This window comes from Martes martes (assembly GCF_963455335.1).
Source record: "Martes martes genome assembly, chromosome: 12".
In the NCBI taxonomy this organism is placed as follows: domain Eukaryota; kingdom Metazoa; phylum Chordata; class Mammalia; order Carnivora; family Mustelidae; genus Martes; species Martes martes.
Window position 1 is genome coordinate 31,231,017 of NC_137900.1, and position 72,089 is coordinate 31,303,105.

At 38.4% G+C, this 72,089-nt stretch overlaps 1 protein-coding gene across 2 annotated transcripts; it reads right to left on the reverse strand.

Annotated features, from left to right (window-relative positions):
- Positions 1–34,031: 34,031 nt before the first annotated feature.
- Positions 34,032–59,395, reverse strand: ZNF510 (zinc finger protein 510). Of its 2 annotated transcripts, none has more exons than XM_080819721.1 (6): positions 59,345–59,395; positions 57,454–57,735; positions 56,594–56,652; positions 39,462–39,588; positions 39,078–39,173; positions 34,032–36,069 (listed from the first exon to the last, which is right to left on the reverse strand). In XM_080819721.1, the coding sequence occupies exons 3-6, from the start codon at positions 56,606–56,608 to the stop codon at positions 34,370–34,372; spliced, it is 1,938 nt and encodes a 645-aa protein (XP_080675847.1). In that variant the 5' UTR covers positions 56,609–56,652; positions 57,454–57,735; positions 59,345–59,395; the 3' UTR covers positions 34,032–34,369. The 2 variants fall into 2 exon arrangements, with proteins under 2 accessions (XP_080675847.1, XP_080675848.1); XM_080819722.1 differs by having other exon boundaries at positions 57,451–57,735; positions 59,345–59,376.
- Positions 59,396–72,089: the final 12,694 nt, after the last annotated feature.

Sequence of the window (72,089 nt, forward strand, 5' to 3'; positions counted from 1 at the left end):
GAGATCAAAGAAGAACTTAAACAATTTATGGAAACCAATGAGAACGAAGACACTTCACTCCAAAACCTATGGGATACAGCAAAGGCGGTCCTAAGGGGGAAATTCATAGCCATCCAAGCCTCCCTCAAAAAAATTGAAAAATCCAGAATACACCAGCTGTCTCTACACCTTAAAGAACTGGAGAATCAACAACAAATCAAACCAACTCCACACGTAAGAAGGGAAATAATCAAGATTAGAGCAGAGATCAACGAGGTAGAAACCAGAGATACAGTAGAACGTATCAACAAAATTAGAAGCTGGTTTTTTGAAAGAATCAATAAGATCGATAAACCATTGGCCACACTAATCCAAAAGAAAAGAGAGAAAGCCCAAATTAATAAAATTATGAATGAAAAGGGAGAGATCACAACTAACACCAAGGAAGTAGAAACAATCATCAGAAGCTATTATCAACAGTTATATGCCAATAAGCTAAGCAACCTAGATGAAATGGATGCATTCCTGGAAAACTATAAACTCCCAAAATTGAACCAGGAAGAAATTGACAACCTGAATAGACCGATATCTAGTAACGAGATTGAAGCAGTGATCAAAAACCTCCCAAAAAACAAGAGCCCAGGACCTGACGGATTCCCTGGGGAATTCTATCAAACTTTCAAAGAAGAAATAATACCTATTCTCCTAAAGCTGTTTCAAAAAATTGAAGCAGAAGGAAAACTTCCAGACTCTTTTTATGAAGCCAGCATTACCCTGATCCCCAAACCAGGCAAAGACCCTACCAAAAAGGAGAATTTCAGACCGATATCACTGATGAATATGGATGCTAAGATTCTCAACAAGATCCTAGCAAACAGGATCCAACAGCACATTAAAAAGATTATCCACCATGACCAGGTAGGATTCATCCCTGGGTTACAAGGATGGTTCAACATTCGCAAATCAATCAATGTGATAGAACAAATCAATAAGAGAAGAGAGAAGAACCACATGGTCCTCTCCATTGATGCAGGAAAAGCTTTTGACAAAATCCAGCATCCGTTCCTGATTAAAACGCTTCAAAGTATAGGGATAGAGGGAACATTCCTGAACTTCATCAAATCTATCTATGAAAAACCCACAGCAAATATCATCCTCAATGGGAAAAAGCTTGCAGCCTTCCCATTGAGATCAGGAACACGACAAGGATGCCCACTCTCACCACTCTTGTTCAACATAGTATTAGAAGTCCTAGCAACAGCAATCAGACAACAAAGAGAAATAAAAGGTATCCAAATTGGCAAGGAAGAAGTCAAACTCTCTCTCTTCGCAGATGACATGATTCTTTATATGGAAAACCCGAAAGACTCCACCTCCAAACTACTAGAACTCATACAGCAATTCAGTAATGTAGCAGGATACAAAGTCAATGTCCAGAAATCAGTGGCTTTCTTATACACTAACAATGAAAACACAGAAAGGCAAATTAGAGAATCGATTCCATTTACTATAGCACCAAAAACCATAAGATACCTCGGAATAAACCTAACCAAAGAGGTTAAAGATCTGTACTCGAGGAACTACAGAACACTCCTAAAAGAAATTGAAGAAGACACAAAAAGATGGAAGACCATTCCATGCTCTTGGATGGGAAGAATAAACATCGTTAAAATGTCTATACTGCCCAGAGCAATCTATACTTTTAATGCCATTCCAATCAAAATTCCACCAGTATTTTTCAAAGAGCTGGAGCAAATAATACTAAAATTTGTATGGAATCAGAAGAGACCCCGAATTGCTAAGGAAATGTTGAAAAACAAAAATAAAACTGGTGGCATCACGTTACCTGATTTCAAGCTTTACTACAAAGCTGTGATCACCAAGACAGCATGGTACTGGCATAAAAACAGACACATGGACCAGTGGAACAGAGTAGAGAGTCCAGATATGGACCCTCAACTCTATGGTCAAATAATCTTTGACAAAACAGGAAAAAATATCCAGTGGAAAAAAGACAGTCTCTTCAATAAATGGTGCTGGGAAAACTGGACAGCTATATGTAGAAGAATGAAACTTGACCATTCTCTTACACCGTACACAAAGATAAACTCGAAATGGATAAAAGACCTCAACGTGAGACAGGAATCCATCAGAATCCTCGAGGAGAACATAGGGAGTAACCTCTTTGATATCAGCCACAGCAACTTCTTTCAAGATATGTCTCCAAAGGCGAAGGAAACAAAGGCAAAGATGAACTTCTGGGACTTCATCAAGATAAAAAGCTTCTGCACAGCAAAAGAAACAGTCATCAAAACAAAGAGGCAACCCATGGAATGGGAGAAGATATTTGCAAATGACAGTACAGATAAAAGGTTGATATCCAGGATCTATAAAGAACTCCTCAAACTCAACACACACAAAACAGATAATCATATTAAAAAATGGGCAGAAGATATGAACAGACACTTCTCCAATGAAGACATACAAATGGCTACCAGACACATGAAAAAATGTTCATCATCACTAGCCATCAGGGAGATTCAAATCAAAACCACATTGAGATACCACCTTACACCAGTTAGAATGGCCAAAATTAGCAAGACAGGAAACAACGTGTGTTGGAGAGGATGTGGAGAAAGGGGAACCCTCTTACACTGTTGGTGGGAATGCAAACTGGTGCAGCCACTTTGGAGAACAGTGTGGAGATTCCTCAGGAAATTAAAAATAGATCTTCCCTATGACCCTGCAATTGCACTGCTGGGTATTTACCCCAAAGATACAGATGTAGTGAAAAGAAGGGCCATCTGTACCCCAATGTTTATAGCAGCAATGGCCACGGTCGCCAAACTGTGGAAAGAACCAAGATGCCCTTCAACGGATGAATGGATAAGGAAGATGTGGTCCATATACACTATGGAGTATTATGCCTCCATCAGAAAGGACGAATACCCAACTTTTGTAGCAACATGGACAGGACTGGAAGAGATTATGCTGAGTGAAATAAGTCAAACAGAGAAAGTCAAGTATCATATGGTTTCACTTATTGGTGGAGCATAACAAATAATATAGAGGACAAGGGTAGATGGAGAGGAGAAGGGAGTTGAGGGAAATTGGAAGGGGAGGTGAACCATGAGAGACTATGGACTCTGAAAAACAACCTGAGGGTTTTGAAGGGGCGGGGTGGGAGGGTGGGGGAACCAGGTGGTGGGTATTAGGGAGGGCACAGATTGCATGGAGCACTGGGTGTGGTGAAAAAACAATGAATACTGTTACGCTGAAAATATATAAAAAATTGGAAAAAAAATAATAATACAAAAAAAAAAAAAAAAAAAAAAAGAACAAACTGATCGTTACCAGCGGAGGTGGTTGGGTAGATGAATGAAATATGTGATGGAGGAGGGGAGCACCTGGGTGGCTCAGTCATTAAGGGGCTGCCTTCCACTCAGGTCATGATCCCAGGAGTCCTGCATCAAGCTGCCTGCTTGGCGGGAAGCCTGCTTTTCCCCTCCCACCCCCCTGCTGTGTTCCCTCTCTTGCTGTGTCTCTCTCTGTCAAATAAATAAATAAAATCTTTAAAAAAAATATGTAGGGCATCTGGGTGGCTCAGTGGGTTAAAGCCTCTGCCTTTGGCTCAGGTCATGATCCTAGGGTCCTGGGATGGAGCCCTGGATCAGGCTCTCTGCTCAGTGGGGAGCCTGTTTCCCCCTCTCTCTCTCTGCCTGCTTCTCTGCCTACTTGTGATCTGTCAAATAAATAAATTTTTAAAAAGTCTTAAAAAAAAAAAGAAATATGTGATGGGGATTAAGGACTGCTGTTTTCGTGATGAGCACCAGGTGATGTATGGAGATGTTGAATCACTATATCGTACACCTGAAACTAATATACCACTGTATGTTAACTAACTGTTATTATAATAAAAACTTTTAAAAAATCACCTGACCTCCAGGTAGTAGACCACAGAGACATTTTGGGTTCCTTGGAATCATTTTAAGTTTAGAGCGGTGTCCAATAATCCACAAAAAAGTCTGATTATTTCCTTTCCCCCAGTGCAGTCACTCTGGAGACAGGCCACTGGCCTCTTTGGGGAAAGCCAGGAAAGAAATGAACAGTATAAATTTTTATCAGTATACTAAGGTCCTTCCTGAAGGGGACCTGGCCTCTTCTTCCTTCAAGGGGTTCCGAGTAAACTGGCTCAAGTCTGGGGAATTGGTTGAAGAACCATGACTCTACTTCCATTAGGCTGTTTTTCATTTGACCTAGAACACTTTCACTCATACAGCCTAGGTAAGAGTTTAATAGATTGCCCATCTATCTCATGTATAGTGACACCATGGTCAACTAGTTAATGCCATTAAGTCTCTGCAGATCAGAGTCTCTGCAGATCAGGATATTTCAATACAGCAACCATGACTACCTTGCCTTTGGTGATTCAGTGACACCATTTGATCCTTGCCCCCTCGGGATCCAATACTCCCATTGCTTTCGGGTTTCCCAAATTAGTGGTAGCAGTTCCTTACTGTAATTTCTAACCTACAGAGAAGAGCTGGAGCTCCCTCTCACAAATTTTATTTCTCATAGTGAAAGGTGTATCTTCTGTATGCTCCCAAGGTAGGTGAGCCAGATTTAAATGATAAATGTACTCTAATACCCCAATTGCCTTAGGCTTTGGATTTCTTTCTCTAAGTATACCAAGGAAGTTCTGGTATTTTGAACCCCTTGAGCTGCAATATTAAATCTGGGATCTTTTCTTAGTGGGCCCATATCAATCAATTTAGCTGATCCGATCTTCCACCATTATCTCATACTCTTGATATCTCTTAAGATTCTCTGGATTTCCGGCTGTATACATTGGAAAAATAATGTAATTCTTTTGGAGGTAACACATCTCCTCAAGAGTCACACTTCATAGCTCACCTTTAGGGCTTGGTGAAACTTGAGTCCAGTTATACGTCTAGAAGCAAAGACAGGTGGTAAAGGCTGGTCTTGAGGAGAATCAGCATCGTCTTGCAAGGCAACTACCTCAAAGGAAGCCATTACGAGTTCCTCAGGGTAAGCAGTATTAATCTCAGATATGGATGGAGTGGTGCTTCTACTGGCAAGAAGACTCATCAAAATTTAGGGGTTATGTTCCATCTCATCAGGATCTTCCCATATGTCTCCATTCCAATTTTCAGGATCCCATTCCTTTCCTACAAATGCTTCATTTTAATAGTAGACACCCTGTGAGATTGGGAATTCTATTTGTGTTGTATTTCAGGATGAAACTCTAGGTTTGTTTTGCAGCCATCTTAACTCTGCAGCTACAGGGGATAAGAACTTTTCAGGATGTAGAAAACTTCAAGTAATTTGTTTTGCATCAAGCTGGGATTTCAAATCCCTGAGCTCTTCCTCTTCTTTCCTCACTCTGTCCAGTGCAGTTAGGAGTAACCAAGCAGTCTCATTATACTTGTTAGTTTGACAAAATGTTCTAAGGTATCAAATACATGGTCACCCGGGACCATGCCTCTTATCAATATTGATTAGGGCTATTCAGTCGTAATATTTGTTTATCTCTATTGTCACATCATGCTGTGAACTATCAGTGTTTTCTTTCCTACTGAAAATAGTTATTAGTGCCTTTAAATGTAACCAGATCAGAGAACCAATTCCAGAAACCCCAGAACTAATTCAAGAAACTCAGCATTGAGACTGTGTTCCTCTAGAAGCATTCTCAGTACCAAAATTTGTATAGTCAGTGTTCTCTAGAAAATTTAAACCAATAGGATATGGGGGTTGGCAAGTTTGAAATGTATTGGGCATGCCAGAAGGCTGGAAATTCAGGGATAATTTGGTGTTGCAGTTCGAGTCTGAGATATGCAGGCTAGAAACTCAAACAGGGCTTCTAGGTTGCAATCTTTTTTTTTTTAAGATTTTATTTATTTATTTGACAGACAGAGATCACAAGTAGGCAGAGAGGCAGATAGAGAGAGGAGGAAGCAGGGCCCTGCTGAGCAAAGAGCCCGATGCGGGGCTCCATCCCAGGACCCTGGGATCATGACCTGAGCTGAAGGCAGAGGCTTTAACCCACTGAGCCACCCAGGTGCCCCTAGGTTGCAATCTTGAAACAGAATTGCTTCTTCCTCAAGAAACTGACATTGTTCTTAAGAACCTCAATTGATTTGATGAGGCATATCACATTATGGAGGGTAATTTGCTTTATCCCGAGTGTACTGATATAGATAGATAGATAGACAGATAGAGATATGGATATAGGTACAGATATGGGTACGTAGGAAGAAAACTGGAAGCATATATAACTGTTAATGGTGGTTATCCTTGATGCAGAAAGGAGAATTGGAGTTATGGGATTTTGCTGTGTTCCTGTGTATGTTTATGTATTGCATGGCTACAAGAGTATTTCCATGTAATACTTATAAACTGAGCAGGGGTGGGGGGAGGGAGGGAGGGAGAGGAGAGAGTAGTACTAGACTAGATGTTCTATAAAATGCCAGTTGTAGGAAACCTGAACTCACGGACTGGTCTCCCAGTTTTCCCACTCCTTCTTTCCACTCTCGGTCTAGTTGGTCTCTTAAACAAGGAGGTTGTGAATGCATACCTTTGAGAAGACACATTCTGCTCTGTTGTGTGAGTTGTATAGAAGTTCAGTAAGCTGAGAAAGAGGACAAAGCACACATGCAGACAGAGTGCATGGAGGATAAAGATTTCCTGGCACAAATGAATCTTTGGTTTCAGGTCATTACTAAGTTTGGGCTGTCCCTCAGCCCCTAGGTTCTGTGAGTTACCTTTGAATCCTGATAACAAATATCTATGTGACTTAAGCTTGTTTCTATGCTGTTTTCCTACTTGTAACCAAAACCATTTTAACTAACTGTAGAAATTATACTGATTCTATGGTTGATGGTGATTTTGGTTGCCAAGAATTAATTCTCAAGAAGATAGTAGTTCATGTATGTTCTCTGTAACCCCGGCACCTAGAACTGAATTTTTCTTTTTGTAGATACCTGACATATGTTAGGACAAAGTGAAGTTACAACTCACCATCCCTTTTGCTTGTTGTTGAAAACAGAATGGAAATAGCTCAAAAGTAAAATCAAACCTAAGTTTTGGTGAATTTATCTGAAGGTGAATTTATTTGAATTATTCTGTCAGATTAGGAAACATGAATTAAAATTCTTATGTTCCATATGTCAGATTGGTTCATTAAACAAGAAGATAAAAAGCAAATGTGGTAAAGAATCAACTTTGACCTACTAGAACTGGCAAATATTTTGTAGAGAATTTTGTTGGATTAAGTCACAAGAGGAGTATGCCTAAGTGGCACTGTTTGATTGTATATGTTATAAACAGAAAGAATTCAGGATCAATTTGCATTTTGTTTTTGGTAGAAGGATATTCAAAAGTGGACTCTTGAGGTGATGTACTTTCTTAGTTCTGTTAATTATTCCCATCTTGGAAAATATACACTGTTGTCTAAATCTTCACTCAGACCTGGTAGCAAAATGATTTTAAAAAAAAAGTAATCTCTATACCGAATGTGGGGCTCAAACTCATCACCCTGAGATCAAGAGTTGCATGCTCTACCCACTAAGCCAGCCAGGCACTCCGATCTGTTACTGGTTTTCCCCCATATTTGAGAGTGCCTAACAGTCTGTGGTCATTCCTGGACATCATGATTTGGACACTTTCATGTGTGCCTCAGCCACTCCAGGCCAGATTCTAGTTTTAAACCTTACTGATAGACTTGCATACCTCTTGGAAACCAAATTTGCTCAGAATAGTGTGGCTCACCATGTTGAACCACCAGTGGTCCTTGTCATATACTATGGGAGATGCTGCTGGGGAGGCATGTTCAGGGTTGACTTCCCAGGATGGGTATGATCCTGACTGGAAACCCTCCTAACAAGGAGAGGTATGAAGATAGAAATAGGAAGTGCTGGGCCCCAGGGACAGTATATGAGAGTTGGCCTCTGCCTACTTATTACATGCTATGACTGCGGGGTTGTTTCCTGGAATTTTGGAGACTACGGGGACTTTCAAAATCACAGAAGAGTTATGAGGATTTTGGTATGTTCTTGTGTATATTTATGTATTGCATGGCCACAAGAGTATGTCCATGTAATACTTCTAAAAGAGAGAGAGAGAGAGAAGAGTACTAGACTGAATGTTCTCAAAAATGCCAGTTGTAGGCATTTTGTCTTGTAAGGAATGGCAGATCCTTCAGGAAGGGTGACTGCTAGTATTATTTTTACTGAGAGTGAACCAGAGTCTTACAGCCTTGGAAAGACTTTCTTCCTAGCAATAGATCAGAGAAGGGACATCAACCCATCTTTGCTCCTTTTCTTGGGCCTGAACGTTAGGGGTAAAAGTGTCCAGCAAAACATTTCTAGGCGATAGGGGCTAAATATTCCTTTTGTGAGGGCAGCCCCAGAACTAGCACTAGAGGTCTCCCTTTGGTAAAATGTGAGCTGAAGATGAGAAAATTAACATATAAATCAGATTAACTGGCTCGCAACACTTTGGACATTTGTTTTCCTTTCTTTTTCTCAAAGACTTTAGTACATCCCAGTTTGAGGGTCCCAGCTCACTTTAAACTGTCCCTGGGTTTGAGAAGAAACAGGGTCCTTTAGGTGCATGAGTTGGGGGAACAGCACCTTCTTGTGGTCAGCACAAAAATAACAGCATGTCTGTCTGTCTGTATTCATTTATGGAGGTATCATTGCCCTGTTGAGCTGTATAGGAGCAGAAGTTTGTGAAATGGACTGTGGAATCCTCCTGGTGTGCTGGGATCTCGGTGGAGGTGTTGGGGCTCATCAGGGAATCCACTGGAATTCCAGTGACCCTCAGTGTCAGGACCCACTTCCGTACACGTGGGTGAGAAAAATTAGGTGTGCTCCAATGTAAACTCTGGCTCCCCAGAGCCAGGGCAGCTGAAAGACTGTTACAGTGATAGAATTTAGGGAAAAAAAAAATCAGGTAAATGTAGGACAGGTGAGTACCTTCGGGAGGGAACAGAGGGTATGAGCTTTACCTGTAGAAATTGTTCTCGAGAAGGCAAAAGAAACTTGGGACTGGATATCACCCTACCAAATCCTGCAGCCTCCTTAGGTGTCTTCTTAGCACACATCACTATCAAACATATATATATTTTAAATATTTAATTTTATTTATTTTTTTAAAGCTTTTATTTATTTATTTTGAGAGTGCATGAGTGAGCTTGTGGGGCAGGGAGGGACAGAAAGAGAGGGAGAAGCAGGCTTCTTGCTGAGCAGGGAGCCCAATATGGGGCTCAAAACCAGGACCCTGGGATCATGACCTGAGCCAAAAGCAGATGCTTAACTGACTGAGCCACCCAGGTGCCTCTAAGGATTTTATTTTTAAGTAATCTCTACACCCAACATCGGGCTCAAACTCACAAACCCAAGATCAAGAGTCGCATGCTCTTCTTGCTCTTCTGACTGAGCCAGCCAGGTGCTCATCATACACACACACACACACACACACACACACACACACACACACACATTTACTAATTTATTTTTTGTCTTCTTCACTAACAAGTGATACTTTTGGATCTGTTTCAATCACCATTCTACCCCCAAGTACACCTAAAATACAATCTGGCATATAATACAATTATAAATTTATGCTGAATAAATGGTAAAACAAACACATTTCCCTCTCCCATTCTTTATTCAAAAAAGTTTATTTTGTTATTATTATTTTAATTTTTTATTTTGAGAGAGAGAGAGAAAGAGAGAGAGCATGAGTAGGGAGGGGCAGAGGGAGAAAGAAAGAGAATCCTAAGCCAGCTCCAGGCCCAGCATGGAGTTCGACAGAGGGCTCAATCTCACTACCCCGAGATCATGACCTGAGCCTAAATCAAGAGTTGCATGCTTAATGAACTGAGCCATTCAGGTACCTCTCCCATTCTCCATTCAAAAAGTGAGACTATGTGACTTCTGAGGCCAGGTCACAAGTGGTTAAAAGGGTTGACTTTTACACCTCTCTCCTTCTCTCTCCCTTTTTTTCCTCAGATTGCTTGCTCTGGGGAATTCAGCTGCCATGTTAAAGACATTCAAACAGCCTGGGGAAGGGCCCATGTGCCAAGTAGCTCAGTCAGAGAGGAAGCAACTAGCTAGGCATTCGAGTGAGCTCCCCAGAAGTGGATCCCTTTAGTCTCAATCAAGCTCAGATGAGCTCAGATGCTTAAGCTTTAAGTGTCCCAGCTGAGGATGGGGCTGAGAAGAGACAAACCATTCCCACTGTGTCCTGTCTCAGTTTTTGACTCAGAGACAAACCTACTAAATGCTTGTTTTGTTTTAAGCCACTAAGTTTTGGGGTAATTTGTTAAGCAGTAAGAGATAAGTAATATATAAGTGGTGCTATGTGACTACAGAGGATAAGTCATAAGAAGAACTAGCTTCTGCCTGGGTCTCTCATGATTGTAGCCCTGAATGACATCTGTTTTTTTATTTTATTTTATTTTATTTTATTTTTTATTTTTATTTTTTTTAATAAACATATAATGTATTTTTATCCCCAGGGATACAGGTCTGTGAATCGCCAGGTTTACACACTTCACAGCACTCACCATAGCACATACCCTCCAATGTCCATAACCCCACCTCCTGCTCCCGACCCCCCTCCCCCCAGCTACCCTCAGTTTGTTTTGTGAGATTAAGAGTCACTTATGGTTTGTCTCCTCCCGATCCCATCTTGTTTCATTTATTCTTCTCCTACTCCCCTAAGCCCCCATGTTGCATCTCCACTTCCTCATATCAGGGAGATCATATGATAGTTGTCTTTCTCCGATTGACTTATTTCACTAAGCATGATACCCTCTAGCTCCATCCACATCGCCGCAAATGGCAAGATTTCATTTCTTTTGATGGCTGCATAGTATTCCATTGTGTATATATACCACATCTTCTTTATCCACTCATCTGTTGATGGACCTCTAGGTTCTTTCCATAGTTTGGCTTTTGTGGACATTGCTGCTATAAACCTGTGCCCCTTTGGATCACTACGTACGTTTGTAACTTTAGGGTAAATACCCAGTAGTGCAATTGCTGGGTCATAGGGTAGCTCTATCTTCAACTTTTTGAGGAACCTCTATGCTGTTTTCCAGAGTGGTTGCACCAGCTTGCATTCCCACCAACAGTGTAGGAAGGTTCTCCTTTCTCCACATCCATGCCAGCATCTGTCATTCCCTGACTTGTTAATTTTAGCCATTCTGACTGGTGTGAGGTGGTATCTCATTGTGGTTTTGAGTTGTATTTCCCTGATGCTGAGTGATGTGGAGCACTTTTTCATGTGCCTGTTGGGCTTCTGGATGTCTTCTTTGCAGAAATGTCTGTTCATGTCCTCTGCCCATTTCTTGATTGGATTATTTGTTCTTTGGGTTTTGAGTTTGATAAGCTCTTTATAGATTTTGGATACTAGCCCTTTATCTGATATGTCGTTTGCAAATATCTTCTCCCATTCTGTCAGTTTCTTTTGGTTTTGTTAATTGTTTCCTTTGCTGTGCAAAAGCTTTTGATCTTGATGAAGTCCCAATAGTTCATTTTTGCCCTTGCTTCCCTTGCCTTTGGCGATGTTCCTAGGAAGAAGTTGCTGCCGCTAAGGTGGAAGAGGTTGCTGCCTGTGTTCTCCTCAAGGATTTTGATGGATTCCTTTCTCACATTGAGGTCCTTCATCCATTTTGAGTCTATTTTTGTGTGTGGTGTAAGGAAATGGTCCGTTTCATTTTTCTGCATGTGGCTGTCCAATTTTCCCAACACCATTTGTTGAAGAGGCTGTCTTTTTTCCATTGGACATTCTTTCCTGCTTTGTCGAAGATTAGTTGACCATAGAGTTGAGGGTCTATTTCTGGGCTCTCGATTCTGTTCCATTGATCCATGTGTCTGTTTTTGTGCCAGTGCCATGCTGTCTTGATGATGACAGCTTTGTAATAGAGCTTGAAGTCTGGAATTGTGATGCCACCAACTTTGGCTTTCTTTTTCAATCTTCCTCTGGCTTTCGAGGTCTTTTCTGGTTCCATATAAATTTTAGGATTATTTGTTCCATTTCTTTGAAAAAAATGGGTAGGATTTTGATAGGGATTGCATTAAATGTGTAGATTGCTTTAGGTAGCATAGACATTTTCACAATATTTGTTCTTCCAATCCAGGAGCATGGAGCATTTTTCCATTTCTTTGTGTCTTCCTCAATTTCTTTCATGAGTACTTTATAGTTTTCTGAGTATAGATTCTTAGCCTCTTTGGTTAGTTTTATTCCTAGGTATCTTATAGTTTTGGGTGCAATTGTAAATGGGATTGACTCCTTAATTTCTCTTTCTTCTGTCTTGTTGGTGTAGAGAAATGCAACTGATTTCTGTGCATTGATTTTATATCCTGATACTTTACTAAATTCCTGTACAAGTTCTAGCAGTTTTGGAGTGGAGTCTTTTGGGTTTTCCACATATAGTATCAACTCAGCTGCGAAGAGTAATAGTTTGACTTCTTCTTTGCTGATTTGGATGCCTTTAATTTCTTTTTGTTGTCTGATTGCTGAGGCTAGGACTTCTAGTACTATGTTGAATAGCAGTGGTGATAATGGACATCCCTGCCGTGTTCCTGACCTTAGCGGAAAAGCTTTCAGCTTTTCTCCATTGAGAATGATATTGGCGGTGGGTTCTTCATAGACGGCTTTGATGTTATTGAGGTATGTGCCCTCTATCCCTACACTTTGAAGAGTTTTGATCATGAAGGGATGCTGTACTTTGTCAAATGCTTTTCCTGCATCTACTGAGAGTATCATATGGTTCTTGTTCTTTCTCTTATTAATGTGTTGTATCACATTGATTGATTTGCGAATGTTGAACCAAGCTTGCAGCCCTGGAATAAATCCCACTTGGTCATGGTGAATAATCCTTTTAATGTACTGTTGAATCCTATTGGCTAGTATTTTAGTGAGAATTTTCGCATCTGTGTTCATGAAGGATATTGGTCTGTAATTCTCTTTTTTGATGGGATCCTTGTCTGGTTTTGGGACCAAGGTGATGCTGGCCTCATAAAATTTTTCCTTCAGTTTCTATTTTTTGGAACAGTTTCAGGAGAATAGGAATTAATTCTTCTTTGAATGTTTGGTAGAATTCCCCTGGGAAGCTGTCTGGCCTTGGGCTCTTGTTTTTGGGAGATTTTTGATGACTGCTTCAATCTCCTTACAGGTTATGGGTCTGTTCAGGTTTTCTTTTTCTTCCTGGTTCAGTTTTGGTAGTTTATATGTCTCTAGGAATGCATCCATTTCTTCCAGATTGTCAAATTTGCTGGCGTATAATTGCTCATAATTGTGTTCTTATAATTCTTTGTGTTTCTTTAGTGTTGGTTGTGATTTCTCTTTCATTCATGATTTTATTAATTTGGGTCCTTTCTCTTTTCTTTTTGATAATTCTGGCCAAGGGTTTATCAATCTTAATTAATTCTTTCAAAGAACCAGCTCCTAGTTTCGTTGATTTGTTCTATTGTTTTTTTAGTTTCTATTTCATTGATTTCTGCTCTGATCTTTATGATTTCTCTTCTCCTGCTGGGTTTAGGCTTCCTTTGTTCTTTCTCCAGCTCCTTTAGGTGTAGGGTTAGGTTGTGTATTTGAGACCTTTCTTGTTTCTTGAGAAAGGCTTGTACTGCTATATATTTTCCTCAGGACTGCCTTTGCTGTGTCCCACAGATTTTGAACCGTTGTGTTTTCATTATCATTTGTTTCCATGAATATTTTTTCAATTCTTCTTTAATTTCCTGGTTGACCCATTCATTCTTTAGAAGGATGCTGTTTAGTCTCCATGTATTTGCGTTCTTTCCAAATTTCCTCTTGTGATTGAGTTCGAGCTTCAGAGCATTGTGGTCTGAAAATGCAGGGAATGATCCCAATCTTTTGATACTGGTTGAGACCTGATTTATGACCCAGGATGTGATCTATTCTGGAGAATGTTCCATGTGCACTAGAGAAGAATGTATATGCTGTTGCTTTGGGATGAAATGTTCTGAATATATCTGTGATGTCCATCTGGTCCAGTGTGTCATTTAAGGCTTTTATTTCCTTGTTGATCTTTTGCTTGGATGACCTGTCCATTTCAGTGAGGGGAGTGTTAAAGTCCCCTACTATTATTGTATTATTGTTGATGTGTTCTTTGATTTTGTTATTAATTGGTTTATATAGTTGGCTGCTCCCACATTAGGGGCATAGATATTTAAAATTGTTAGATCTTCTTGTTGGACAGACCCTTTGAGTATGATATAGTGTCCTTCCTCATCTCTTATTATAGTCTTTGGCTTAAAATCTAACCAATCTGATATAAGGATTGCCACCCTAGCTTTCTTCTGATGTCCATTAGCAGGGTAAATTGTTTCTCACCCCCTCACTTGAAATCTGGAGGTGTCTTCGGGTCTAAAATGAGTTTCTTGTAGGCAACATATTGATGGGTTTTGTTTTTTTATCCATTCTGATACCCTGTGTCTTTTGATTGGGGCATGTAGCCCATTAACATTCAGAGTACCTATTGAGAGATATGAATTTAGTGCCATTGTATTGCCTGTAAGGTGACCATTACTGTATATTGTCTCTGTTCCTTTTTGATCTACTACTTTTAGGGTCTCTCTCTTTGCTTAGAGGACCCCTTTCAATATTTCCTGTAGAGCTGGTTTGGTGTTTGCAAATTCTTTCAGTTTTTGTTTGTCCTGGAAGCTTTTTATCTCTCCTTCTATTTTCAGTGATACCCTAGCTGGATATAGTATTCTTGGCTGCATGTTTTTCTCTTTGTCACTAAGACTTGTAAATTTTACTATTAGGTGATGGGGTGTGGACCTATTCTTGTTGGTTTTGAGGGGGGTTCTCTCCACCTGCTGGATTTTGATGCTTGTTCCCTTTGCCATATTAGGGGAATTCTCTCCAATAATTCTCTCCAATATACCTTCTGCTCCCCTCTTTCTTCTTCTTCTTCTGGAATCCCAATTATTCTAATGTTGTTTCATCTTATGGTGTCACTTATCTCTCGAATTCTCCCCTCGTGGTCCAGTAGCTATTTGTCCCTCTTTTGCTCAGCTTCTTTATTCTCTGTCATTTGGTCTTCTATATCACTAATTCTTTCTTCGCCTCATTTATCCTAGCAGTAAGAGCCTCCATTTTTTATTGCACCTCATTAATAGCTTTTTTGATTTCAACTTGGTTAGATTTTAGTTCTTTTATTTCTCCAGAAAGGGCTTTTATCTCTCTGGAGAGGGTTTCTCTAATACCTTCCATGCCTTTTTCGAAGCTGGCTAGAACCCTCAGAATCGTCATTCTGAACTCTAGATCTGACATATTACCAATGTCTGTATTGATTAGGTCCCTAGCCTTTGGTACTGCCCCTTGTTCTTTTTTTTTTTTTGTGGTGAGTTTTTCCGCCTTGTCATTTTGTCCAGGTAAGAGTATATGAAGGAGCAAATAAGATACTAAAAGGGTGGCAAAGACCCCAGGAAAATGCGCTTTAACCAAATCAGAAGAGACCCCAAATTGTGGGGGGGGGGGGGGAGAAAGGGGATAAAAAGATGTTCAGGAAAAAAAATTTAAAAAAGAAAACAAATAAAGAAAAATATAAAAAAGAAAAAAATATATATATATTAGATAAACTAGTTAAAAAACGTTACAAAAGAAAAGGGTAAAAGTTAAAAAAAATGTAGCAGAAAAAAAATTAAATTAAATTAAATTAACCACAAGACTAAAGAATCATGGGGAGAAAGCCATGAGTTCCATGCTTTGCTTTCTCCTCCTCTGGAATTCTGCTGCTCTCCTTGGTAGGCGAACTTGGTCTTGGCTAGATTTCTTGTTGATCTTCTGGGGGAGAGGCCTGTTGTAGTGATTCTTAAGTGTCTTTGCCCCAGGTGGAATTGCACTGCCCTTACCAGGGGCCAGGCTAAGTAATCCGCTTGGGTTTGCTTTCGGGAGCTTTTGTTCCCGGAACGCTTTCCGTAGAGTTCTGGAGGACCGGAATGAAAATGGCGGCCTCCCAGTCTCGGGCTGGAGGAGCCGAGAGCTCAGGGCCCCACTCCTCAGTGCGCCCTCAGAGAAAAGAGCCCAATCACTCCTGTCTCCCTGGCCTCTGGCCGCGCTCCAAGCTCACGCAGCCTGCAATCGGTTCAAGGTAACCCCGAGCTGAGAGCTCACTCAGCAGCTCTGTCTCTAGCTGGCTTCCCGGGTCTAATACCTGCAAGCTCTGCGACACTCAGACACCCCTGATCCTCCAGTGAACCTGCAGGACCTGGGGCCACACTGACCCCACGTGGGTTTCACCCTGGTTTAGCCTCTGGAGCGATGTCCCTCAGTAGAGCAGACTTTCAAAAGTCCTGATTTAGTGCTCCTTGCTCCGCCGCTTGCCAGGAGCCTGCCCCTCCCCCCACGGTCTATCTTCCCGTCGCTTTGGATTCACTTCTCCGCCAGTCCTACCTTTCAGAAAGTGGTCGATTTTCTGTTTCTAGAATTGCTGTTCTTCTTCTCTTCAATCTCCTGTTGGACTTGTAGATGTTTGCAATGGTTTGATAAGCTATCTAGCTGATCTCCTGCTACCTGTTGTAGTCTCAGTCTGCTACTTCTCCGCCATCTTGACTTCTCTCCCTGGATGACATCTTGACAGCAACCTTGTGATAGACTGTGTCACAAACACCTGGCTCACCTGCTTCCACAGCAGCCGTGAATGGTAATAAAATGTACTGTTGTTTAAGCATCCTGAATATGGGGGTAATTTGCCCAGCAGCAGTAGATCACTCACACAATACCATCACAATCACAACCTCTACTTTCAGTGTCCCCTTAGCACCTGTTACTGTCTCACATAGCAGGTGTTTTACTAATTTATTTCTGTCTTCTCTGCTAGAATCTAAGATCCATGTTTATTATTTTTTAAATCTGTTTTAGTCATTGTTTCACACCCCAGTTCCAAGAACAGAATCTGGCACATGATGGATAATCACTGTGTTGAATAAATGAATGGCAACAACAACCACAAAAGCTCAACATTTTCCCTCCCCTTTTCACCACTGAAGAATCCCATGATGAGGGAAAACTCCGGCAGGACTTTTTTCCCAACAGGGCTAGAGGAATACATCTGCTTTATTATTTTTTTTCTTTTGCCTTTCCTGCTCAAACTATATTTGTATCACCTCTTGAATTACTCAATGGCATTTATTTGTTCATTCACCAATTAACTGATTCCACAACGTGGGCAGGTAACTTAGAGGCCATCACCCTAGAAACTGGATGACCTCCTCTCTCCACAATAAGAAATATTCTTATATATTCTTATATATTCATATATATATATATATATATATATATATATATATATATGCTCTACCCTAAACTCCTGTGGGTAAAACTGGAGGTTATAGTAATTGAAGATGATTAGTGGGATTATCTGCTTCCTCCCCACTAAAATTGTGACACTCTTTTTTTCTGCCTCATTGACTTCCTCCTCCCTAAAAAATCAGGTTATGAGCCCAAGAAAAGTCTGGCACCTTTCACTTTGGTTGCTCACACAAGAGATCCAATCTGAGAGCTCTGCCCTCTTCCCTCTTCTTTAGCATAATCCCAACATAACCACCTCCCTCTAGCAACAACCCCTCCAGCTTCTGTGCCAGTCCTCTTCTCTGAATCTCAGACACCACATTTCTTCCCAGTTTAATACATTTTCAAACACGAAGCCAAAAATATATATATTTAGACCATATTTTTCACTTATAGAAAAGAATATTTAAAATATAAAAGCATACAAAGCCAGTGAAAACTGTAACACATTACCATTATATGTGTGAGGAACAGGATAAATATGAGTTCACAGAAATTTTTACTACAAACACTGGCATGTAGTTTCACCATTAGGTGGAAATCTTAGGGAGATACTTTACTCCTGAACTACTGAGAGTTCTTGTGTGGATTCAGTGAAGATAGGAGGTCCCAGTGGAGACAGGAACCTAGACTCCTGGGAGATAATGTTTTCTATGGCACCATTTGAGCCTGATCTAGGGCTTAAAAACAAACAAACAAACAATAAAACCTGTTAGAAAATGATGAAGCCAAGATGAGCAAGGCTGATGATCAGTGATGAAAAAACAAGTGTGTTGCCTAAGATGTTGGAGAAACACTGGGCCTATTCCTTTAGGGCCACTCCTAATGCAGTCTCTACAGATGTCAGACTCTCCCTATCCTCAGGAATAGAAGCTCCCACCTTTTGCTTTGACCTTTTTGATCCACTGTCTCCCAGATGCCCCCTGTTTGCTTCCCACTCCCTCAGAGCAAAGGCAGTAAGATATGTTAAGCTACTCTAAATACCCAGATGTCATCTTAGAGAAAGGAAGGAAGTCTGAAAGATATTTTTCTTCTCAAGACAGTAATCCAAAAGAGACCATTTACTTGGAAGAGACGAAGATACTATTAATAATCAAACTTAAAATGCCTGATACCAACTCGTGGACTACAACTGGTATATATAAACTTTGAGGGAGTTCAGATAACTATGAATACCTAAAAGGTTAGGATGTGGCCTAGACCAGGAGGCCAGAGACAGTTTTCCCAAGGAAACAATACTTAATATGTTTAGGACTAGAGTTATCTAGGTGAAGTTGAGGAAGGAAGAGCTTTCCAGGGAAAGAGAACAGAAGGACAAAGCCTGTGTGGTGAAGAAGAGCAAGACAGGAAAAGGGGATTACAAAAAGGTTACTCGGTCAGAGCTGAAAGAGTGAGGCATAAGGTCATGGGAGATGAATGGAGGGGTAGGTAGTGTAGGTAGGTAGGTAGGGGTCAGACAGTGTAGGGTCTTTATAATCCCTGATAAAAAGCTCTGTTTTACCTTATTAGCAATGGGAAGTCATGGCAATGCCCCACAAAACTTACATTTGCTGCAATGTAAAAGATGGATCCATAGAGGTGAAGGTGGGGTGGTCTACATTCAATAAAAGTAGATTAGTAAGGAAACTACTGTAGCTTAATTGTTTGAGTGTGTGGCAGGGGGAGTTAAAAAATCTATTATTTTGCTCAAAATGGGGCCCCTGGGTGGCTCAGTTTGTTAAACAACTGCCTTCGGCTCAGGTCATGATCCTGGAGTCCCAGGATCGAGTCCCACATCGGGCTCCCTACTCAGTGGGGAGACTGTTTCTCCCTCTGACCTTTCCCCTCTCATGCTCTCTCTCTCTCTCAAATAAATAAATAAATAAATAAAATCTATTATTTTACTCAAAATAATTCTTTAAAAAAAGTTTTTTTAAAAGTAAACTCTAGGCCCAATATGGGGCTCAACCTTATAACCCCAAGATCAAGAGTTTTATGCTCTACTGAACCAGCCAGGCATCCTTCAAAATAATTTTTTTTTCACAATTGAGTTTTTACTAGTTGTTCTGAGGATCAGTATACATTTTTAAATTTGTACACAATTCTTTTTTTTAACAGACTATTTTTAAGAAGATTTACTTTATTTATTTATTTGAGAGAGAGAGTGCAACCGGGGTGAGGAGTGGAGAGGGAGAGGGAGAGAGAATTTCAAGCAGACTCTGAGCTGAGCAGAGAGCCCAACCAGGGCTCAATCACACTACCCTGAGATCAGGATCTGAGCTGAAACCAAGAGTTGAACACTCAACTGACTGCACCACCCAGGTGCATGCATCCTTCCTTCCTTCCTCCCTCCCTCCCTCCCTTCCATTCTTTCTTTTATTTCAAGATTGTATTTATTTATTTGAGAGAGAGAGAGACAGAGATAGCAAGGGAGAGATTGAGCAGGGAGGAGAGGGAGAAGCAGACTCCTGCTGAGCAGGGAGCCTGATACAGGGCTCCATCCCAGGACCCCAGGATCATGACCTGAGCCAAATGCAGTCGCTTAACCGACTGAGCCACCCAGGTGCCCCATGTACACAACTCTTAATGTGCCTATCAAAAAATCTAAAAAATCATGTAGTTGTTGATTCTTTTCTAAAAGCTATTCAGGTGACCTTCCAGCTTAAAATTTGGAAGTAAATTTTCCTTAACAGTATATCAAATACCATTATCTTCAAATGTTGATATGCTGTTGCACTGTTAAGTCCCACTGGTTCACATTTTAATATCATATATACTACAGACTCAAATTTTCAATCTTGCACAGCACATTAACAAAGTTACTAGGAAAACTGGACTACATGACCAAGATGTTATATAGTGCACAAAATTCTGACAGGGAGAGCCAAGATCAAGGAATGGTTTTCTTTAGAAAACAATTCTACCAAAAACAACACAGGAATAAGAGTGATATAAAATATTCAAGACATATTAAATGCATGACTGACTCCAAATTTCCATAGGATATAAAAACAATGCCATCTATGGAATGTTAAGCTGACACCCAAGACAATAAAAGCCTCCCATAATCAATATCCCACTATTTTCTTGTTGTCCCAAAAAATAAACAACCAGAAAATGATTTCACCTCTTAAAAAAAAAAGCATTTACACTAAAAAAAAAAAAATGGGATGAGGTGAGATTCCCTCCTCCTTAACAATGTTTCTAGAGCTACTAAAAAAATTGCGTTTTACAAAATAGTTGATAAAAATATTCCTCTGGATTGTACAAGGGAGACAGGGACCACTGAAAGATAGGGTATATGATGTTAATCAGACTGGGTTTCTTTCTTTCTTCACCAGAGGCTGGATTCCCCTCATTTGTAGTTTCTCCTTTTTCTGCCAGTAAGTCTTTTGTTTCTTGGTTAGCCACTCTGCACTTTCTTGTCTGAAGATTTTTCCTTTCTGGCTGCCTTTCCACTCTTACAGGAGCAGGTTTGGCCAACAACCATGCTGATCTCCTCTTGGGCTGCTCCTTAGCTGCCCCTCTGCCAGGCTGTCCTTCCTCTTGGCAGTGGGGCAGGTGCAGGCTGGGTGCGGGTGGGTGCAGACCCATGGGCCACCCAAAGCCTTTGTGAAGCGGGGCTGCCTGGCCACTGCTGCTCCTCCTACCGCTGGAGCTCCCCTCAAAATAATTCTTAATAATCTTGTCTTTCAGTTGTGATATTACATTGTAGTGTTTTATCAAATCTTATTCTAATACTTATCTTTATTTATTTAAACTTTTTTAAAAAGAGATTTTATTTATTTACTTGTCAAAGAGAGAGAGATTGGGGCGCCTGGGTGGCTCAGTGGGTTAAGCCTCTGCCTTCGGCCCAGGTCATGATCTCAGGGTCCTGGGATGGAGCCCCATGTCGGGCTCTCTGCTCAGGAGGGAGCTTGCTTCCCACCCCCCACCCCCGCCTGCCTCTCTGCCTACTTGTGTCTCTGTCTGTCAAATAAATAAACAAAATCTTTAAAAAAAAAGAGAGAGAGAGAGAGAGAAAAAGCAGGGGGAGAGGCAAGCAGAGCAGGCAGAGGGAGAAGCAGGCTCCCCACTGAGCAAGGAGCCCGATGTGAGACTCATCCCAGGATCCTGAGATCATGACCTGGGCTGAAGGCAGTCACTTAACCGACTGAGTCACCCAGGTTTCCCTTATTCTAATCTTTTAAATAGAATTGTATTAAATCTATATATTTACCTAATGAGTACTATTACCTTTCTTGTATTGAACTAAACGAATGAGCTATATAAAGCCTAAACTGTCTATATAAGGCTCTTAACCTCAGTCTTTTTTTTTTAAGATTTTATTTATTTATTTGAGAGAGAGGGAGAGAGAGAGAGAGAGCATGCACACAAGCAGGGGTAGGGGCAAAATAAGAGGGAGAGGCAGACTCCCTGCTCAGTGGGGAGCCAGACATGGGGCTTGGTATTAGGACCCTGGGATCAGGGCCTGAGTGAAAGTAAACTTTAACCTACTGAGACACCCAAGCCTCCCAGTCTCTCTCTCTCTCTCTCTCTCATTTTAAGATTGAGTCTTGAACCCAGCTGTGGATCTCAAACTCACAACCCTGAGATCAAGAGTTGCAGGCTGTACTGACAGCCAGCCAGGTGCCCCATCCTCAGTCTTAACTATCAATTATCACTGTTTTAAACAGTTTTCCTGTAACAAAAACAAAAACAAAAAACACAAAACAACAAAGAAACAAAAACAATGACAAACCAAAAAACAAAAACCAAAAAAAAAAAAAAAAGAGAAGAAAAAAAAGTTACTGAATCACAATTCAACTATCTCATATAGGATTTAAAAAAACTCAAAAATCCTAAACTAAACTAAGTTGAGTTTGAGCCAAGCTTTTCCACTACTCCAAAATAATCAGTGATTTTCTGTGGTATCTTAAACAGCCTTACAGAAAAGCCTCATCTTGTACCCATCAGTTTTGTTAATATCATTCACGTTCAAAACTAATGTCTATTGCTTGCAACTAACTAGAAACCAAACCTTCTTATCTAGGGTAATTTGCCATACTTAATACAGTCTCCAAAAGGGAGAAATATTCTCAAAGAGACTTTATAAATAAATGCTGCCAAAGAAAATGTTCCAACTTTTCTTTCAAAACATGGTGTCTAGTAGGGAATGCCTGCTATAGTGCTGAGACCTAACCTCAGCTATCAAGGGTCATGCTGTGGAAGCTAAGGTCCACTTCAGATAAAGAAGAGAGACCTCTCTGAGTACCTGAGACATTTAGCTGAGGTCCAGAAAGGCCACACCTTAGCAATATGAACCACACTGAGGAGAGGCCATGCTGTCCTGGGATGAAACACAAAAGAGAAATAAGCTCATCTTAATCAAGAATAAAGCCAAACCTGAAGAGATCAAAAGGATTTATCAGTCATTTAACAGCAGGCCAGAACAACATCCTTTAAAGGATGACAACATAATCTGGACTCCTTGTGACATATCACACAAAATGTCCAGTATGGGATAAAATATGACATGTAAAAGAGAAATAATATAACTCACAATTAAGAAAAAAGCAGTCAAAGTAATCTAGATGTTGGAATTAGTGGATAAGGGGTAGTCAAACTATAAATATGATCAAGGACATAAGAAAAAGCCTGCAACAAGTAAAAAGATGCAAGGTCTAAGCAGAGAATTGGAAAGAATTAAGAAAGAACAAAATGGAAACCCAAGAAATGAAAAAGATCTGAAATGAAAACTTCATGGCATAGTCTTTTTCCCTTTTTTGTTTTTTTAAATTCAATTAACTAACATATGGTATATTATTAGCTTCAGGGGTAGAATTTAGTGATTCAGCAGTTCCATATAATGCCCAGTGTTCATTACATGAAGTGCCCTCCTTAATGCCCATCACCCAGTTACCCCAGTCCCCTCACCTGCTTCCCCTCCAGCAACCCTGTTTGTTTCCTGTAGTTAAAAGTCTCATGGCTTATCTCCCTCTATGATTTCCTCTTATTTTTCCAACCCTACCCTATGATCATCTGTTTTCTTTCTTAAATTCCACATGTTGAGTGAAATCATATGATAATTGTCTTTCTCTGACTGACTGACTTCACTTGGGATTATACCCTCTAGTTCTGTCCACCTTGTTGCAAATGGTGAGATTTCATTTTTTTGGAAGGCTGAGTGGTATTCCATTGTGCATATATACACCACATCTATTTTATCCATTCTTCTGTGGGTGGACATCTGGCCTCTTTCCATACTCTGGCCATTTTTTACATTGCTGCTATAAACATTATGGTGCATGTGCCCCTTCCAATCACTATGTTTGTATCCTTTGGGTAAATACCTAGTAGTGCAATTGTGGGGTTGTGAGGTATTTCTATTTTTAACATTTTGAGGAACCTCTATACTGTTTTCCAGAGTACTTACACCAGCTTGCATTCCCACAAACAGTGTAAGAGGGTTCCCCTTTTTCTTCATCCTCGTCAACCTCTGTTTTTTCCTGAGTGGTTAATTTTAGCCATTCTGACTGGTGTAAGGTGGTATCTCATTGTGGTTTTGATTTATATTTTCCTGATGCCAAGTGATGTTGAGCATTTTTGCATGTGTCTGTTGGCCATTTGTATGTGTTCTTTGGAGAAATGTCTGTTCATGTCTTCCGCCCATTTCTTGACTGGATTACTTGCTTTTTGGGTGTTGAGTTTGATAAGTTCTTTATAGATTTTGGATACTAGCCCTTTACTAGACATTTGCAAATACCTTCTCCTATTCTGTAGTTGTCTTTTAGTTTTGTTAGCTGTTTCTTTGCTGTGCAAAAGGTTTTTATCCTGATGAAATCCCAATAGTTCATTTTTGCTTTTATTTCCCTTGCCTTGGAGATGTATCTAGCAAGAAGTTGCTCTGGCTGAGATAGAAGAGATTGCGTCTACGTTCTCCTCTAGGATTTTGATGGATTCCTGTCTCACATTTAGGTCTTTCATCCATTTTGAGTTTATTTTTGTGTATGGTGTAAGAAAGTGGCCCAGTTTCATTCTTCTCCATGTGGATTTCCAGTTTTCCCAACACCATTTGTTGAAGGGACTGTCTTTTTTCTATTGGATATTCTTTCCTGCTTTGTCAAAGATTAATTGACCATACAGTTAAGCGTCCCTTTCTGGGTTCCCCATTCTGTTCTATTGATCCATGTGTCTGTTTTTGTGCCAGTACCTGTGCCTATGTCTGTCTTGATGATTACAGCTTTGTAATAGAGCTTGAAGTCTGGAATTGTGATGCCACAAGTTTTGGTTTGCTTTTTTAACATTCCTTTGGCTATTCAGGGGTCTTCTCTGGTTCCAATCAAATTTTAAGATTACTTGTTCCTCCTCTGTGAAAAATGTTGATGGCATTTTTTTCCAAAGATTTTATTTATTTATTTGACAGAGAGAGAGCACAAGTAGGTAGAGTGACAGGCAGAGGGAGAGGGAGAAGCAGGCTCTCTGCTGAGCAGGGAGTCTGATGCAGGGCTCAATTCCAGGACTATGAGACCAGGACCTGAGCAGAAGGCAGTCACTTAACTGACTGAACCACCCAGGCAACGTGTTGATGGTATTTTGATAGGAATTGCATTGAATGCATAGATTGCTTTGGGTAGCATAGACATTTTAACAATATTTGTTCTGCCAATCCATAAGCATGGAATGTTTTTCCATTTCTTTGTTTCTCCCTCAATTTCTTTCATAAGCGTTCTATAGTTTTGATAGTACAGATCTTTTATTACTTTGGTTAGGTTTATTCTTAGGTATCTTGGTTTTTGGTGCAATTGTAAATGGGAATGATTCCTTATTTTCTTTCTTTGCCTTCCTTGTTATTGTATAGAAATGCAACTGATTTCTGTACTGACTTTTATATCCTGCCACTTTGCTGAATTCCTGTATGAGGTCTAGTAACTTTTGGGTAGAATCTTTTGGGTTTTCAACAGGGTACCATGTGATCTGTGAAGAGTGACAGTTTCACTTCTTCCTTGAAGATTTGGGTGCCCTTTATTTCTTTTTGTTGTCTGATGACTGAGGCTAGGGCTTCTAGTGCTATGTTGAACAAGAGTGGTGAGAGGGAACAACCCTGTCGTGTTCCTGACCCTAGGGGAAAAGCTCTTGGTTTTCCCATATTGAGGATGATATTCACTGTGGGTTTTTCATGCATGGTTTTTATGATATTGAGGTATGTTCCTTCTATCACTACATTGTGGAGAGTTTTAATCAAGAAAGGTTGCTGTATTTTGTCAAATGCTTTTTCTGCATCCACTTAGAGGATCATATGGTTCTTGTCCCTTCTTTAATTAATGTGGTATATCACATTGATTGATTTGCAGACGTTGAACCATACATGCATCCCAGGAATAAATCCCACTTGGTCATGGTGAATAATACTTTTAATGTAATTTTGGAGCTTATTAGCTAGTATCTTGGTGAGAATTTTTGCATCCATGCTCATCAGGGATAATTGTCTAAAATTCTCCTTTTCGGAGGAGTCATTGTCTGGTTTTGGGATCAAGGTAATGCTGGCTTCATACAGTGAGTTTGGAAGTTTTCCTTCAGAAAAGTCGGTTTAATTCTTTAGGTTTCCTTCAGAAGAATAGGTTTAATTCTTTAAATGTTTAGTAGAATTCCCCTGAGAGGCTTTCTGGTCCTGGACTCCTATTTGTTGGGACATTTTTTATTACTGCTTCAATTTCTTTGCTGGTTATAGATGTTCAGGTCTTCTATTTCCTCCTGTTTCAGGTTGGTAGTTTATGATTCTAGGTATGCATCCATTTCTTCCAGATTACTTAATTTGTTGGCATATAGTTGCTCATAGTATGTTCTTACAATTGTTTGCATTTCTTTGATGTTAGCTGTGATTTCTCCTCTTTCATTCATCATTTTATTTAGGTCTTTTTTCATTCTTTTTGATAAGCCTGGCTAGGGGGTTATTGATCTTATTCTTTCAAAAAATCAGTTCCAGTTTCATTGATCTGTTCCACTGTTCTTTTGGTTTCTATTTCATTGGTTTCTACTCTAATCTTTATTATTTCTCTTCTCATGCTAGGTTTAGGCTTTATTTTTTCTTTTTCCAGCTTCTTTAGGTGTAATTAGCATGTGCATTTGAGACTTTTCTTGTTTCTTGAGAAAGGCCTGTTTTGCTATATACACCCTTTGAGAAACACCTTTGCTGCATCCCAAAGATTCTGAAGTGTTCTGTTTTCATTTTGTTTCCATGTATTTTTAAATTCTTCTTTAATTTCTGGTTGACCCATTCTTTCTTTAGTAGGATGCCCTTTAGCCTCCATGTGTTTGAGTTCTTTCCACATTTCCTCTTGTGACTGAGATGCAGTTTCAAACCATTGTGGTCCAAAAATATGCAGGGAGTGCTCTGTCTTTTGGTATTGGTTGAGACCTGATTTGTAACCCAGTATGTGACCTATTCTAGAGGATGTTTCATGTGCATTTGAGAAGAATGTGTATTCTGTTGCTTTAGGATGAAATGCTCCGAATATATCTGTTAAATCTTTCTGGTCCAGTGTGTCACTCAAGGCCCTAGTTTCCCTGTTGATCTTCTGGTTAGATGATCTGTCCATTCCTGTGACTGGGGTGTTACTATTATTGTAGTATTATCATTGTGTTTCTTTAATTGTTACTAATTGGTTTATATATTTGGCTGCACCCAATTTAGGGGCATAAATATAATTGTTGTTGGTATTCTTGTTGGATAGATCCTTTTATTATAACACAGTGTGTTTCTTCATCTCCTATTATAGTCTTTGGTTTAAAATCTAGTTTTTCGGATATAAGAATGGCTACTCTAGCTGTCCATTAGTATGATAAATTGTTAACCACCCCCTCACTCTCAATCTGCAGGTGTCTTTGGGTCTAAACTGAGTCTCTTGTGGACAGCATGTCAATGGGTCTTATTTTTTTAATCCAATCTTTTTTACCCTATGTCTTCTGATTACAGCATTAAGTCCATTATATTCAGGGTATCTATTGAGTGATATGAATTTAGTGCCATTTTATTACCTGTAAAGTCGCTGTTCTTGTAGATTGTGTGCTCCTTTCTGGTCTTTGTTACTTGTGGCCTTTCTCTTCACTCAAAGGATCCCCTTTAGTTTTTTGCAGGTCTGGTGTACTGTTCACAAATTCCTTTAGTTTTTGTTTGTCCTGGAAACTCTTTATCTTTCCTTCTCTTCTAAATGACAGTCTTGCTGGATAAAGTATTCTTGGCTGCATATTTTTTCCCATTGAATATATCACGCCAGTCCTTTCTGGCCTGCCAGGTCTCTGGGTCAGGTCTGTTGCCAGTCTTATGTTTCTGCCCTTGTAGGTTAAAGATCTCTTGTCCCTAGCTGCTTTCAGGATTTTCTCTTTATCTCTGAAATTTGCAAGCTTCATTATTATACTGAGGTGTTGACCTATTTTAATTAATTTTAAGTGGGGATTCTCTGTACCTTTTGGACTTCAACGCCTGTTTCCTTCTCCAGATTAGGGAAGTTCTCAACTATAATTTGTTCAAATAAACCTTCTGCCCCTCCCCTTCATCTTCTGGAACCCGTTATCCACATATGATTTCACTTTATGGAATTGCTGACTTCTCAAAGTCTCCCTTCATGATCTACTAGTTGTCTTTCTCTCTTCTTTCCAGCTTCTTTCTTTTCTAACATTTTATCTTCTATATCAGTGACACTCTCTTCTGCTTCATTTATCCTTGCTGTTAAAGCCTCCATTTTTTACTGCATTTCAGTAATAGCATTTTTAATCTCAGCCTGACTAAATTTTAATTTTTTAATTTCTTCAGTAGATGATTCTCGGTGTCGTCTATGCTTTTTTCAAGCGCAGCTAGTATCTTTACAATCATCGTTTTATTTTTATTTTTTTTTAAAAGATTTTACTTATTTATTTGACAGGGAGAGAGATCACAAGTAGGCAGAGAGGCAGGCAGGGAGGGGGGGGGGGAAAGCAGGATTCCTGCTGAGCAGAGAGCCCAATGCGGGGCTCAATCCCAGAACCGTGGGATCATGACCTGAGCTGAAGGCAGAGGTTTAACCCACTGAGCCACCCAGATGCCCCTAATCATTGTTTTAAATTCTAGTTCAGACATCTTACTTATATCCATATTGCTTTAACCCTTGGCAATGAGTAATAACCCTCTCTGTCTTTAGTGGTGAATTTCTCTATCTCATCATTATGTCCAGAAACGATAGAAGAAAGAGATAAAACAACAAAACCAAAAATAAAATAAATCACAAGAAAACAAAAACAAAACAAGAAAAAAAATCAAACCAGAAACAAAACAGACAAAGCAAAATACTAGATGCTGTGTGTATTTTGGTCTGTTTGTTAGAAGAAACCAGATTCCCAAATAGAAAAGAAAGACAAACCTATACATATGAAAATAAAGTAAAATTCAATAAATGGATACCAAAAATAAAAAAATACATACATAACATATATATATATATATACACACATATATATACACACATATATGTGTATTACGTATACATATCTATATATACATATAATAAAATTAGAAAAGAATAAGAGTTGAAAAATATAGCTAAAAAAATAAAACTGAACTGAAGAATAACAAATCATGAATACTATATACTGTTTTCCCCAAGAGCTGAAGTTTTGCAGTTCTCTATGATCAGTAAACTTAGTGGTAGCTGGTTGTTCCTGCTGATCTTCTTGGGTAGGGGGCTGTTGTGCTGATTCACAGATGCCCTTGCCCTGGTGGAATTGTGCCTCCTTTTCCAGAGGGCTGGGCTCCAGATTACCTTATGTGGTGCTATTTTGCTCTCTGAAGGCTTTCAGGACTGATGCGGGGAAGAAAATGGTGGAACCCCACTCTCTAGACCCAGAGATGAAAGTTCACAAACTTTCCCTCCCCCACTCTTCAGTGAGCTCTCACAGAAAAGCAATCACTTTTCGTCTCCCTGGTTTCCATCTGAACTCTGCATTCACTCAGCTTATGCTTGAGCATTTTTATCTCAGTCATGTGATTGAATTTCAAATCTCTAAATTTTAGGGACTCCTGTGGTGTAGACCCATGCCCTTACTCCTGAGGGAAGAAGGGGGGGTCTCACTATGCTTCTGGGTTTTGCTGGACCTCTGCCCAGAGAGCAGTCATGTGACCATGAAGTCACGCAGTTCATGGCAACACCCAAGTAGAAAGCTGGTGCCTAGACTTGTTTTCAGCCAGCTTCCCTGCTCTGTTGCCTGGGAAGTCTGCCACACTCTGTTCTTGTGAACCTGGGGATCCCAAGACCATGCTGTCTCACCTGGAGTTCCATCCTGCTCTGCCAACTGAGCACCTTAAGCCAGGGACGTCTGCCACTGTAATAGACTTCTAAACGTTTTGATTTTTTATCTGCTACTTATAATACTTGTGGTAGCCTCCTGAATCTAGCTCCCTTGCACTGCTGTATCCTCCTATCAGATGTTGCCTTGGTTTCAACTCTCCACACCTCCTACATTCCAAAAAGTGGTTGCTTTTCCAAGTGTAGAATTGCATCATTTCTTTTCTCAGATCTCCCATTGATTTGACAGGTTTTCAGAATGATTTGATAACTATCTAGCTGAATTCCAGGGACCAGAGAGACTTATGGTCCTCTTCACCATCTTAACTTCTCTCTCTGCACACAGGATTCTTAGTGGATAGAACCTTTTATCCTGTAATGTCATGTTCTACCCTGGAAATATTCTTTGCTTTGAAGTGTATCTTTGGTAGTTGGCTTTTTCAGTTTAGCATGTTTCAAGGTTTATGTCTATTGTAGTTATGTATCAGTACTTTGTTCCTTTTTATGGCTAAATTATATTGTATTTTACAAATATATCATTTTATTTATCCATTCTTTAGGACACTTGTACTCACGTTTTGAGTATTTTTTTAAATTTGGGGGACATATATACAGAAATATAATTACCACAAGTCAGGCCAAGTAGTTTCTTAGCTTATTAATTACATATCAAGTGTCAATAATCTGATAGTTAAGCTAATTATACTTAAAAGTAGGCTCGCTGCCCAGTGTGGGGCTTAACCTCATGACCCTGAGATCAAGAGTTGCATGCTCTACCAACTAAGCCTGCCAGGTACCCCTGGCAGTCACTTCTTTAGAATACTGAGAGATTGTTAAATAGCTAATGGTACTTGGAGATTGTATTGTCTCCACTAAGGAAATAAATTTGTTTCTCCCTCATTGCAGTGTGAAGCTGCCCTGGTAAAAGGGCATGGTATATCATTTCTGCTGGGCTTCCAGGGATACCTTTAATGTGAGGAAAAAATAAAGAAGTATCACGCACCTGAAAAGGAAAGACAAATATGGAGGCAGCTCAAAACAAGTGTTATGCCCCTTCTTTTGGCATTAGACATCTCTCCCAGTAGATTCTTGAACCCGAGAAAATACAATATTCTCTTTGGAGCTGCCAAGAGGATGATTTGGAAATAAAAATGAGTGGAACTACTGGTACAATGGAGCAAAAGGATGATCCCAAGAACCAATTATTCTGCTTTCTCATTTCATTGGTCTTGAAAATCAGATTTATAATTACTATTGTTTTGCAAAATTGCTTGGATTAGTAGTTATAAAGTATTTGTGTGAAGGCAAAACTAAGAGAGAAAGAGAGAGAGAGAGAGAGGAAGAAGGGAAAAAGAAAAATGCCCACACTCTACAGTGTTAATAAGAACAGATATGTAGGCATAATTTTGGATTGGGAATTCTAGTTTATTGAAAATAAACTTTCTTTTGGGTGACAAAATATTTGAAGAACTTCTGAATATTAAGAACAAGTTTCTTTTAGCAACTTCTGAAAATATCCAAAACATGAGTTGAGTGGAGCTCACAGCAACAATTTTCCTTAACTATTTTAATAAATGATGAATAATCATAAAATATATTTGAGTTTGAAGTATCGAAAGATTACATGTTCAGATTTCACTATGACTATTCCACCTCCAGTGAATATTTCTGAGTGCCTAATATGTAGAGGGTCTGTTTCAGGTGGTTGGGATATATAATGAACAAAACATAAAAATTCCTGCTCTCAATGGAGGCTTTGAAAAATTAGCACAAAGACCCTCAGTAGGCAGGCAGAAAGAAAACGGACTCTTACAGTGTCTCTAGATGTGGCCTCCATCTGTTTGGGATAAAAGCCATTACCTGGAAAGGAGATCAGCCAGGCAGGGAGAAGGGAGCATTCATGGCTATAGCACAGACCATGGTCTCTAGCTGATAATGTATTATTACACAGAGACGTGTTCTGTGGGCAGCAGATTAAGCCTAAATACACAATCATGGGATTTTGTCCCCTGGACTTTCAATGACTGACTGACTACCTAGGTGAATTCATTTCCTTCTAGTGGGGAGATGATCTTGAACTTAATAGCAAATCCAATCATAATTCTAAAGATCACATATAAAAAGGGTTATAAGGGAGAGGATTCTAAACATATTAAGAAACAGAAAAAGTTTTAAGAAAGAATGAAAGAGTTTCTTTATATTATCACCTATTATAAAAACAGAGCAAACAGTAACCTCTTGATTTTTTTCAGGGAATAGCACTAACTAGTTATTATCTTCTTTTTTGCAGATGCAAGGGTGTTGGCAGCTCTAGTGTGTGATGTTCCATTTCCAAAGTTCTAGGAGGTATTCTCCTTTTCCTGATTGAAACACTCTTCAGTGAAAAATTCACTATCGGGCTAGAAAGATAGAATATTTTGGCTCATATGAGTTCTATGCTAGCCGTTCCCAAAAAGAGGATATGTTGCTAACAGAATGTAGGGAATGGGTCATGAGTAGTCTTGTACGATATCTTTACAAATGACAATTTAGCATATGAACATATTTAAAATCAGTAGGAAAGGGTGAATTATCAAATGGCATGTGGAATTGGATATTAATACAGAAGGCAAAACATATAGATTCTTAGGTCAAAAGACATCAAAGGAAGCACTGATATATACTTTTACTTTGTATGCAGTTAAGATGGTGGATACTTTGCTCTGTCAGTATAATGATGGATCCAGGTAGCAATGCTGACAATCAGGATAGCGGAGGCTTGCTCAACAGCTTGATTCCAGTCATCATTATCATAGAATAGTCACTTAACAAGGGCATCTAGGTTAACAACTCAGATGTGCTTAGCAGCGGACTCCCCCTACCCCCAACAGTTCATAGCACCAAAGAGGAGTGCTTTTGTCAACCTGTAGTTTTACTACCAGTGTGTCAAACAGTTAGGCACAGTAAGAACCAGAATCAGTAAAAATGCCACAAGTTTCAAATGGAGTATTTGCCAGTGTTGAGAACATCTTTGTGTCCTGCCAATTGAGAGGAGCAGCCACATAATTTTTGGGGTTTGCATAATCAATTCTGGGGTCTTCAAGGTTGAAGAGTCAGTGTCTAGTGATTCCCACTAGCCTGTCAGTGAACCAGGCCCTATTAGAGTAACTTCTATGAATTGAGGGCCCTATTAAGCCAGCAGTTTTGCTTCAGGCAAGAGTGGGGGATACATTTCCTTGTAAGGGGCAGCTGCTGCAATGTGATATACAGCTGAGATGCTGCTCGGACCAGGGCAGCTACATTCTTAAGTATACCATGTACATTTTACACCTGAGGCTTGTGTCCTTTTTATCTTGTTAGGCAGTTGAGCCCAAGAGCAAGCTAATAGTTGCTTTACAAAAGGAGTATACTTGGTAGCGTTGTTACGGTATCAAGTCAAACCACCCTTCTCCCTGACCCCAAGGCATCTCCTTTTGCCAGAAATTCCAATAAACAGAATGACTAGTTACAGAGACTGAAGCACAAAGTGGTCATTAAAGGCTGTGGGACCTCAAAGGTATCTTCTTTACACACAATTCTTTCTGACTGAAAGAATCCCTTCTGAATTATGGGAAGGGGAAGTATAGCATGTAACACATTCCTACTATACTTTCAGATTTAGAAGTAACCACAGGATACTGCACTGGTCAAAAGGGCCCCATTTGTTCACAGGCTCATATTCATTTCCCTTGCCTACTGTAACCCCTGCCCTAATAACCTTTTTTAAATCTAGATACTCCCTACCTCCATGTGAAGTGGTAAGATGTTGATTTGGGTACCTGTATCCCATAAAGCCATAAGTTTGAGCCCCTTTCCTCTCTCAAAGTTCCCCCAAATACTTGGGTGGGTGCCAATGGCCATGGGTCACCACTGGAGACAGGAAGCTTTCCCTTAAAACAGCTGATGTTGGGGTATATGGAGGTATGAGTGGCTTCATGACATTAAAGAAGCATTTACTTTACTTGCACAATGTGTGCTCACATTTCAGCCAAAAATCTTCCAATAATTTAAGTTCATCGAAAGCCCTGTAACAGGTGGAATCATCTATTTCATTACATTGAAAGGAGATTTTTAAAAAACTGAATTCTCTGATGATCTTTTAGGGATTCCTCACAACACCAACCCTTTAATAATATTAGTGTTGTACCCACTGACTGATGTAAGCTTGGCTTACATAGTAACTTTCTACCTCCCCAGCAGAGGGATGGCTAAATTATGTTCAAAAGGAAACAGACTTAAACATGTAAGAGCTCAATACAATCAAGCTTACTGCTGGATCACAAAATGCTCAAAAGGTAAAGAAGTGGATGAGAATTTTGTTCCACATATTTCAGGCACCCTGGCTGTTACTGTGTAAAAGCTGTGTCATGTTAAAGCATGATACTTTACAACTTCAAGGCTGTCCTGTGTCATCTCCACTTTATTCTGACAGCATCCTAGTAGTGTCAGTGAGGTCTTTTGTCACAAATGATTGTGGCATAAAACATGAGCATCCACAGTCCAAAGACCTACATGGAGGAAAGGGAGACCAAGAAATTTTCTGAGTTATCTAAAGGGCATGGCTTCTTTCAAAAGGGCTTTCCACAGTACCTTGAAAGAAATATCAGCCTATGTCTATTCTCTGATAGACTTTCAGGGTTGCTTTTTGGATAAAATTCTTCCTACATTCATATTTATATGTGTGGGTTTTCTGGAGTCAAATGGCTTGGTCTTCCAGACAGAAGAATTTTCCGTAGTTATTATTATCAATAGGGTTTTCCCTCTCCCTGAATTCTCTGGCAAACATTTAGAGTTGACTTCTTATACAATTTTCCAAGTTCATTACATTCATAAGATTCTTCCCCACTGTGAATTCTCTGATGTATTCTGAGGTTTGATTTCTGGCCAAAAGTTTTCCCACATTTGTTACACTGAAAAGGTTTCTCCCCTGTATGAACTCTCTGATGATCACTAAGGATTGCCTTCCGGACAAATTTTTTCCCACATTCATTACACTTAAATGGTTTCTCCCCAGTATGAATCCTCTGATGCACTCTAAGGGTTGATGTCCGGGCAAAAGTTTTCCCACACTCATTACATTTAAATGGTTTCTCTCCTGTGTGTGTTTTCTGATGTTGAATGAGATGGTCTTTTCGCCAGAAGGATTTTTCACATTCATTACATTGATATGTTTTCTCACCACCATGAGTTCTTTGATGTATCCTGAGGTTTGACTTCTGACCGAAAGTCTTCCCACATTCATTACACTGAAAGGATTTCTCCCCTGTGTGAATTCTATGATGATCTCTGAGGGTTGACTTTTGAACAAAAGTTTTCCCACATTCACTACATTTATAGGGTTTCTCTCCTGTATGAATTCTCTGATGTCCCCTGAGGGTTGACTTCTGGACAAATGTTTTCCCACATTCATTACACTTATAGGGTTTCTCTGCTGTGTGAATTCTCTGATGGGTACTGAGGTGTGACTTCTGGGAGAAAGTTTTTCCACATTCATTACATTCAAATGGTTTCTCTCCTGTGTGAGTTCTTTGATGCTGAATGAGATGTCCTTTTTGAAAGAAGGATTTACCACATTCATTACATTTATAGGGTTTTGTCTCAGAGTGAGTTCTCCGGCGTACTTTGTGGGCTGACACCTGGTAGGATTTCCTATTTTCATGACAGTCAAAGGATGTATCCCCAGTTTGTGTTCTGTCATTACATACCAATGGGTTCTCTTCCGTGACAATTCTCTGAAGTTGAGTGAGGTGTGACTTCCTGTTGAAATTATTTCCATTTGCAGTACATTCATTGTGTTTCACAGGCATGTTAAACTTACTGTATTCCTTGACAGCTGATTTCCCACAGAAGGATTTCCCACACTGGTTTAGAGGAGAGTGTTTCTCCCCAATCCCAGTTCTTTTATAGTCAAAGACAGTTGTTTTTTCACTTTTCCCCCTAAATTCATCATCTTTATAGGATTTTTCTCTTGTGTGAATACTCTTACATGTAACACAAGCAGCCTCATCATAGATGGCTTTTCCAGTTACATCATATTTAAAAGCTTGTTCCAAAGTTTGACACTTTTGATTCTCAGGAAGATTTTCCTTATAACTGAGAGCTTTTCCATTTTTATTATATTCATGAAACTCCTCTCCAGTATGAGTTCTCTCAAACTTAATTTTGAAAGACAAATTTTCACATACACTATAGCAATTTGGTTTTTTTGTTGGATAGGTTCTATTATTAACAATAAATTGGGAAATATTTTGCAAATTTACTCCCCATGAGTCATATTTACAGGATATTTTTGTTGAAACAGGAGCTATGTGCAGATTAAACTGTTTTCCCAAAACTTCCTCTTCCTTTATAGTCAATGATTTATTATCGATGAATATTATTTCCTGCAAGTGTTTATCTTGGATTTTCTTGTTCCTCTTCATCAGGTCATCATCTCTGTAATCTTCTAAAACAGAGATAAATTGAAGACACCTTATAAACCTTACATTTGTTATGGGTGGGAAATATATAGCCTATACATTGCATTTCATTTATTGGTTTTCCAAGATTAAATAATTTATGTGTGTGTGTGTATCCTTACCCTCCTTTAACCAACTGAGCCACCCAGTACCCCTCTCTCACCCTCCTTTAAAAAGCAATATTGATATAGTGAAAATGAGAGAGAAAACTGGTAATACATACATATCTGTATTTGGATTGTGATAAATTGCATTTTCCTATTGGGGTGGAGAAAGAATAGAAATTAGACTTTTATAGGAGTGGTTAATTTAGGGAACAGGAAAACCAGATAACGGGATGAACACAATGGGACTATATAAACTTAAGTACAGTAACAAAAGAATTAGGAGATAATGAACACTGATGGACTAGGCCCAACAGGGGAAGAGTTTGCTTTGAGGAAATATATTACAGTCCTACACACCTAGGCTATACCGATAGAATACTCAAGAGCCTACTATTTCCAATTTGCTATTCCTTATTTCCATTCAATTCTTCAACATCAAATCAAAATTGATAGTACAACCTTCCTCACGATTAAATGAAGAAGTTTATAGTTCAGGATCTAACCCATCTTATAGCCATAAGTCACAGAAATACAAACAAGTGTGAAACTGATAAAAGGAAATCTATTCTCGCAACTAAATTAGATTCACTGCTCAATTCCTGCTGTGGAACCTTTATTTTATCAAAATTGAATGGTTAAGTCAGAATGGCTAAAATTAACAAGTCAGGAAACAACAGGTGTTGGTGAAGATACAGAGAAAGGGAACCCTCCTACATTGTTGGTGGGAACGCAAGCTGGTGCAGCCACTCTGGAAAACAGTGCAGCCACTCTGGAAAACAGTATTTTTTCCTCAAAAAGTTGAAAATAGAGCTACCCTATAACTCAGCAACTGCACTACTGGGTATTTACCCCAAAGATACAAGTAGTGATCCAAAGGGGCACATGCACCCCAATGTTTATAGCAGCAATGTCCACAATAGCCAAACTATGGAAAGAAGCTAGATGTCCATCAACAGATGAATGGACAAAGAAGATGAGGTGTATATATATACAATGGAATACCATGCAGCCATCAAAAAACCTGAAATCTTGCCATTTGCTACAATGTGGATGGAACTAGAGGGTATTATGCTAAGTCAAATACGTCAATCAGAAAAAGACAATTATCATTATGATCTCACTGATATGAGGAATTTGAGAAATTATACAGAGGATCATACGGGAAGGGAGGGAAAAAATGAAACAAGATGAAACCAGAGGGAGATAAACCATAAAAAACTCTTAATCTCAGGAAATAAACTGAGGGTTGTTGGAGGGGAGGAAGGTGGGAGGGATGGAGTGGCTGGGTGATGGACACTGGGGAGGATATGTGCTATGGTGAGTGCTGTGAATTGTGTAAGACTGATGAATCACACACCTGTACCCCTGAAACAAATTAATACATTATATGTTAGTACAAAAAACTGAATGGTAAATGAACTTGATCACTTCATCCTAAACTTCCACATTTCAATTTGACATGAGGGGTATATGTATTTTATGTATGCATATATGTATGTAAGCTCTATGCCCAATGTGGGGCTTGAACTCATGACCTTGAGATCAAGAGTTGCATGCTCTACTGACTTAGCCAGCGAGGTGCCCCAAGGGGTGTGATTTTAAATGGGGGTATCACGGAAGGCCTTCCTGCAAAGATGGCACTCAAAAAAGGTCCAGATCATTTATGCATTCTAGATGGCTGTCCTTTGAAGGTTTTATGAGTTGTAAATATCATCCTCTGTCTTTGGCTCATCTCTTCACTCTCTTAAGTATGAAACATAATTTATATCTGCATAAAACTTATACATACCGTTTAACAGTACAGAGTAAACACTAGTATAATTAGAAACCACGTCAATCTGAAATCAATACTACGCTGTATGTTAACTAACATGAATTAAAAAAAAAAAAGAAACCATGTCAAGAAACAGAAAACAAAAATGGCTCTGCAAAAATCCCTACTTATCTCTGCCCAGTTACAACTCCTTCACGCTTAAGAATTCACTACTCTTTTAATATTTATATAATTGTTTCCTTGATTTTCTTTGTGTGGTTTTACCATCAACATATGAATTCCTAAAGATATAACTGAGTTTTGAATTTCTGACATTTAATAAATGCAACCAGACATGCATATTTATATTGTTTGGTTTCTTTTGCTTAAGATTATATAGTGAATTATCCCTTAAGGAATACAACTCTTTCTTCATTCTACTGCTGATGAGCCCAATTTTTAACACAAACAAACAGTAGTGCCATAAGTAAATATTGTTTTATACATCCTAGGGAATATAATCATTGCCTTTCTGTAGGGTCTATAGTTAGGAAAGGAATTCCTTAGTTACAAATTATGTAAAACTTTAACCTGATCTGATAACATTTTCCATCAGTAAGTAAGATCCTTTAATAGTTCACATCCTCATCAGGACTTCACCAAATTTGTTAATGTCACATATTACCATGTGTCTCTCATCTCACTTTGTATTTTACTTTGCATTCCATGAAAGCTAATGAGAGACCGAATACATTATCAAGGATTTAATGGCCATTTAAAAGTTCCTGTTCAGTCTTTTGCTTATTTTTCAATTGGGATATCACTTTTTCCTACGTTGACTTATGGAAGTTTTTACATTTTCACAATACTTATCCTTTCCAGGTTACTTGTACTATACATATATTCTGCTTCTTTATGGCTTGTCTTCTCATCCTTTTTAACAGTATATTTTATAAACAAAGTTCTCAATTTTAATGTAGTCAAGTTTATTAATCATTTTTTTTTGATTGGTGCTTTTTTTGCCTTTGAACCTAAAAGAAAAGTCTTGAAATACAAAGGTGTTTAACGCCAAACTGACCTTCTGGAGCCTTAAATACTCCAAGAGAATTCTGTCTGCTAGTGCTCAGGAACTCACCTCGGTGGCTCTGGTTTGAAAATTCTTCCTCTAAGAACCAAGGCTCCTCTCCTTGCTCCAACTTGAAGATTACTGCTGGTTTGAAAATGCAGTTCCCTGTAAACAGGGAACAATGGTGTATTTAGGATGGATGACGAGCTTTTTAGTTCTCAGAGTGTTAAAAGATATAGCTTCAGAAGCAGCACCCTGAAGACCTTGATTTGAACTTATTATGGCGAGTCATCAAAACACTTCTTTTATTCCCCAAAAGGGCTTAATTTTATACTCCAAATGAAATGTCTCAAAAACATTAAAATCTAAATAAAATATTCATGTGTATTGCTGCATAAAAAGGAAATGCCTTTTATTTGCTGTGATGAGGGTAAGTTACACTTATATGCTCACCCACTGAGACGAGGTTGTTGTAGTTCTCCAGCATCACATCTCTATACAGAGTTCTCTGAATAGGACCCATTTGCTGCCATTCCTCTTGGGTGAATTCCACAGTCACGTCCTTGAATGACACAGATACCTGCAACAGGACACTGCTGCTCAATCTGAAGGGTTCAGAATTAGTTGACAGAGAAAATATCCCTAAAAACAATTCTTATGCTCACTCTAAAGAGTTTAAAACAAATGAATACAAAGGATGCATATTCTTTTATTTTTATTTTTATTTTAATAAACATATAATGTATTTTTATCCCCAGGGGTACAGGTCTGTGAATCGCCAGGTTTACACATTGCACAGCACTCATCATAGCACATACCCTCCCCAATGTCCATATCCCCCACCACCCTCTCCGGTCCCCCCTCCCCCCAGCAACCCTCAGTCTGTTTTTTGAGATTGAGTCTTTTATGGTTTGTCTCCCTCCCAATCCCATCTTTTCATTTTTTCTTTTCCTAGCTCCCCCCAACCCCCCCACACTGCATCTCCACTTCCTCATATCAAAGAGATCTTATGATAGTTGTCTTTCTATGATTGACTTATTTCATTAAGCCAAAGGATGCATATTCTGAATCTAACTTTAACTTACATTTTGGAGGTATTCAATGAGTGAAAATATCTGTAATTTAATTTTTATATATTTGTGAGTTCTATCCACATGTTTTAAGTATACTAAACTTTGTTTAAATTTTTTTTAAGCAAAAATGATTAAATTTCCTACAATTTTTACTCAACACCCCAATACACTACCCTGGGCATATTCTAGGGTAGGGGTCAGCAAATTATTACCTGTGGCCAAATCTAGCTTGCCACCTTTTTCATAAATAAAGTTTTCCTGCAACATAACCACACACACCCAGTTATTCTGTATTGTTCATGGTAGCTTTTGTGCTATAACACCAGAGCCCAGTAATTCTATCAGAGACATTATAACTATCAAGAACTGAAAACATTAACTATCTGATCCATTATGGACAAAATTGGCCAACTTTTGGACTAACCAATCAATTAAAAAATAGAATAACAGCATAAAAACAACAAAGACAATACAATTAACAGAGAGGGATATATGCAAATTGAAAATAACAGGATAGAAAAAATATACATAATTATGAGCCAAAGAAAGTTGGTTATATTAACATAAAAACAATAAAGGTAAGAAAGTATGATAAAATATAATAACTATTTATGATCCTTTTAACAGAAAATATAAAAAGCATAAATTGGTATGCATTTGAAAACCTAGGTTCCGAATATAGTTAATTCTCTTTATTCACAGATTCTGTACCTGCAAATTCACCTCACTAAAATATACTTCTAACCTAAGTACTCATTATTTTGAAGTATTTATGGACACTCACAGAAAGGTAAAAGATTTGAGGGTCCAACACATTTTCCCAGCTGGAGCTAAACAAGATAATGCTTTGCCAAATGCTCTTTTTGCAGACTACTTAGCACATTCTTTCCATTTTTGTGGCTTTTTTCTTTTTTTTTTTTTTTAATATTTTTTTTATTTATTTATTTGACAGAGAGAGATCACAGTAGACAGAGAGGCAGGCAGAGAGAGAGAGAGGGAAGCAGGCTCCCTGCTGAGCAGAGAGCCCGATGCGGGACTCGATCCCAGGACCCTGGGATCATGACCTGAGCCGAAGGCAGCGGCTTAACCCACTGAGCCACCCAGGCGCCCTTGTGGCTTTTTTCTTGTGTTCCCCCACCTGTGTAATGCAGAAATGCTGTGTAGTGTTCCTGAGTACAAGAAGGTTGTTATATCCCTTAGGGAGACCAAGTGTGTTAGATAAACTTTGAGCATTAATTATGGTGCTGTTGGCCTTTAGTTCTTGTTCGTGAAATAATATATTAAATAAGGTATTTTTAAACGGAAACACACATAAAACAAGGTTGTATATTGAATGGTTGACTAAAATGTTTTGATTAGAAACTCAAAGGAACTTGCTCCCCTAGAAGCAATGATTCAGTACTTACTAATTTAGTGTTCATGGAGATTTTATAGAAAATAACCATGTGAAAAAAAATAACCATGTGAATAGTGAGAATCAACTATATATAATAAAAGTTGACAGAAAATAAGATAGATAGATCCATAATAATATTAGTCTTACAAAATTATAAGAAATTTTAACACAACTCTCAACTCACAGGGCAAGCAGACTGAAAACACCAATAGAAATTTATTTTATTTTATTTTTTTAAAGATTTTACTTATTTATTTGACAGACAGAGATCACAAGTAAGCAGAGAGGCAAGTAGAGAGAAGGGGGGAAGCAGGCCTCCTATCAAGCAGAGAGCCCGATGCAGGGCTCGATCCCAGGACCCTGGGATCATGACCTGAGCCGAAGGCAGAGGCTTTAACCCACTGAGCCACCCAGGTGCCCCACCAACAGAAATTCAGAAAGGGGTCAGCAATAACCAAGAGGGAAAATCTGGCCTGCTGCTTTTTTGTTTGTTTGTTTTGTTTCATAAGTAAGCTTTTATTGGAACACAGTCACGTTCACTTGCTTATGTATTACCTATGGCTGCTACAGCACTACAACTGTAGAGTTTAGTATTTTCAAAGAGACCACATCTCCCTGACATTTACAGATGAAGTTTGCTGACTACTGACATAGAAGGTTTAAATGACATCAATAACCAATTTGAGTAACTGAAACATATAGGATAACATAATCATAACATATTATTTTCTAGTCTATTTTGCATGTTAAAAATAAAGAGAGGGCACCTGGATGGCTCAGTGGGTTAAGCCTCTGCCTTCAGCTCAGGTCATGATCTCAGGGTCCTGGGATCAAGGCCCGCATTGGGCTCTCTGATCAGCAGGGAGCCTGCTTCCTCCCTCTCTCTCTGCCTGCCTCTCTGCCTACTTGTGACCTCTCTCTCTCTGTGTCAAATAAATAAATAAAATCTTTTAAAAAAAATAAAGAGAGTAAGTCTCACCAAATTAGAAAAGATTATAAACATACAGTGTGGCTTTGGATTTTAGCTTAGAGATGCAGAGAGCTGAAAAGAACAATACTAGCAAGAACAAAGGTAGGCAGATTGAAAATTAAGGTCTTTTCTTTTTTTTTAATCCATCAGAGAAATGAAATTGCTTAACAAATAAGCAATTTGAAATCAGGAAAAAGACAGTATCTCTAGGGACAATCAGGAACCATGTGTTTGCTTACTGGACCATATGCTACCAAAATTCATATAAGATGATAGAAAGATAAAGCTAGAAAAACTTCAACAACCTGCTAAAGGCCGAGGTGGTGTGTGTCACAGATATAGTATGATTTCTACCTTTTTGGGATATTTTCTCCAGGAACGTAGTCTGTTCACAGAGAGGACTGGGGGAGAATTTCAGGGAAGTCCTTTCCTACTCTATGTGATACTGGCTAGTGTAGGAGAAGAAAAGTCATTTCTTAAATCCACTTAGATCTTATTTAGGAAAAGGTCAATAAAACAAACAACTTGAGGCCATTGGTGGTGTCCCCTTGTAGTAAGGGGACAGCAGAAGCAGATACTACCAAAATGCTGCCCAGACCCATCAGCCTTATCTCTCCTCAGTAATAAAATATATAAATGGTAAGATGCAAGTTCTTAGTGAGGTTAAACTGGAAGATAAGCCCCAGGAAACTGTCATTATTTGGCCTGTCTGGTAGCTCTGTGGAACATCCCATTCATAAAACTGTCTTCATCTGACATAACTCAAAGCTTACCCATTGCAAATAGCATTTTCTCTGGGGGAATGAAATTTGTTAAGAAAGAAAAAACACCCATGGGATATTCTTTACCATCAGGGCTACCTCAGGCAGTTTGTAACAATTAAAGGAAACAACAGTCTAATTAAAAAGCTTGGAGCATGATAAATATAGAAGGGGCTTTGAAAAGCTCAGACATCTAGCTGGGAATCTAGAAGGTGGCACACATGCCCTGGGCTATGTGCATATTCAGGAAACATCTGAGAAAGTACTAAACTTGCTTCTCATTAACCTTGAGGCTCTGTGAAAGAAAAGTGGAAGTGAAAACAAGATAGTAAAATGCGAGGCTAACTGCTGAAGGCATTCACCAACCTATACAGAGAGCATCTTGGCAAAGATTGCAGCCTTACTGGTTACACATACTTAAGGAAATCACTGTCCAATTATTAGCTGACTATTTACCTAATGGAGCGGAGACTTCAGTAGCTACACATGACAAAGAATATACGTTGTACAGAATCCATTCAACAGAGTCACTAAACAAATGACAGCTGCGGTGGAGTGGTATTTGGATGATAAATTGACACCTTATATTTTAACTGTCAAGTTTGCAATGAAAATTTAAGACATACAAACAAGCGAAAAAGTATGGCTCATACATAGGAAAAACAAACAAACCCAAAACTATGTATGAAACGGTATAGAAACTATCTCTGAGGAAGTCCAGACATTGGACTTACTAAACAAAGACTTTTTTTTGAAGATTTTATTTATTTATTTGAGACCGAGAGCACAAGTGGAGAGGGGCAGAGGGAGAGAGAGAAGCAGACTCTCCACAGAGCAGGGAGCCTAATGCAGGGCTCCATCCCAGGACCCTGGGATCATGACCTGAGCTGAAGGCAGAGGCTTAACCAACTAAGCCACCCAGGCACCCCTAGACAAAGACTTTCAATAAACTGTTTTAAATATAACTGAAGAAAACCATATCTAAAGAACCAAAATAAAGTATGGGAATACATTCTCACTGAATAAAGAATATAAACAGACAAAAATAATACATATCTGATGAAAAAGCAAACTGAAATTCTGAAATTACAAACTTCAAAAATTTGAAATTTAAAATATGAAAGTACAATAATTAAAGTCAAAAGTTCCCTAGAGGTCTCAATAGCAGATCTGAACATGCAAGAGAATCAGCCAATTTTGAATACAGACCTAGTAAGATCATATAATCTGAAGATAGAAAGTAAAAACAGGGAAAATGAACAAACAACCTCAGTGACCTGTGGGACACAATCAAACATCCAAATATAGCAACATCCACAGGAGAGGAGTAGGAGGAATAGAGAGCAGAAGGAGCAGAAAAACAGAGTGAATCTTGACAGCAGCAAAAGGTAAGTGACTTATCATTTCTAAAGGCTCCCAAATAAAGCTAACAGTTGATTTGTCTTCAGGAACCAGGGAGATCAAAAAGCATATTTATGACATATTTAAAATGCTGAAAGGAAGACCTATCAATCAAGACTTCAACATTCAGCAACAGTGAAGAAATCATGATACTCCCAAATAAATAAGGGCTGGGAAAATCTTTCAAGAGTACACCTGCCATATAAAAAATATTAATAGAGAAGCCATTCAGGTTGTATTGAGAATACATTAGATGATAACTCAAATTCACAAGAATAAAACAACTATGTAGGCAAAAGTTACTATACAGGTGAATATACAAAAGGCACTATAAGTGTATTTTTTGTATTTATTTTTCTCCTATATGATTTCAAGGAAACTGTATTAAGCAGTAACTAGAAATCTCACACTATGTATAAAAATGTAATTTTGATAATAACAGCACACAGCAGAAGGGGATGGAACTAAGAGGAGGAAAGTTTTAGAATATTCTTGAAATTAAGTTGATAATTCATCTGAACAAGACCATCATAGTTAAGACATTAAAGGTAATCAATAAGGTAACCACTAATAGAAAAAAATGTAGTAAAGGCACAAGGTTAGGGTAACTAGGAAATATTAATTCAACAAAAAAGAAGTAATAGTGAAGTAGAAAAACAAAAAGGACTTACTACCTACTGAAAAGAAATGTCTAAATGGAAGGCATATATGCTACTTATCAGGAGCCACATTAAACGTTAGTGGCTAAAAACTTAAATTAAAAGGCAAAGACTGGCAGAATGGATTAAAAAATTAAAAACATTAGCCAACTGCATCCAGTCTGCTAGACACACTACATTTAAAGACACGATAGCTTGAAATTAAGACTGGTGAAAAATATATTATGTAAGCAGTTACCAACAAAGCCCTGCACTGCCTATAGTAGAACAGAAAATAGATTTTAAGACAAAAATAGGAGAGAAAAAGGTCCTTTTATAATGGTAAAAGTGCCAATACATGAAGATGATATAACAATGACAAACATATATACCTAAAATACAAATACATGAAGCAAAAACTGACAGAATTAAAAAGACAAACAATTCAATAATAACAGTTAGAGATTTCAAAGCCCCACTTTCAAAATGGATAGAACTACTAAATAGAAGACCAATATGGGAGACCAAGACAGATACAAAGATATCTATAAAAACACTCAGGCCAACACTTGCAACATACACATTCTTTAAGTACATATGGAACACTCTCCAGTATAGATTATACATTAGGCCACAAAACAAATCTCAATACATATTAAAGGTTAAAATTATATAAAGTATCTCCTATGACCAAAATAAAATGAAACAAGGAATCAATGAAAAGGAAAACTGGAAGTTTAAAAATATGTGAACATCAAACACCACACTCTAAAGAAACTCCTCAAAGATTAAAGAATACTAACAAGGGAATTACAAAATACTTTGAGACAAATGAAAGTGAAAACACAACATATACCAAAACTCATGAGATACAGCTAATGCAGTGCTTAGAGGGAAATTTATAGCTGCAACTCCTACATTTAAAAAGATCTCGAATTGAGGCACTTGCATGGCTCAGTGGGTTAAGCCTCTGCCTTCAGCTCAGGTCATGGTCTCAGGGTCCTGGGATCAGGGCTCTCTGCTCAGCAGGGAGCCTTCTTCCCCCCTCTCTCTGCCTGCCTCTCTGCCTACTTGTGATCTCTCTCTGTCAAATAAACAAATAAAATACTAAAAAAAAAATCTCAAATCCATAACCTAATTGTACACCTTAAGGAACTAGAAAAAACAAGTGTGAACTAAACCCAAAACTAGCAGAAGAAAAGAAATAATAAAGATTAGAGCAAACAAAAAACAACAAAATAAGGAACAGAAAAACAATAGGATCAACAAAACAAAGCTGGTTCTTTGAACAATCAAAAGAATTGATGAACCTTTAGGTAGACCAAGAAAAAACAACACTCAAATTTACTAAAATAAGAAATGAAGGTGAGGGCATTACTATTGACATTTCAGAAACAAAAAGGACTATCAGAGAGTACTGTAAACAACTGTACACCAACAAATTAGATAATCTAGAGGAAAAGGACAAATTCCTAGAAACATTCGGACTATTAAAGCAGACTCAAAAAGAAATAGAAAATCTGAACAGATCCCTAGAAGGAGACTGAATTAGTAATTAAAAACCTCCCAATAAAGAAAAGCTTAGGACCAGATGGCTACACTGACAAATTCTACCAAATGTTTAAGAAGAATTACTACAAATCCTTCTCTAACTCTTCCCGAAAAATAGAAAAGGGAACCCTTATTAACTTACTCTGAGTTACTCTGAAGTAAAGCCAAAGAAATCACAAGAGGACTAATGATCAATATCCTTTATGAATACAGATGCAAAACTCAACAAAATATTAGCAAACAGAATAGCAGTATATTAAAATGATTATACATCATGACCAAGTAGCATTTATCCCAGAAATGTGAAGGTGGCTCACCAAATGAAAATCAATCTACGAAACATACTACGGTAATAGAATGAAGGAAATAAACCATATGATCATCTTGGTGGATACAGAAAAAGCATCTGACAAAATCTAATACCCTTTCATGATAAAACAACAACACTCAACAAACTAGGAATAAAAGGGAACTTCCTGAACACAATAAAAAGCACTTATGGGGCACCTGGCTGACTCAGTCAGTAGAGCATGAGACTATCTGAGGACTGTGAGTTTAAGAACCCCATGCTGGGGGTAGAGTTTACTGGAAAAAAATAAGTGCTTATCATAAATTCATGGCTAATATCATACACAATGCTAAGAGGATGATTTCTTCCAAAAATAAAAAAAAAATGACAAGGATTCCTGCTATAACCAATTCTATTTATTACACTGGAAGTTCTAGCCCAAGCAAATAGGCAAGAAAAAGAAAGACATCAAAATTGGAGAGGAAAAACGTATTTTGTATATGTGTACATATGTCTTGAACATTAATAACAGCACTATTCACAACAGTTAAAAGACAGAAACAACACAAATGTCCATCAGCTGGTGAATGGATAAACACAATGTGGTATATCCTTACAATGAAACATTGAAAACACTATGCTAAGTGAAAGACAGTCACAAAGTCCACATATTATACGGTTTCATTTATTTGAAACATGCAGACTAGGCACATCTATAGTGACAAAGTTAGTGGTTGTTTCTGGCCTGGTGGGATATGCTGGGATTGGGGTGGGGGGGAGGGATGATAGCTAATTGGTATAGAGTTTTTTGGGGTTTTGTTTTTTTACGTGATAAAAATATTCAAAAATTGAGTGTGGTGATGACTGTACAACACTGAATTGTATACTTTAAATGTAAGAATTGTATGGCATGTGAATTATATCTTCATAAACTAAAAAAAGGACACTAAAAACAGGATTAATCAGATTTTCTTATATCTATTAAAGAAACTGAATTTATAATTAAAAACCAGCTATGAAGAAAATCCCAAGGCCAGGTTGCTTTATTGGTATATCTTCCCAAACATTTGAGGAAGATTTTCCAGAGAAGAGAAAATGAGGACTCACTTCCCAACACATTTCATGAGAGCATAATAGATGCCAAAACCTAACCAAGACATTACATGAAAGGAAAAGTTCAGGCCAATTATCTCTCCACTAATGCATATTTAAAAATACTAACTGAAATATTAACAAACTGAATCCAAAGACATTAAAAGATAGTATTTTATGGCCAGCTGGGACTTTTCTCAGGATTCCAAGATTAGTTAAACACTGATAAATCAGTCAATATAATTCATCCTTTTAACAGAATTAAGGAAGAAAATTATATTATTATCTCACTAGATGTAGAAAAAGCATTTCACAAAGTATAATATCTATGTATGATTAAAAGCTCTGAGGAAACCAAAAACAGAACTTCCTTATTTTATGAAACAGTGTGTATAAAAATCCTAGAGTTAAATCCAAACTCAATGATGAAATACAGAGTATTTTCTCCTTCAGGTGAGGTACAAAACAAGGATTTCTATTATCATCACTTGTATTCAACCTTGTACTAGAAAGACAAGAATAAGGCATAAAAACAAATTAAAGATATAAAGATTGGAAAGGAATAAGTAAAAATGTCTGTATTTGCAAAAGACATGATTGTGCATATTTAAAAAAATCTAAAAGAATCTACAGGGCATCTGGGTGGCATTTGACCCTTGGTTTTGGCTCAGGTTGTGATCACAACTGATGGTTGTGAGATGGAGCTTCGAGTCAGGCTCAGCATGGAGTCTGCTTGAGATTCTCTCTCTCTCCCTCTCCCACTCTGCCCCTCCTGCTCATTCTCTCTACCTCTAAAATAATTAAGTAAGTAAATAAATAAATAAATCTTTTTTAAAAATAAAAAACCAAAAACCGAAAATAATCTATAAATAAATTACCAGAATAAGTGAATTTAACAAAATGGCTTGATATAAGATCAGTATTAAAAATCCACTGTATTTTAATAAAACAACAATAAATTAGAAAATGAAATGTAAAAAAAAAAAAAGAAAAGAAAATGAAATGTAAAAAACAGTATTATTTATAACAGTATCAAAATAGGGGGGCCTGGGTGGCTCAGTTGGTTGAGCATCCAGCTCTTGATTTAGGCTCAGGTCATGATCTCAGGGTTGTGAGATTGAGCCCCATGTCAGGCTCCATGTTCAGCACAGAGTCTGCTTGTGATTCTCTCTCCTTTCCTTCTTCCCCTCCCCCAGCTCATGCATGTATGTGTGTGTGTGTGTGTGTGTGTGTGTGTGTGTGTGTGTATGTGCATGCGCACTCTCTCTCACTCAATAAATAAAATCTTAAAAAATACTAAAACAAAATAAATCAAATACACAGGAATAAATCTAACGAAACTTGTCAAAGACTTCACCTCTACTCTGAAAAACTACCCAGCCAGATTTTCTGTGGAAACTGATGGAATTTCTATGAAAATACAAAGGATTTAAATTAGTCAAATTTTTTTAAGAAGTAAAACTTTAAGACCTTTACTCTTTCATATTTCATGACTTACTGTAATGCAATAGTAATTAGGACAGTGAAGTACTAGGAAAAAGACAAATAACTGGATCAAAGGAAGAGAATACAGTCTAAATATAGACCTACATTTATATATGGTCACTTGATTAAAAACAGAGGCCTGGCTGCAATTTAGTGGACACAGGATGGTCTTTTCAACAAACAGTGCTAGTGCAACTTGATATCCACACGGAAATAAGAACCTCGACAACTATCTTATACCACACACAAAAACATTTCCAGGTGGATCAAGCTCAAATAATCAAGCATCTGCTAAGAACTAGGAGAATATCTGTGTGATCTTGGAGAATGAAAAATCTTTCAAAGAAGCATACAAAGAACTGTCATTACAGAAGACGCTGATATTGACCTTTATTACATTTAAGAACCTGGTTTATCAAAAGACATTACTTTAAAAAAAAAGTCAAGCCAAAGAATCCAAAAACAGTTGGCAACATTCACATCTGACAAATGACTTGTATGGATAATATAGAAAAAACTGACTAATCAATAATATAAAAGCAAGGTATCTAGAAAAGACAGAGAACTGAGCAGGTACTTTACATAAAAGAACATCTACATGGCCAAAACACAAATAATGGTACTGAAATTAGTATTTATTACAGAAAGCAGACTATTAATTTCAAAGAGAGACCATTCTCTGACAGTAAAGTCCAACTGTAGCAAGTGTTGGTGAGAGTTTAGTACAGCCAGAACACTAGTAGTATAAATTGGTTCAAGCACTTTAGCAAGCTAATTGTTGTATATATTAAAGCTGAACATGTTTATTCTATGAATCAGCCATTCTACTTCTAGGTATAACCAAGAGAAATGAAGATATACCAAGAGACACAAAGGAATGTTCATAGCAGCTTTATTCATAGCAGTCCCCAAATGGGAAAATACAAGTGAAAAACTCACCAACATGAGAACAAATAAATAAATCATCATACAGTCATATAATGAAATACTGCTCAGCAATAAAAAAGGAAGTAGTGAAACACAGCAAGACTGATGATCTCAACAATGTTATGTACAGAGAAACAAGCTGGACCTCCCCTTCCTCTGAAAAAGAGTACAGATTATATGATTCCATTTATATGATGTTCAAAAATGAAGTTATTCTTTTTTTTTTTTTTCCTGACATGTGATGTTAGAATAGTAGTTGTCTCTGCAGGGCAGAGCAGTAGTTATTATCTGGAAATTGGAAGGAGGAAAACTTCAAGGGTGACAAAAATGTTCTTCATCTTAATCTGAGTGGTAAATTACATCTGTAATATGTGCACATATGTAAAAATCCACCCAGTTCATATTTAAGAATGCACTTCACTAGTATTAAAACTGTACCTCAGTTAAAGAAATAAATAAAAAGAAAAAAAAATAAAGAGTGCATACAAGAGAAAAACTAGCAAAATTTTATAGTTAATAATTTAGGAAGGTAAGAAATATCTATTACATTACCCCTTTGTATCTTTCCGTAACTTAAAAATTTCCCAAAATGTCATGGGTAAAAATGAAGAGAACCTGGTCTGGCAGACAAACTCTATCCAAAGACAAATGATGAAACAGGGAAATACAGGTCACACGTCAGAAAAATGATTAACTCTTTAATAATTAAAAAGCTATTAAAATTAGCAAAAAGGAGGAAGGTTGATTACACAAACACACACAAACAGATGACTTAGAACTATACTAGATTGTGCACAGTCTCAGCTCTCATACATTTCTGGAACAGGGATCATCATCGTTCTGCCCTCATGCCAAAAAAAACCTCCAGAGTCATCTTGACTCTTACTTTACCCCTTTCACATTTTTCACATTCTGTTCATACTTCCAGATTAAAAACGAAACTGCTTTTATTCCATGAATTTCTTCCCCATGTTCTATGTCAGAACTCAGATGAAACCAAACCCGTAACGATGGCATCCAAGGACTTCTAGTGTTACACAGTTTTTGCTTTATGCAAAATGCATACATTGAGGTTATTAGGGTGGGCGCTAACCCAATTTGATTAGTGTCCTTTTAAGAAGAAATCTGGACACAGGTATGTACAGAGGGAAGATGGTGTGAAGACACAGGGGTAAAGCCCTTCATAAGCAAAGAAAAGAGGCCTGGAACAGATTCTTCCCTCACAGCCCTCAGAAGGAACCAACCCTGTCCATTCCCTGATTTTGGACTTTGAGCCTTCATACTGTGAGGAAATAAATTGTTGTGCAAGTCACCCAGTCTGTGGTACTTTATTATGGCAGGTCTAGCAAACTAATATACCTAGTCTGGTTCCAACATTTATCTTATCTCTCTTATTATCCCCTAAGAGGAATTCCAAAGTGCAATATGCAAAGATTCTTACTGGACCTTGGATGCTTTGTTTAGGAATCCATGCTGTTTCCTCAAAATGCAGTAACCTCCCTCTACTCTGCACCAGTTAAAATCCCACCCATTCTTCAGGACTGACACAATCCTTCCCAACTATCCACCTTTGACCAACTAGGCCTACAACATCAATCTGTCCCTTCTGTGATGAATTACAAACCCTGATACTGATTCAACTCAAACGATCAATTAATCAGCTAATTCCCTTAATCATAACTTGTTTCCAGCGTATGAAGAAGAAATCTCCGCATTATTCCCAGCACCTCCTATGTATTATCTAAGTCTCTAAGGGGACTGTACTTGCCCACAAGAAGTTCAGTCCTTCTTACAAGCATACAAACAGTATGGAGATGACTCAGTCTTAAAGAGGAGGAGGCTAACTGACATTTTAGAAACAGCACAAGACAGGGGTGTCAGGAAAACATCCTCTTGGAGAGTCCTTCATTCAGAAGAACAGGACATTTTGTCATGCACAGAACAAGTATGCACAGGTTTCTAGGACAAAAGATAGTAACCACTTGGGCTCTACCTTGTGAGAGATGAGGTGTTTTTCTGATAATAGAAACCCCAATTCCGTCAGTGGCCCAGTTCCATATAGAGAGGGAATAATCTTTTATTTAAAAAGTTTAATGAGCAATCTCAACTACAGAAGCTGACGGCTTACAATGGAGCCTATGAAAATGAACCTATGGCAGTTCCTGACCCTGAAGATAATGGTCTAACTGGACAGACAAATATATTATCAGGAGACTTCTAGTAATGTATGAAGTAAAGTTGGGGCTGTACAGATTCAGAAAAGGGAAATTAGCCCAGTGGGAGACAAGGGGAAAGAAAAGAGTATTGTTTTCTACATGAGGCAACCAAAGCTAACTCGTGACACATAAAAGCAAAAAGCCAGGAGCGCCTGGGTGGCTCAGTCGTTAAGCGTCTGCCTTCAGGCTCAGGTTATGATCCCAGGGTTCTGGATGGCACCCGCATTCACCTCCCTGCTCAGCGGGAAGCCTGCTTCTCCCTCTCCCACTCACCCTGCTTGTGCTCCCTCTCTCACTGTGTCTCTCTCTGTTCAATAAATACATAAAATCTTAAAAAAAAAAAAAAAGTAAAGAGCCAGACCTCACATCCATTAGAATGGTCACTATCAGAAAACAGCAAGTGTTGACGAGGATGTGGAGTGACCAGAATCCCTGTACACTGCTGGTGGGAATGGAAAATGGTGCAGCTACTGTGGAATGGAATAGTGGCTCCTCAAAAAATTAAACGTAGAATTACCACATGATTTAGCAATTCCATTTCTGGGTATAAAGATCCATTAGACTAGTAGTATCTTGAAGAGGTGTTTGTATTCCTATGTTCACAGCAGCATTACTTGCAATAACCAAAAGGTGAAAGGAACCAAAATGTCTATCACTTGATGAAGAGATAAAAAAAATGTGGTATATATACACAATGCCTTATTTACTATTCAGCCTTACAAAGGAAGGAAATTCCGATACATGCTACAACATGCATGAACTTTGAGGACTTTATGTTAAATGAAATAAGCCAGTCACAAAAAGACAAATACTACATGGTTCCACATATATGAATAGGAAAATTAATAGACAGCAAGTAAAATTTGCCAGATACTGAATGGTAGGAGGCATGAAGAATGGTTGTTTCATGGGTATAGAGCTCTAGTTCTGTAAGATGACGAGTTCTGGAGATTGGCTGCACAGCAATATGAATGTACTTAACATTACTGAACTGTACAGTTAAAAAAATGGCTAAGATGATAAACTTTATGTTACCTGGATTTTACCACAATTAAAAATAAATGAAAACAAAGAAAAAGAAAGTAAAGAGCTACCTGTATTAGTTGTACAGGCTGCCATAACAAAATACCATAGACTGGGTGGCTTAAATGGTAGACATTTTTTTCCTCATAGTTCTAGAAGCCAAGATCAGAATAACAGCATGGGTGGGTTCTGGTGACATTCTCTTCCTGGCTTATAGATGGCCACTTCTTGCTGTGTCCTCACATGGCCTTTGCCTAGTGCCCGTGTATGGAGAGACAGAGAAACTGATTTCTGTCTCTCTCTCTCTTCCTTTTTTTAAAAGACCCTTAACCCTATTAGATTAGTATCCCACCTTTATGACTTCACTTAACTTTATTCCCTCTTAAACATTTTATTTCTAAATAGTCACACTGGGGATGAGGGATTCAACATATGAATTTGAGAGTGGGGACATAATTCAATTCATAGTATCAGGTGAATAGAATGAGGATGTGGTTCTAAAGGTCAATTAGGAGAAGACAATGAGAAGATGATATGATGTAGTGAGGAATAGGAGGATATTTTTAAAAAACTAAATGAGGTTTGGTTTTGCTGTACAATAAAGTTACATAGTAAATTTTTTAATGTCATATTCCCCACTGGACTGTGACCACTATTTGTATAGAAAAACATCTGTATTGTTCAGACTTTAAGTTTTTTTAAGTTAAGTGCATGTCACTTACTTGGAACATCTTGGCTGCTCAATAAACAGTTGTCAAAAAACTCAGAGCACCAATAAAGTTAAAAATAAAAGAAGTAGGAAGGGGTAATGTCTCCAAAGCCTGAATGTTATTCTGAGGAACTGGGAATTTTATTGTGTGGGATGAGGAACCACTGAGATGTTATACATGTTCGAGATATTACTTCCCTAGGATTTAGATGAACTACCCATGTGGAAGATGTGCTTGAGTAGGTGAAGAGAGAAGTGGGCAGGCTGGTAAAGAAGCTATTCCAACAGCTCAGGTGCAAGACCATGAGATAGCAGTAGGAGGAATAAAGTAGAGGAATGCATTTAAAGTGCATTAGGTTTGACCATATAAAATGGCTGTTATCTTTGACAAATAAGTAGCAAGACATGACTGCACACCAGATGTGGCAGGAGTTGAGAGAGTGAGAATAAGGAGACAGGGATGTATTGCACTTTTGTGGCTTGGGTGTCTAGCTGACTGGGACATTATCATATAACAGGGAAAGATGAGGGAAATTAGTTTGGGAAGGACCGTAAATGGGGCTGTAAATGTTAACTTTTACTTTGAAACAGTTGAGCTGGCGGTACCTTGTAGATACCTATACAGAGATGCTGAGTCAACTATGTCCAACATGGCAGTCACTAGCCACGTGCAACTATTTAAAACTTAAATTAAAAATTCGGTCCTCAGTCACACTACCTGCATTTCAAGTTCTCAACAGGCATATGTGGGTAGTGACCATCATTTGGGATAACGCAGATACAGATTGCTTCCCTCATCATAAAATGTGCTATTGGTGGGGCACCTGGGTGGTTCAGTTGGCTAAGTGTCCAACTCTTGATTTTGGCTCAGGTCATGATCTTGGGGCTGTGAGATGAAGCCCCACATAGGGCTCCACACTCAGCTGGGAGTCTGCTTGGGATTCTCTCTCCCTCTCACTCTACCTCTCCCCCTGCTCATGTGCTCTCTCTTTCAAAAAATACATAAAATAAAATTAACAAAAATTTTAAAAAGTGCTACTGGTCACAGTGGGCTGCAGAGCCACATTTGTGCAAACTGGGAAAAACATCATTGTTGAAACCAGAGTGGGGATGAAATGAGTCAAGAAGACCACTAGAAAAATAGTAAACAGGAAGGGAAACTTGTGATGAGACATGTGAAAGGGCAAAAGAGAGATGATTCCATGAAATAAACAGGAAGGATGGCAGCAGAGGCCATCACAGACACTAAGACAGGCAACCTTCCAGATGGACAGAGTGGGCGCAGAGTCAGGCACTGCAGACAGATCTGTGAGGTAAGGACGAGGCAAGACTCACTGGATTTGACTGAAGTTAGGTCACTGGTGATGCAGTTCACAGGCATATGAGTAGAGACACCAAGGCCTCAAGCAGTAGACAGAAATGTGAATGTAAAGTGTTGGCAGCATTTGCTACCGAACAGAACTTTAAGCTCTTTGTTGAACTTGTTCAAGACACGTATTTGAAAGAAATATTCACATAGAGCTATTTTCAGGACATGAATGTACCAGCTACTCATGCTGACCTCTAGTTAGTTTAAGTATTATCTCTGGAACTAGAAGAATAGTCAGGAAAAGGTCTACTTCTTCTGTTTTATTTGGATGGACAACTGTACAAAAGCCCTGCTTTGGCAATGTGCCCTTACTTCCACTAGGGGAAAAGTGGGAACAACATTCTACAATTATTTCTGGGTTGTTATTGGAAAGATCTGCACTATCACCTACCTGAAGACGAACAAAGACATTTTCCATGAGGAAGGTTTAAGATTCTCATCAACACAAATCTTGAAACAAATATCTGACTCTCTGCCATGGCTATCAGAAAGAAATCTGCACTACACTTTGGAAAATCTGTAACTTTCTAGGACTGCCATCTATCCACATGTCAACTCTGCTGTACTATTCATCTGCTTTTCTCTACCTTCCTTGAATAGTTCTGATCCATTTCCATTTCTACATTTCTATGTTAATTAACTACCTATAAAATCCATTATAAAAAAGTGTATATAAATAACTCACCTGAGATGTGTTCATTTTCTGCTGTTGTTGGGAGAGTACAGAGAACTGTGATGGGTAAGCTGGGGATAAGGAAAGAGGAATGGAATTATGAGAGGTTTGGTGAGCTTTTGCCAGTTTCCTAAAAAATCTCACCACACCCACTGGGGTAAAGGCCTCCCTATGGAAAAATGTTCTGTTGACCCTTGAGAAGGGGCAGGAAGCACCACACAGAGACAGCACTCCCAGAATATGTAATACATCTCTGATATGATCATGTGATTGTAGCCCTGTTGTTTTTCACTGGTGACTGTAAATTATTTCTTATTCATTTAAAAAATGTATATCTCCCTGACTAATCAACAAAAAAATTAAAACAGAGGGTAATATTAATATCCTATTATTTATACTTTGAGTTAGAAAATCAACAGAAAACTCTGGGGAAAAAAAGATGCTTAGTGCCAAAGTATTTTAAAATCATTTTGTTCTTTTGGTAAGACTTTTGATGAGACACTTCTAGTGACTTATGTGTGACAGAATGAACTGCACTGTGCTTTGCTCCTCGTTCTGTCCTGGGTGACCAGGGGACACACATCTCAGTCTCCTTTTTTTTTTTTTTTTAATTTCAAAAGAGTAAAAGATAGACATCCCCTCGCATACTGTCATTTTATAATTCTTTATGTTCAGGATAAAGGAAGCCTCAGCATATCTCCAGATGCCACTTGTGATGGACACACGAGTGGCTTAGAATCTGGAAAGAGGGAAAAATGAAGAAAATGGGGGGCTCTTTAAGAAGGACTGAGACTGAATTTCCTTGGCTCTGGCTGTGGCTTTTCCTGTAATGGCCTGATAGTCATGCATCTCTTTCAACCCCAGCTCACCACCTTCTGCAAGCTGGTCCAGTTTCCACTGTCACATAGTCTGTGATAGCTTCTGTATGTGGTAACATCACCAAGTCTGGCTCTTTCTGGACAAGGAAATTAGAACTGTTTCTGGTAGAGCAAATTAGGACCCACTCCTTTCTAGGTTCTTCTGTATGTTCTGAAGCTCTGGTGAGGGTGGTTCCTGTCAGATGAGCTCTTCTTCCAGGTGGGACTCCTGTCCCCAGAGCTCCTCTCCTGTCTGCCACACAAGAGTTACTTTGTTCCAGACGTGGAGACTTAGGCCTAGGAAACAAATTCCTCTTAGTTGAAACTTTCACCGAGAGCAAAGTTTCTCAACTTCAGCAGTGCTGACATTTTGGGCTGCATAATTCTTTATCACGTGGGGGCTGTGCACTGTAGGATGTCTAGTAGCATTTCTGGCCTCTACCCACCAGACACTAGTAGCACTCCTCCTCGGTTGCGACAACCCAAATCATCTCCAGCCATTTCCAAAAGTTCCTCCCTCCCTCCCTCCTTCCCTCTCTTCCTCTTTCTTTTCCTTTCTTTTCTCTCTTTCTCTCCTTCCTTCCTTTTCTTTCCTTCCTTCCCTCCCTCCCTCCTTCCTTCTCTTCCTCTTTCTTTTCCTTTCTTTTCTCTTTCTCTCCTTCCTTCCTTTTCTTTCCTTTCTTTCCTTCCTTCCCTCCCTCCTTTCTTTCTTCCTTCCTTCTTTTTGCTTTCTTTCTATTTTTAAAATTATATGGTTGATACTAAGGAAAGAGCCCAGATGTCCATCAACAGATGAATTGATAAAGAAAATGTAGTGTGTACACACACACACACACACACACAATGCTGGACTCAAGTCATCAAAAAGAATGAAATCTTGCCATCTGCAACGACATGGATGGAACTAGAGAGTATTATAGTTAAGAGAAATAAGTCAGAGAAAGACAATTATCACATGATTTCACTCATATGTAGAATTTAAGAAACGAAACAGGATCATAGGGGAAGGGAGGTAAACATAAGAGAAAAATAGAGAGGGAGACAAACCATAAGAGACTCTTAACTATAGGAAAACAAACTGAGTATTGCTAGAGGGGAGGTGGATGGGGGATGGGGTAACTTGGTGGTGTACATTAAGGGTGCACATGATGCAATGAGCACTGGGTGTGATATGCAATTGAGGCATCACTAAACTCTATCTCTAAAACAATACGCTATATGTTAATTAATTGAATTAAAATAAAATTAAAAAAATAAAATTACATGGTTATACCTGTAAGTAGGGTGGCTATAAAGATTACGTTAAATACTAAATAAAAAAGAACAAAGTGTCTTCCAAATAGGATGGAAGCCAATACTACATGTTGGCTTATACCTTGTACCTATTAGAGCTTACCCACTAGCACCTGGCTAAATGCCTTGTAGACGATGACTTATCTCTATCTGAACAACGCCACAAAGCAATTTTTACTAATATTCTTATTTTCAGATGAGAACCTGACTTATGCCCAAGTGACAGAGGAGGAAATTACCCGATCTTTCTGGCTTAAATTTAGGGTCAAGACCAGGGCGCGCTGTATGCCAGTTTGACGGTCTATATCCAATACCCTTAAAGCACATACCCTCCCGCCGCCAGCAAGGGATCTTCCCAGGGCCGGCTGCAGCAAGCTCCCGCTCTCCAGTCCACAAGTAACATCTTCCTGGAGCACTCGCCCCATCTGGGCCCCCGGAGCCCGCGGGGCTGGGGCCCACCCCCAACCGTCTTTGCCAGGTCTAAGTTCTCGTCTGGCTCCGGCATAAGCGGCGGGGAGTTCCCGAGACGTTCGAGCCGGTTCCTCGGCCACAAGCCCAACCCGCCCCCGCCGGGCGCGCGGAGGCCCAGGAACCCACACCCGGCTCCTCTCACCTGAGGGCAAACCTGCCGCACCCTCAAGGCCTGAGAGGGCGGAAGCAGGGAAGTGGGGTTGACTGCACATGCGCATAGGAAAGCCCAGGATATCCGTTCCTAGAATGCAGCTCGGTGAGCGGTGGCATTCGGGACTACATTTCCCATAGAAACGCCGCGACTCCTCGCGGATTTCGAGTGTGTCGGAGCCGGCTTGGCGACGGGGCCGTAAAGAGGGAGTAATAAGATGAACAGCCTGTATTAATAGCTGGAGCCCAGGTCCTACCAAACCCCAGAGGTTATGGGTTAAACTTTGGCGTAAGGTGAAATACAGTATGTGGTCATGGATCAGCTCCTGGTAGGAGAAAACAAGAAGACATTTGGGAACTGGGGAAATTTGTGTATGGATTGGATATTAGAAATATTAAGGGAAGTTATTAGTTTTGTTAGTTGTGATAATAACATTGGGGTTATGCAGGGAAGTTTACTTTTAGAGATGTATATTAAAATACTTAACATTATATTACATATTTGTAATTGAAAAAAATAACTAGAAAAAGCAAATATAGCAACATGTTAAAGATTTCTACCTATATGGGTATATGGGTATGGGTATGCTCTAGTGTATGCGTGTGCTCCTCTTACTAGTTTCTACTTCTCTATGCAATTGGAAGTTTTGTAATATAAAGTTTATAAAGGGAAAATTTTGAACTGTTCTTTTTTTTCAAAAGTGTGCCTTTTGACTCAGAGCTGCCAAAAGAAGAAAAAATACATGTGTCAAATAACAAAACTAAAACAGTAACAAGTTTGATATCCTTTACTCAAGAGAAAACAAATCGTAGAGCACTCTCAGTTCTGAGGGATTTTGGACAAGAACAAATTTTATTAGTAGAAATTTCCTTACAAGGCTAAGTAAAAGTTTCCTTATAAAGGTACAGTCAGCTAGTTATAGCTGAATTGTGATTGGCATATGTTAGGTGTCTTTGACAATGGGAAGGGTACCATTAGATCAGGCTGACTTAGGTTTAGGTTTGTGACTTGGGCCCTCATTTTGTGGGTACCAATATACAATTAATTTTACCACATGTAAACAGCTTTTGTGAATAAAACTGTAAAGTATAACAAAGACTAGGAAATGGAACCTATCATTAACCTAAAAGAGCAATATCTGTGATCCTCAGAGTTTATCTTTAGGAAAAAAAAAAATAAGTTGTTATATATTCCATAAGTAATACCTGAACATACACACAACTCAATAAAAAACAATTATCATTCAAATTATGCATCTCCTACATTTGCACACTTCTGAAATTAAGAACCAAATTTGGAACCTTAAGACATTTTGGCTGTCTTTGTGTATATATGTTTATACATACAAAATGTACATACACATATATAAACACACTTTTCTTGGTTGTTATTTTGTAACATAAATTATTTTAAATGGCAATGATAAAAAGAGAGTTTTGATTAGCAAAAAAAAAAGAAAGATTAATGTTGCCAGTAAATTATTGGAACTTATGTGAATCAAGGTATAAAACTTTATTCTGTTGACACTTCGATTTAAAAAAAAAAGGAAACTTCAATAAATACCAGTTTTCTAGATGAAAAGAATATAATTAATTAAAGTTCCAATCAAAATTCTAAAAAAGTTTTCTATGTATGTTTTTTTTCTTTGACATTTATATATTTTGTTTGTTAAACATAAAGGAACAATTCCAACTCTTATGCCAATAAAAACTTTTAGTAATGATCAAAAGAAAACTGAAAATGCATAGCAATGTATCTATATTAACATGTACACTATTGCTAAAATATTTAAAAACTGATCCTGGTGCAAGAAAAGTTCCAAGACCAAGAAGAAAAGAAAGTGAGAAGGTAGTATGTGTCAGAGCTGGGGTTTGAGCAGTGGAAGAACATTGAATAATTTTGTTAGAACAGTGAGGTAGGTGCTGGAACATAGCAAGGCCATATCCGTGGAATTTATATTACAATAACTTTTATAGTGATTCAAGTATATGCAATTAAAAGACAATTAAAATATTAAAATAACTTTCATGTTTCAAGTATATGCAATTAAAAGACAATTTCTAGAGTTTTAAAATTTAAATTTCTAAAGTTCCTAAGTTCTTAAACTTCAGAATTTGTATTCTTAAAGAATACAAATGTTTTAAAAATATAAGGCCTCTCAGCTCCTTTCTAGGAAACCCTACCTCTTCACTCCTATCCCATGCCTGAGACCCTGCTCCACGCCTGAGAAATACCGGCCTGGTGTGCTGAGATGGGCCACGCACCCATCTTCCCCTAACCCACCTGAATCCAGTGCTGTCAATGTAGATGCAGCGTCACGACAGTTACTAATAAATATTTGCAGAGGGATGCTTTGAGGCTATAAAACATACTGTTTCTCCTTAAAGTATCATTCACCAGTTTAGCATTCATCTGTGGATCTTGCCTGATTCAGTTATTACTCTGGTGTTCTAATGGTGATTTTTAATTTCCCTCATTAGTTTGAGAAAGCATAAAGCAGCCTGTGATGTGTGGGAGCTGGCCTGACACTTTGAGAGAGCTTGGCTGTGAGTAAAAGCTGTCCTAGTGCTCATAGCTAAACAGTGGTGTTTTCTTGCTGCACGTAAATGATCTCACTGAACACAAGTGGACAAGGTCATTTTGTGACCATTATGATGTAACACAAACAAGATCATTATTTTGCATGAGTAGAGACAAAAGCTCTGCCACTCTCAAAATACCAAACATCTCCCTCTCAGCTGTTGCTTTTTTTTTTTTTTTTTTTTTAAACAACACCCAATCCTGAACAAATTCAGCAGCTTTGGAATCAAGGCAAAATGAACTAACTAAAGCTCAAATCCTATAATTTCTTTCTAACATTCTTTTACTGAAACCCTTTATCATTTCCATGTAATCTGTGCTCTATCTCTTAAAATGACTATTAAAATCTTAATTGTTCACTTAACATATATGTTCTTTTTTTAAAAAATATTTTATTTATTTATTCGTCAGAGAGACACAAAGAGAGACGGAACACAAGCAGGGGGAGTGGGAGGGGGAGAAACAGACTTCCCGCCAAGCAGGGAGCCTGATGCAGGGCTGGATCCCAGGACCCTGGGATCAGGACCTGAGCTGAAGGCAGATGCTTAATGACTGAGCCACCCAGGTGTCCCTGCATGTGTGTTCTGATAGTATTTGGCTGAATTACAATGACATCTTCTATAGTTATTGATTGGAATCCTGCAAGGAAGATTTGTCCCTTCTCTGCTATGTACTTTTTAATTCAATCATTTGTTTTTATCTATATGGACAAGTGGAGATTTATTTCACTCTTGGCACTACAATCCATTACTGTATTTTTTATTTTGCTGAATATGTGCCATCTTTGGCCATTGGGAGCTCGTTCAGACTGGTTCTGTATTCTATTTTTTTTTCTTTAAATAGGCTTTATTTTGTAAAACAGGTTCACAGCAAAATTCTGTGGAAAATATAGAGTTCTTATATACTTCCTGCCTCCATACATGTACAGCCTTCCCCACTAGAAATATCCTGCACCAGAGTGTGGTATATTTATTACACTTGATGAACCTATGCTGATAAGTCATTATCATCCCAAATCCACTGTTTACTTTAGAATTCACTCTTGATATTATATATTCTATAGATTTTGACAAATGTATCCACCATTAAAGCATCATACAGAATAGTTTCATTGCCTTAGAAATCCTCTGTGCTCTTTCTGTTTATCCTTGCCTCCCCTCCAAGTCGTGGTAACCACTGATTTTTTTCTGTCTCTGTAGTTTCGCCTTTCTCAGAATGTCATTGTATTTGAAATCTTATGGTATGAAGCTTTTTCAGATTGGCTTCTTTGATTTAGTAAGATGCATTTAAAGTTCCTCCATGTCTTTCCATGGTTTGACAGCTCATTTCTTTTTAGCACTGAATAATCTATTGTCTGAATATATCACAGTTTATTTATTCATTCACCTACTGAAGGACATCATGCTTATTTCCAAGTATTGAAAATTATGAATAAAGCAGTTATAAACAACCATGTGCAAGCTTCTGCATGAACTTAAGTTTTTAATTCATTTGGGTAAATACCAAGGAGCATGATTGCTGGATCAAACGGTATGATTGTGTATGGTTTGTAAGAAATTGCCAAATTGTCTCCCAAAGTGGTTGAACCATTTGGCATTTCACCAGCAATGAATTAGAGTTCCTGTTGCTACACATCCTCACCAGCATTTGGTGTTGTCAGTGTTTTGGATTTGGTCATTCTAATAGTTATGTAGTGGTGTTTATTGTTGTTTTAATTTGCAACTCCCTAATAACATAAGATGTTGAGTATCTTTGTTTTTTTAAGATTTATTTATTTATTTGAGAGACAGAGAGAGCCTGTGAGCAGGGAGAGGGGCAGAGGGGTAGGGAGAGAGAATCTCAAGTGGACTCCCTGCTGAGTGTTGAGTCCCACATGGGGCTCAAGCCCAGGACCCTGAGCTTGTGACCTGAGCTAAAATGAAGAGTTGGCTGCTTAACTGACTGAGCCATGCGGGTATCTCTTGAGTATCTTTTCTTATACTTGTCATCTCTACATTTTCTTTGGTGAGGTGTCTATTCAGATATTTTGCCCATTGTTTCATCAAGTTGTTGGTTTTCTTACTGTTAAATTTTAACAGTTGTTTGTATATTTAATTTTTTACATATTTATTTATTTATTTTATTTTATTTATTATGTTCAGTTAGCCAACATATCATTAGAATTTGATGTAGTGTTCAATGATTTGTTAGTTGCATATAATACCCACTGCTCATCACCACACATGCCCCCCTTAATACCCATCACCCAGTTACCCTTTCCCCCAACCCCTCCTTTCTATAACCCTCAGTTTTGTTCCTGGAGCCCAGAGTCTCTCATGGTTGGTCTTCCTCTCTGATTTTTTTTCCCCGCTCAGTTTCCCCTCCCTTCTTCTGTGGTCCTCTATGCTATTCCTTATGTTCCGCATATGAAGGAAACATATGATAATTGTCTTTCTCTGCCTGACTTTTTTCACTTAGCGTAATCCCCCCAGTTCCATCCATGTTGATGCAAATGGTGGGTATCCATCCTTTCTGATGGCTAATATTCCACTGTATATATGAACCACAGATAAACGATCAATGTCTTTCATGTGTTGAAGGACATCTTGTCTCCTTCCACAGTTTGGTTATTATGGACATGGCTGCTATGAACACTGGGGTGCTGGTGCCCCTCTTTTCAGTACATCTGTATCTTCAGGGTAAGTACCTAGTAGTGCAATTGCTGGGTCATAGGGCAGCTCTATTTTTAATGTCTTGAGGAACCTCCATACTGTTTTCCAGAATGGCTATACCAGCTTGAATTCCCACCAAAGGGATTCCCCTTTCTCCACATCCACACCAATACTTGTTGTTCCCTGTCTTGTTAATTTTTGCCATTCTAACTAGTGCAAGGTGGTATTTCATTATGGTTTTGATTTGTATTTCCCTAATGGTTGGTAATGTTGAACATTTATTCATATGTCTGTTAGCCATTTCTATGTCTTCTTTGGAGAAATGTCTGTTTATGTCTTCTGCCCACTTCTTGACTGGATTCTTTGGTTTTTGGGTGTTGCATTTGAGAAGTTTTGTTTTGTTTTTGTTTTTGTTTTTTTTTGTTATTTAGTTGACAGAGAGAAACACAGGCAGGGAGGGAACATAAGCAGGGAGAGTGGGAGAGGGAGAAGCAAGCTTCCTGCTGAGAAGGGAGCCTGATGGGGGGCTCGATTCCAGGACCCCAGGATCATGACCTGAGCTGAAAGCAAACACTTCTTAACAACTGAGCCACCCAGGCACCCGAGACGTTCTTTATAGATCTTAGACACCAGCCCTTTATCTGTAAGTCATTTGCAAATATCTTCTCCCATTTTGTGAGTTTCCTCTTAGTTTTGTTGACTATTTTCTTTCCTGTGCAGAAGCTTTTTATCTTGATGCAGTCCCAAAAGTTCATTTTTGCTTTGTTTCCCCTTATCTTTAGAGACATGTCTTGAAAGAAGTCACTATAGTCGATGTCAAAGAGGTTACGACCTATGTTCTCCTCAGGATTTTGGTGGATTCCTGTCTCACATTTAGGTCTTTCATCCATTTTGAGTTTATCTTTGTGCATGGTGTAATAGAATGGTCCAGTCTTATTCTTCTGCATGTGGCTGTCCACTTTTCCCAGCATCATTTATTGAAGAGACCGTCTTTTTTCCATTGGATGTTCTTTTCTGCTTTGTTGAAGATGAGTTAACCATAGAGGAGGGCCCACTTCTGGGGTCTCTGTTCTGTTCCATTGATCTGTATGTCTATTTTACCAATATCATGCTGCCTTGATGATCACATCTTTGTCATATAGCTTGAAGTCAGGCATTGTGATGCTCCCAGCTTTAGTTTTCTTTTTCAACAATCCCTTGGAAATTCAGGGTCTTTTCTGGTTCCATACAAATTTTAGGATTGTTTGTTTCAGCTCTGTGAAAAATGTTTATGGTATTTTGATAAGGATTGAATTGCATGTGTAGATTGCTCTGGGAAGCACGAACATTTTCACAATGTTTGTTCTTCCAGTCCAAGGGCATGAAATGTTTTTCCATCTCTCTGTGTCTTCCTTAATTTCTTTCATAAGTGTTCTGTAGTTTCTAGAGTACAGATCCTTTACCTCTTCGGCTAGGTTTATTCCTAGGTATCTTAGGGTTTTTGGTGCTATTGTCAATGGAATTGATTCCTTAATTTCTCTCTTCAGTTACATCGTTAGTGTATGGGAATGCAACTGATTTCTGTTCATTGATTTTGTGTCCTGTCACATTCCTGAATTGCTGTGAGTTCTAGCAATTTGGGGGTGCTTTGAATATTTAAATAGCAGTCCTTTATCAGATATGTCTCTTGTAAATTTTTTCTCCTAGTATGACTTGTTGTCTCATCCTTTTGACACTGTCTTTTGCAAAGCAGGAAGTTTTAATTTTAATGAAGTCCAGTTTATCGATTATTTCTTGAATCATGATGTCTTTGGTATTATACCTAAAAAGTCATTGCCAAACCCGAGATTATCTAGATTTTCTCTTATGTTATCTTTGCACTTTACATTTAGGTTTATGATCCATTTCAAGTTAATATTTGTAAAGGCTGATACTTCTTTTTTGCAAGTGGATATCCAATTGTTTCAACACCATTTATTGAAAAATCTGCCATTCTCCATTGTGTTACTTTTGTTCTTTTTTCAAAGATCACTTGACTATATTTGTGTGGGTCTATTTCTGGGCTTTCTCTTCTGTTCCACTGATCTGTTATCCTTTTCTTTCACCATTCTTTCTGCCACATTATCTTGATTACTGTAGCTTTATAGTAAGTCTTGAAGTTGGTAGTGTCAGTCCTCTGACTTTGTTTTTCTCTTTCAATATTATGTTGGCTAGTCTGGGTCTTTTTCCTCTCCATATTGATGTTTAGAGTCAGTTTTCTTGTATCCATAAAATATTTCTGGTATTTTAATTGGGATTAAATTTAATCCATTTAATTTATACATCAAATTGGGAAGAACTGACATCCTGGCAATATTGAGTCTTCCTATTCGTAAACATGAAATACCTCTCCATTTGTCTAGTTATTCTTTCATCTGAGTTTTGTAGTTTTCCTAATATAGATCTTGTACATTTTTTGTTAGAATATTTAACTTTTTCATTTTGGGGCAGTGCTGATGTAAATAGTGTTATGTTTTTAATTTCAAATTCCACTTGTTTATTGCTGGCATGTAGGAAAATGATTGACATTTGTATATATCCTTGTAGCCTGCAACATTGTTATAATTGCTTATTAGTTCCAGGAGTTTTGTTGTTCATTCTTTCAGATTTTCTACATAGGCAATCACATTATTTGTGAACAAAGATGGCTTCTTTTTTTTTTTTTCCTAGTCGGTAAGTTTTATTTCCTTTTCTTGTCTTATTGTATTAGTAAGACTTGCAGTATTATGTTGATTTAATTTCTTTATTGAATTTCTTTAATAAATACAGCTGTATTGAGATTTTTTCTTTTTTTTAATTTTTATTTTTTTAAAGATTTTATTTATTTTTATTTGACAGAGAGAGAGATCACAAGTAGGCAGAGAGGCAGAGAGAGAGAAGGGGAAGCAGGCTCCCTGCTGAGCAGAGAGCCAGATTTGGGGCTCCATCCCAGGACCTTGAGATCATGACCTGATCCAAAGGCAGAGGCTTAACTCACTGAGCCACCAGGCGCCCCTAATTTTTATTTTTTTAAAAGATTTTATTTATTGGACAGGGAGAGAGAGATCACAAGTAGGCAGAGAGGCAGGCAGAGAGAAAGGAGGAAGCAGGCTCCTTGCTGAGCAGAGAGCCCGATGTGGGCCTTGATCCCAGGACCCTGGGATCATGACCCGAGCTGAAAGCAGAGGCTTAATCCACTGAGCCACCCAGGAGCCCTTCTTTTCTTTTTTTAAAAAGGTTTTATTTATTTGAAAAAGAGAGAATGTGCGGGGAAGAGGGGCAGAGAAAGAGAGAGATGTGCACTCCTTGCTGAGCAGGGGGCCCAATGTGGGGCTTGGTCCCCAGACTTTGGGATCATGACCTGAGCTGAGAGAGATGCTTAACTGACTGAGTCACCCAGGTGCCTCTAGATTGTCTATTTTCTCTTGTGTGAGTTTTGGAACATTCTGTCTTTTGAGGAATTAGTTCATTTCACCTAGGTTATCACATTTGTGGCCATAGAGTTGTTTATAGTATTCCTTTATTATCTTTTTAATGTCTACAGATCTGTAGTGATGTCCTAACTTTCATTTCTGATATTAGTAACTTGTTTTCTGTTTTTTTGTTTTTTCCTTTGGACGGAGTGGAGGTTAATCAGTTTTATCTTTTAAAAGAATCAGCTTTTGGTTTCATTGTTTTTCTCTATTGGCTTCTGTTTTCAGTTTCATTGATTTCTGCCCTAGTTAATGCTTTTGTTTACTTTGGATTTGTTCTTTCTTTTTTGGTTTTCTAGCATGGAATCTTAGATGATTGATTTTTGAACTTTCTTCTACAAGGTTACAAAGTTCCCTCTAAACAGTGTTTTCACTGCATCCCCCCCAAATGGCTAAGTTGTACTTTTTTAGTTCAAAATATTTTAAAATTTCTTTTGAGAGCTCTTTGATTCACATGTTATTTAGAAATATATTGCTTAATCTCGAAGTATTTGGGAATTTCCCAGCTATCTTTCTATATTGATTTCTAGTTTAATTCCATTGTGGTTTTAGAGCATACATTGTGTACTTTTTATTCTTTAAAAATTTTTTTTAAAATTTTATTTATTTGACAGAAAGAGAGATCACAAGTAAGCAGAGAGGTAGGCGGGGGTGGGGGTGTTGTGGGGGGAGCAGGTCCCTGCTGAGCAGGGAGCCCAATCTCAGGACACTGAGACCATGACCTGAGCTGAAGGCAGAGGCTTAACCCACTGAGCCACCCAGGTGGCCCTATTCTTTTAAATTTGTTAATGTGTGTTTTAGATATAGAATGTGGTCTATCTTACTGAATGTTCCATGTGAGCTTGAGAAGGATGAGTATTCTGCTATTCTTAGATGAAAGAGTCTGTAGTTGTTAATTATATCAGTTAATTTATGGTGCTGTTGTGTTCAACTATATCTACACTTGTTTTTTGCCTGCTGGATCTGTCCATTTCTGATAGAGAGCTCGAACTATAACTATCAGTTTTTGCCTCATGTATTTTAATTCCCTGTTGTTAGGCACATACACATTAAAGATTGTTGTGACTTCTTGGAGCTAAGAGTCCCTCCTGTACTTGCTGACCATAATCAGTTTCCCTGCTCCACTGCTTGGGCACTCTATCAGTTCAGGCAACCCCATTTGTTCTGTGTCTCCTGGGATTCTAAGACCACAATGACCCACCTAGAATTCTGCCCTTTTCATCCCCTGAGCCCCTTTCAGAAAGAGATATCTCTCATTGGAGTACATTTCTAAGGGTTTCCAATTTTGCACGCCAGTGTTATATTACTTTCCAGTAGCCTGTTTATGGAGGCTCCCTCCACCCTCTGTTTATCTTCTGATACTTCCCCTCAGATTCACTTCTCCACACCTCTTACCTTGCAAAAAGCAGTCACGTTTCTGCTTGTAGAGTTCCAGATATATTTTCTAACATCTTCGGCTGATTTTGTGGGTGTTCAGAATGGTTTGATAGATATCCAGCTAAATTCAAGGGACCAGATGAAACAACGTCCCCTACTCTTCTGCCATGAGACTTACTTTTAGATCCAAAGACAAACTGGTTGATATTGAAAGGATAGAAAAGATATTCTATGCAAACAGTAACCAAAAGAGTGTAAGGGTGCTTGTATTATCAGACAATATAGTCTTTATTTTTTTTAAACCTATTTTTTTAAAAAGATTTTGTTTATTTATTTGATAGACAGAGATTACAAGTAGTCAGAGAGGCAGGCATGGAGAGAGAGAAGGAAGCAGGCTCCCTGCTGAGCAGAAAGCCTGATGTGGGGCTCGGTCCCAGGACCCCAGGATCATGACCTGAGCGGAAGGCAGAGGCTTTAACCCACTGAGCCACCCAGGCACCCCAAATCCTATTTTTTTAAAGATTTTATTTATTTATTTGACAGAGATCACAAGTAGGCAGAGAGAGAAGAGGAAGCAGGCTCCTTGCTGAGCAGAGAGCCCGATGTGGGGCTCGATCCCAGGACCCTGGGATCATGACCTGAGCTGAAGACAGAGTCTTTAACCCACTGAGCCACCCAGGTGCCCCCAGACAATATAGTCTTTAAATAAAAACAGTTATTATGCTAAGTGAAATAAGTCAATCAGAGAAAGAAATTTATCCTATGATTTCACTCATGTGGAATTAAAAAAAAACAAAACAGAGGATCATAGGGGTAGGGAGGGAAAAATAAAATAAGATGAAATCAGAGATGGAGACAAACCATAAAAGAGTCTGAACTATAGGAAAAAAACTGGAGGGGAGGCATGTGGAAGGATGGGGTAACTGGGTGATGGAGATTGAGGAGTCCACAAGATGTAATGAGCAGTGAGTGTTATATGCAACTGATGAATAACTGAACTCTAAAACTAATGATACACTATATGTTAATTAATTGAATTTAAATAAAAATTTAAAAATGTTATTAAAAATTTACATATTAATTAAAGGTTTAATACAGCAAGAAGCCTTAACAATTATAAACAATTGCACATATAATAAGATCAAAATAAGAAGCAAAAATAGGCAGAATCAAGGGAGAAACAGATATTTCTATAATAACAATCTCACTATTGATAATGATTGTACAATCTCACTATTGATAATGATTGTACAACCAGACAGAAGATAAGTAAGGAAACAGAAGACATGTACAACAAAATAAACCAACTAGATCTAACAAACATTTATAGAACATTGTACTAAACAACAGAATACACATTTGTGTCAAGTGCATATGGGGCATTCTTTGGGAGAGACCAAACGTTTGGGCACAAATTAAGTCTCAATAGATTGAAAAAGAAAGATATTATACAAAGTCTCTTCTATGACCATAGCAGGATGATGTTAAACATCAGTAACAGAAGGAAAACTGGAAAATTTGTTTGTGGCAATTAAGCAACACTCTTAAACAATAGATCAAAGAAGAAATCACAAGGGAAATTAGAAAATACTTAGAGACAATGAAAAGGAAAAGACAATATATTAAAATCACTGGATTAAAAAAAAACAGTGCTGGGGGGGTAATACATAGCTAAATAATATAAAAACATTGGAAAAATATGCCAAGGAGCAGGGTAAGCCACACTTAATTTAAAAAATTATATTCTTTCCACAACAATATAGAATAATATGAAAACAAATTACTTGTGTGTTCGATTGTTAGAAGCATCATTCAAGCACTCTTTTCTTTGGTAAACCTCTAAGGAAGGTGCTTTAGTCCTGATGAGAATAAGTTTCTCTTAGGAATATGGAAGGGCTGCTGAAAATTGAGCTCAATGTCTCAAGTCCTTGTCAAAAATTTTTTTCTTTTTTTTAAAGATTTTATTTATTTATTTGACAGACAGAGATCACAAATAGGCAGAGAGGCAGGCAGAGAGAGGGGGAAGCAGACTCCCTGCCGAGCAGAGAGCCTGATGCGGGACTTGATCCCAGGACCCTGGGATCATGACCCGAGCCGAAAGCAGAGGCTTTAACCCACTGAGCCACCCAGGTTCCCATTGTCAAAATTTTCTATCAACACAGAAGATGAGTTCTCAAACTGTGGCCCGAGTCATGCCCCCATGAACTCTGCACATGGGTAGAGGATCCTCTACTACTTGAAATGGTGTTTTTTTAAGTTTTGACACACCTGTGACAAATTATGTGAAACCTCATGGCTTTTGCCCATGATTAGAGCCAAGTCAGCTGCAGAGCTGAGTCTTCTTTTGTTTTTTTATGGCAGGCACCATGTGATTCCATTATGCAAAAGAACTCAGGATATAGTTCTTGTGTTAAAAGGCATTATTAGTCACATATGAAATCACTTTCAATACAACAGGGAAACAACTTAGGGCAGCTGTGGTATCATATGCTGAAAGCATTTAGAGAATGTTTATGTGTGTTTGTGTTGTTAGTACTATGCTCAAGTGTGACTTCTTTCTAGAATGTTTATACATCTTGTGTGTATGCCTACTAATCTGGACTGTAGCAGAGAACCCAAGTGACAATACTTCAGCTTAGTTTTGCTTCTAAAAGCTTC

What these genes read in the sequence shown, in the direction of transcription:
- ZNF510 (XM_080819721.1), bottom strand. An exon ending in CAACAACCTCGTCTCAGTGG is followed by an intron (nt 39,174 to 39,461) that starts GTGAGCATATAA and finishes CCCTGTTTACAG; the next exon opens with GGAACTGCATTTTCAAACCA. An exon ending in TTCAAACCAGAGCCACCGAG is followed by an intron (nt 36,070 to 39,077) that starts GTGAGTTCCTGA and finishes TCTCTGTTTTAG; the next exon opens with AAGATTACAGAGATGATGAC.